This window comes from Pseudopipra pipra, chromosome 12 (assembly GCF_036250125.1).
Source record: "Pseudopipra pipra isolate bDixPip1 chromosome 12, bDixPip1.hap1, whole genome shotgun sequence".
Taxonomy (NCBI): Eukaryota; Metazoa; Chordata; class Aves; order Passeriformes; family Pipridae; genus Pseudopipra; species Pseudopipra pipra.
Genome location: NC_087560.1, coordinates 2,487,761 through 2,548,708, shown reverse-complemented (window position 1 = coordinate 2,548,708; position 60,948 = coordinate 2,487,761). Strand labels below are relative to the sequence as shown.

General features: G+C 44.2%; 2 protein-coding genes and 1 long non-coding RNA gene across 10 annotated transcripts in view; all 3 read right to left on the bottom strand.

The window, feature by feature from the left end:
* Window positions 1–1,846: 1,846 nt before the first annotated feature.
* Window positions 1,847–6,863, bottom strand: FBXL22 (F-box and leucine rich repeat protein 22). Its single transcript, XM_064668379.1, has 2 exons — window positions 4,685–6,863; window positions 1,847–2,568 (listed from the first exon to the last, which is right to left on the bottom strand). Exons 1-2 carry the CDS (start codon window positions 5,098–5,100, stop codon window positions 2,223–2,225), a joined length of 762 nt encoding a protein of 253 aa, XP_064524449.1. The 5' UTR covers window positions 5,101–6,863; the 3' UTR covers window positions 1,847–2,222.
* A 141-nt stretch (window positions 6,864–7,004) lies between these two features.
* Window positions 7,005–49,757, bottom strand: USP3 (ubiquitin specific peptidase 3). Of its 3 annotated transcripts, none has more exons than XM_064668376.1 (15): window positions 49,556–49,757; window positions 34,380–34,440; window positions 32,697–32,828; window positions 25,842–25,925; window positions 24,086–24,167; window positions 22,256–22,338; window positions 21,263–21,376; window positions 20,495–20,608; window positions 16,325–16,471; window positions 14,391–14,497; window positions 14,142–14,222; window positions 13,139–13,257; window positions 12,876–12,989; window positions 12,699–12,766; window positions 7,005–10,464 (listed from the first exon to the last, which is right to left on the bottom strand). In XM_064668376.1, the coding sequence occupies exons 1-15, from the start codon at window positions 49,644–49,646 to the stop codon at window positions 10,299–10,301; spliced, it is 1,563 nt and encodes a 520-aa protein (XP_064524446.1). In that variant the 5' UTR covers window positions 49,647–49,757; the 3' UTR covers window positions 7,005–10,298. The 3 variants fall into 3 exon arrangements, with proteins under 3 accessions (XP_064524446.1, XP_064524447.1, XP_064524444.1); XM_064668377.1 differs by lacking the exon at window positions 49,556–49,757 and adding an exon at window positions 44,891–44,942 and having other exon boundaries at window positions 10,223–10,464; XM_064668374.1 differs by lacking the exon at window positions 49,556–49,757 and adding an exon at window positions 37,874–37,985 and having other exon boundaries at window positions 10,223–10,464.
* Window positions 49,758–54,210: 4,453 nt separating this feature from the next.
* The window catches only part of LOC135420679 (uncharacterized), a 42,930-nt gene continuing 36,192 nt past the window's right edge, over window positions 54,211–60,948 (bottom strand). For all 6 annotated transcript variants that reach the window (XR_010433669.1, XR_010433670.1, XR_010433674.1 and 3 more), the window contains one exon: window positions 54,211–54,492. This is a non-coding gene — a long non-coding RNA (uncharacterized LOC135420679). The remainder of the gene's footprint in view (window positions 54,493–60,948) is intronic.

Below are 60,948 nucleotides of genomic sequence, written 5' to 3'. Positions count from 1 at the left end.
AATGCAGACCAGTAGTAAGGCTGCAAAACTAAACCTGCAAATAACATAAAATGCAGCAGATTATTTTAAACCTCGATAGCCTTGAGATAGTTGAATTCTGGTGATGGCAATTCCAGTTCACATGTTTTTAACTCTGATTTCCTCAGTGTTCTGTTACCTGCAGTAGGATTAATTTTCAAGCATGTGAATGAGAGCCAGGCCTGCTGTGGTACAGGCACAGGAACTGCTGTGCTGCCCTAATACTGAATAATTGGTCTGTAATGGAACAGAGATGTTGAGACTCTTAGTGGGGCAGAACAGTATTTCTGGAAATTAGTATTTCTAAATTTGCTTTAAGGACACACACACACTCTCAGATGTTCCTACTCTGTGTAGGGTTTTAATTTAAACCAAAATCTTAACTGCTGTACAGCTTCACTGTGATCCAGGCTGGAACTGTTCAGGATCCAGGGTTTGTGGAGCTGGGCCATGTGCAGCCTGGGCCTGTTTGGTGTGGAAGCTGCACTGGCATTGGTTCCCCCCTAGTTCATGATCTGCCTTTCTTTGGAAGCAGAAGTTCTTCAGTGGGTTATACTGGATGGGACAGACATTTCAGGTAAACATAAGTTCAGCTGCAGAGGCAGCAGGAATGGGCAGGATTTTGTGGTGCTTTCCAGGAGTCAGAATTCTGAATTCACACTAGAACTGCTGAACAAAATGGGAAATAATGGAAAGCAGAATTTGGGGATGTGCTCACAGAGAGTGAGGCACAGGGCTTGAGAAATGCTGTGGTTCAGACAAACCCCTGCAGAACTCACACCTGATGACAAGGATTTTCCTGGATTGTTAGTCTGAGACAAGTCAAACCTGGGCTGGGTGACTGCAGGACACAGGAAGGGGGCACTCAGAAACGTTTAACTTTCCTCAGGAAAAGTCTGGAAGGGCAGAAAGAGTCTTGGAATGTGGTGTGACAGCCCTGAGTCCCAATACCACACCAAACCCAGGGTACCACAGCCAGTTTTCCACAGCAGAATAAAACTGTGCCAGCCCTTGGTGTCTGGCTCTGTAGATGATGGCACAGCATCACCTGCACAGTTGCAGTGAAGCTCCACTTCCATGAAGCAGAGCAGCAGGAAAGGGACAGCTTTGTGGTCTGTGATGAAAATAGCTCCTTGGTTTGTACTTTGCAGTGAGAAATGGGTGTTTGTACCCAGCTGGGCTGTAGTGAGTTCCTAATTTAGCATTAAAGCTGTAAGTCACTGTCCTTTCCTGTAGATTAGTTCTCTGAACCAGCGTTTGTTCATACTGTGTTTCCTTTAATGTCACCTTGGAAAGATTCCTTGGTGTGTCTTACATTGGGTAAGTACATCATGCAAAGGGTCAGCCTGTGTTCTGTGTGCACTGAGTCCATGCTTCCCTCATTTAATCAAAGAACCTGGTAAAGATCTCCCACTGTCAATCACTAAGGAAGTGCTGCTTGTCAGGTACTCTGCTTTTGCTGGGAAGACCTTACAGGGAGTGGTTATCCCCCCTGGCAGATGGAATGATTGTATGGATATACCCTTTAACAGAAATTTGGTAATCACTCTGCCCTGAAATTTGTGGAAATCACACAGTGACTCAGTGTCTGCTGTGCCTTTGTGCCCTTACCCATCATTGAGGAGTTTAGAGTGTGGGGTCCACTCTGAACCTTGTGATGGAACCTCAGTGGGAGGCTGTTCCTTCATCTCTGTGTTCTGGGGTCTCTGTGTGGATCACTCTACCTCAATTCCAACTCTTTGTATGTCCTTGTCTTTGTTTTTTCCATGCAGTAATTAGTCAGGTGACCTGTGCCATCAAACTCACTGCACCTTGTCAGACTCATGTGAAACTTTGTTAAATTCCATCAAATTTATTGAACCTCTGTGGAATTATAATTTGGCCTCAATCAAAGATCCTGCTGCTCCCTCCTGAGTGAGGTGCACTGCACTCACCCACAGCAGGAGGGACCCCAACTGCAGTTTGGGGCAGGTCTGGCACTGTGTGACAGCAGGGCAGGGGTTCCAGTTTCAAGGAACAACAGAGAGCAAACTGGTGGAAATTTCCTGGTGGAAATGCCTTTTCCCAGTGCACCCTTAACAAAACAAACCAGCCATTTGTTTGGACTTAACCAGAAGGCAGGGAAGTGCCACAGGTCATTGCTCCCGAGTTCAGGTGAGGTGAGATACCCACCCTGGTCATCCCCACCCCACAGTCTGCTGCACCTAAAGCTCAACCAGCTTTCTTGATGCTCTTTCAAGCCTCAGCTTTTTGTCTGGCTGGCTGTCTGGGATCATGTTGGCACTTCTCTCTGCTCTCAGCATCACTGAAGGACACTGTTCCCTGACCCTCTGCAGCCCAGCCTGGGTGATGTTCCTGCAGAAATCCACGTGCAGGGTGTGCAGGGCCCCCCCGTGCAGGGTCACGGCCTGCAGGCTCCGGTCCGTGATCCGCACACAGTTCTCCAGCTTGAGTGTCCTCAGCTTGGGGCAGCTCCTGAGGAGCAGCAGGATGGAGTCATCTGTGACATGGCCACATCCAGACAGGGTCAGGGACAGCAGGTTTGGACACCTGGAAACATGATGGCAACAGGTGAGATGATGGGAGAAATAAATCCTAGAGCTTGGATGAGCTGATACTGTCAGGAGTAAATATGAACTCTGGAAAACAGCTCTTCACAGGGAGGGGTAAAAAGGCACGAGTGGGGGGGACACATGTACATCTCAGTCTTTACAAAGCTTAACCATCTTTGCTTTTTGTGTTGGTAGCAACACCTCCAGCTCAGCTGGCACTGGAGAAGGGGCTGTGGAGGCCTCTCTGAGCTGCAGCTCCATTGGTTTTTCTTAGGGAGTTGCCAGGTGCAGTGAGGCACAGGAGTGAAGACCCAGGAGAGATAAGATTCATTTCAGGAGGAAGGTGAGGACACCTGAGGGAAGAGACTGCTGTATGTGGTCAAGTAGGACACTCTAACTCTGGATTTTCAGGAATTATGAGTCTGTTTGAGCTCCTTGGATTTACTGAATGGGTGCCAGCTGCTACCTAAGAGTGTTGATGTTTGCACCCCGTGCAGGCCTTAAATTCTCCTTTGAGTCACTGAAACTGGTAAGAACTCCACTCTCAAACAGGAATGCAGGAAATGAAAAAAGCTTAATTTTGTGCTGCTTGGGGAGCCCTGGGCAAGCACAGGAAAGGCTGTTGCTGCCTTCCACTGGCTGTCCTTGAGCCAGACCTGGAGCAGCTCTTTGTGCTGACCAGGCAGGGACCCCTGTGCCCACCCTGCAGTGCCTGGTTCCTGCTCACACCTCTCCAGGCAGCGGCAGCTCAGCAGCATCTATTTAGCTAAACACAGCCTCCATGAGCACAGTCATGGCCAGAACAGGAGCCCCTTCCATCCTGTCACAACTGTGGAGTGCCCAAGCACTTCCACGGACAGATCTGTGCTTACAGCACGTGCTTTTGGGGGTACAGCAGCAGTGGGGCAAACACGGGGTCCTGCCATCGCTGCACCCTGGTCATTTGTCCTTTAAAACTGGTGCTCAGCACGTTCCTCTGCCTCCACACCCCACCCCGCGTCCCTGCTGCTGCTTGACTTCACCTTTGGAGCTGAGGGAATGAGATCCTGTCAGCTGCATGGGCTTGTTTTGTTTCTCTGCCGTTAGGAACAGTTGAAGAAAAAAGCTGACAGGGTCAAGAAAGGCTCTGACTTTCCCATCCCTTGTGCCTTCAACAAAATAAAACGTACTTCACACTCAGGGAGAAAAGCTGGATGTTTAATTTGCATTTGAATGTTGGGTGTTTTTTGGAATGCTTCCAATGATTGCTTGTTTTATCCTTTGTAGGAGCAGGTGTGCTGATCCTCTGCTTTTTAATCCAGATCTTTATCAGTTCTAGAACAGTTACTTCTGAAATTTGGTACTTGGAACTTAACCCCCTGCTTTGAACCCCCCTTCCCATCCTTGTTTTGAGCTCTGGTGCTGCCTCTCCCCAGACACTGTGTCCTGTTGGTATCCTGGGATTTGTTGCCTTTTTTCAGCGTTGCTCCTGGAGCTGAGGGCTGTTTGTGGCACCCGGGTGCACCCTGACAGGGCAGGCACTGCCACCTCCTCATGGAATGATCTTTTATTAGAGCTGCTTTGTAACAACAAAGCTGTTGTAAGAAATGCTCTGCACCCAGGGCTGCTTTTCCTCTTTCTCTTCCCTTAGTGTAGTTGATAAAAAACCGAATTAAATTTCAGTAGGAAAGCAATACTTATTTCTTAGAATGGAATAAATCTGATGTTTAGTAACGTGATTAATGAACTTGGCTGTTATGATGTGTGTATTTGCTGTTTGAAATCATGACTTTCCCCTGGGCCCCCACCCCCAGACACTGCCAGAGTGGTGTGGGTCAGTTGAACAGCAATGTGGGAGGCAGTACTGCACCTTCCCATATTAATTATTCATTCTTCAGAAAAAAATAGAAGAAAAAAATAGACTTAAGGAAAGTCATTATGAAGTATTCATTATTGCCACCCTAACATGAACTTAACATTGTATTAAAATTGTAAAGTCAAAGCACTCACTGCATGCTCCACTTCAGGCAGGTTGGATGGAGTATTTTAAAAATAAGGTAATCAGCAGCTCTCACTTCTCTCATTTCACTCATTTCAAGGCAGGGAACCTGCACAGTCACACCCAAAGAACATACCTGTTGCAAACCTGTAGTAAAAAATCCCTGACAGTGTTCTCATGCCTGTTACAGAAGTCTCTCTGGAAACTGTTTTTCATCCAGTCCTCAATGTTACACACCTTGACTCTCTCTGAATACCAGCAGATGGACAAGTATTTTAAAGCAGGTCCCAGGAGAAAATTATCCTTCTTTAGTTCCACTGGAGAATGGAAGTTCAACAAAGGCCACAGGAAAGGATCCTCAAACACTTCTAGCAACTTGTGACATGTTTTTGCTAAATTTTTCCTACTGTTTTTGTCCAGAAAAGAGAAGAGGTGCAAGAGGCATTCCCGGTTCAGCTGGGTGATGTGCATGGCAGGGCTGGAACAGTCCCAGTCTCCTGGGCTGTGGAGATGGTGCTGCAGGGGCTCAACCTCCCCACGGCTGTTGCACATATATGGTTGTGGAATGGGGTTTATTTTTGGCCCACAAGTGGTGCAGCAGCTCAGAACAGGGGAAGGCAAAGAAATGTGCACACAGCTCGTGTTCCCTTCTAGAGGGGATGGAACTGGGATGTGGAACAGCAGGGCCTCATTGCCATGAGATGCTTCCTTAAAAGGGATTCTTTCCCCTTGACACTCCCGGAGTTTAGCAGTTCCTGGAGTGGGAATGGGGTGTAACTACAGCTGCAAGGAGTGTCTTTGCCAGCCTTTCCCACTCAGAGGACTTGACTTTCTGAGCAGCAGTTTGTGTTTACAGCAATTGTGGCCTTTATTTGTTCATTGATTTTTGTGAGGTTGCTTCACGTTCAAGGACTGTTACAGTGGATAATGAACTTTCAAAACATCATCTAAAAATTCCCTGGGTGCTCTGAAGCACATCCACACCCTCTGCAGCTTCAATTTGCAGCCTCAGAGCTGTGGGCAGTTTCCTGCACAGTTATTTGGGGCTGGGCTCTGATCCCATAAACAAAGCTGGCTGTGTCCCACCTCCTGCAGGAGGGAAGGAATGGCACAGACTCATGGGAACAGAGGGCTATGTTTAGCTCCTTGTGGGCTTGTGCTTTAAATAGATGTCTTCTGTTAGGCTTGAGGTTTACAAGTTGGGTTGGTTTGGTTTTGTAGGTGTAGTTCTGTTACCACAGATACCTTTTTTCCACCTTTTGGTGGAAAAAGGAGATATGGAAATGGTTTTACAAGTATTTGTTTTCCAGTAGTCAGAAAGTTGCTCCTGGAAGTGACAGCAAATGGGGGGTTGGAATTAAAAGCAATAATAGCCCTTGAACTTTAATGTTTGTGAAACAAAAATGCTTGAGATTAAGGTATTTTATATCAATCTTCTGCCTGGTAAATGCAAGAGAAAACATTTAACAAACAGGTTGACAGAAACAGCAGAACAGCACTGTGGGGGGTTACAAGTGGCCTGCACTTCTCTAACAGCTGGGAGGCTTGGTGTACCTGTGCACTTTAATTAGGAGTGTGTTCATATGTGACAGGGCTGAGTGGGACCCAGGTTCACTTCTTCCTTCTTACCCTGAGGCTGCAGTTTGGAATTCAACTCTGAGAAACAAGACCTGAAATGTGTTTGCAGCTGCAGCAGTTCCACCTCCCTGTCCTGAGGAGGTGCTGGAGCTCTGTGTGTCTGCACTTGGGTTTCATTCTTTAGCCATTTTCTGTGTACAGTAAGCTGGGCTTAACAACTGCCAATCTTCCTGGTTTCATATCCTCTGCCATTTAATCTCCTCCTTGAAATGAGAAGGACATTCCTGCTCAGAGCCAGGCTCTGGACAGTGCCAGGAGTACTTCAAGAAGCCAAGGAAGGGACAAGGTTTCACATACCAGGTAAGGCAGTCCCTGGAAAACAGCAGCTTAAATGGTGTCCCAGCAGGTAGTGTTCTTCATTCTCATATTTGCATTTTCAACTCTCACTTTTAAGAACTTACCTTCATTTGTGAGCAGGTTTGAACAGCTGAGACTGCTCAGAATTGTTACCCCTACAGGAATATTATTTTTAAAAATATTATTTTAAAAACCTCAACCAAACCCAAAAGACAACAACCCACCCAGCCAGCAGAGCTGGATGACAAGGGAAGCAGTGCTGGGGTGGATTCCTGCCAGAGGAGGTGCACCACGATCTGACATAAAAATTAACAGTGTTTGGGTGACAAGGTCCTTTAAATCTGAATGGCAGGTCCTCTCTGGGTTTGGATGCAAGTCTGGTAGAGGTGTTACATGGTCAGGAACACTTCAATAGCTTTATTTTGTTTCCCCCAGCACGAGGTGCAATAACCTGCCAGCTGTGTTCAAAGTGACACTGAAGTTGTTCTGCAAGCCTGGAGAAGGACAAGAGGAGCTTCATGTTCTAAGGAAAGGAGACACTTTAATGGCACATTTTCCATAAACACACTGTGTGATGAGATATAATTCACATTCATCCTGGAAACGCTCCAGAAACACACAAGATGAGCACAGTCAGTAAATCCTCACTGAAAATTACACACAAGAGTTTAATGGTAAACAATTACAACTATGGCACTACAGTACTTGAGGAGATCCTAAAGCACGTTGGAATCAGCTGTCAAGGTGCCAATGACCTCATCAGTAAGACACAGACACAGCAGTAATGAAACATTGTTGGGGAAACTTTGGAACACCACGTGTTACACTTTCCATTGCTGGACTAAAATCCTCACAAACGGCCTCCTGCTTTTGATCCAAGTCCACTGTCCCTGCCTGTCTCAGTTTTACTCTCTTGCTGACAGCTGAGAGCTGGACATTTTGCATTTTGTTTGACATAAACCTTGTCTCCAGTTGTAGACGTGGCTAAACAATAACTAACAAAAGGACAACCTTTCACGGGACAAATTTTGGTGAAAAATATGCAAGTCTCTGAACTGTAGAGAGCAGTTGCTGCTTGCAGAGCAGTCACAAGCAAGAAAAAAAATTCTTGCCAGCCTAGTGTGTATTATGATCAGCAGTAAGTAGAAAAGAAACATTTGGCTTAAATGAAAGAGATATCCCCCCCATGAGCTAGTAGATAAATATAGGATATACAAGTAAGGTTAAAAATGTAATACTAGGCCAGGTGCAATACATGTTACTGGTTCAGTGCTCAGTTACTTTTTTTTTTTTTGACACCACACTGAATAGAATACAGTGGATAAGCAAAGTTCTCCACCAGGAAGAGAAATACTTGTGTTGCCACAACAAACTGTTCATACTGTCCATCTGGGTTTGCAGTGGGAGAAAGTTAAATTAGGAAAGGATTTACACTGTCCTTGTTCCAGCAGAGCAGATGGCTGAGCCCTCAGCAGCTCCGAGCTGTGACTGCATCGAGTGCCAGCCCAGGAGAGCCCTGCCCAGGCTGGGGGCTGCACACACCAAGGGGCTGCGAGGAAATGCTCCAGTGAGAACGGTAACTCTGACCCAAAAAGAAGTAGAAGCTGATTAAAATAAGTGAATGTTGCTGAAGATTACAAATTTAAATTTCTAAGAATACAGAAAGGCACATTTACATCACTGTTCTGCAAGAACACTGCACACACCTGACTACTGCAAGGTATAGTGCTGCTGGCTCATAGCTCCTGCACTTTAAGCTTGGCATTGTCAAAGGAAGGTAAAATGCTAAAGGACTCCAGTCCAAGCAGCTTGCAGACAAAATGCAGCTATGGATGGGATCTACACACCTTCCCAACTATTGGGAGCAGGGAGGGTGAAAACGTGCTGGGATGCTGCTTTACCTGCCCCACACCCTGCCTGCAGGAAAGGGAGAAATGGAAGGTGACAAACTATCTACAATTTAAAGCAATGAATAGTTCTGTGTATTGTTCAGCCTCATTAAAAGCCAACATCCTTACATATGTGACTGTGTATGAAATAATAACTCCCCAGATTTAACCTGCGTGCAGTTCCATGTCCATACACCACCAGCTATGCTGAATGCTTTCTGCAGGTTGGGATGAAGAAAATTTCTCCCTTTCCTGGTGTAAGATGCTGTGAAAAAGCTCTCCAGAATGCCACTGTCCCAAATGTCTGGCTGTGATTTGTCTTTTCCCTGGCCCTGGCAAGGCAAGGGCTGGGGCACAACCCCTCCACCCTGCCAGGGCTTTCAGAAGCAGTTGCTAAAATGGGGAATCCCATTTTGAGTTCTTGTGTGTTTTCAGACTACTGTATTTTATTGCTTAACAAACAAACACTGCTAAGAGGGGCTGTTTGATGGTGTGACTACATTAAGTATATTCCACTCTCACTCCCAGCCCTGTGAGATTTCAGGAGTGCCCAGCTCCTTGCTTGGCACAAGGGTCCAGCTAGAAAGGGTGGGCTGGGGGAAGAGACCTGAAATGCAGCATTTGGCAAATGTCAGATTTGGTGTCAGACTCCTGGCTTGTGCAGGAGTGGTTCTGCTCTCCACCTTTTTTTCCATCTTGCTGACTTTCACTGTTCAGAACAGCAGGACAGCTAAAATTCAGGTTGCTTTTTTAGCACAAGTCTTTCTCCATTACATGGCCAAGTTTTAGAAACTGCATCACATCACATTCACCCAGAGCCTAAGCCAAGGTGCCACTGCTACAGCTCCCTGAGTGCTCTCCAGGCCACTGCAGGCTTGGCTCACCCCCTCCCTCACACGGGCTCTGCTGGCAGGAGCAGCACCTTCCCTGAGTTTGCACTGGAACTGATGAAACAATTCCATGCAAACACTTGGAACACCACCTGCCTCCTTCAGGGGGAACTGCAGGCTCTACTCAGCCCCCAGATTCCCAATTCCCACCAGGAAAGAAGGCTGGGGGTCCCACTGCCAGGAAGTTTCCCAAGTTTTCAAGCAAATCAGTGTTCAAGGTCAAATTTCAGGATGACAGCCTAAAACGAGGGATGTCTAATGAAAATCAGGTTCAGCTCAAAAACCATGAATCTCAACACAATTTGGACAGGTAATTTTAAGATAGTTTTTTTAAATTTGAAGTGGGTGGGGGGTAGAGCATATGTGAGGAATACTTGAATTAAATTGCAGTATTAATACAATTGAACCAACTGTTTATTTACAATGATTCCTGAAAGTCAGCAGCCTGAATACACACCAGTATAGCAGCAATTACCCGGTCTACTTAATGATGCCACATCTCCTCTCTTCTGCAGACAAAGAAAGATTGGTCAGAGGTCACTGTTTAAGTTTCCTGCACGAGGGAAAACAGGACGTGCAAACAATCCTTTGATTGAAAGAGATTAAATCATATCTACGTGACAGCACTGAGAACAGCATGAAGTTGTATTGCTCTTCAGAAGCACATTTATCTTGCTTGTAAGGAGGACAGAAAGCTTCTTGGATGTAAATGTGCCTTTAGAAAGTGAGAACTGAAAACATTAATATAAAAAAGTCAAATAACTATTTCATGAAACTATATATATAAAAATTGAGTTATCACAACTAAAGCAGCAAATCAAAATCTGCTGAGGTTTTCTGGTATAACTAAAAAAAAAAAGTTAGTTTGTGTCCAAGTTCAGTAAGTCAAATGCTACCATTGACACAACAAAACTAAAACCCACAAGAGGAAATTGCAAAGTGCACAATGAAATCAATAAGTCTTGGATCAAGTATTTATGGAGAAATGGAAATGTTTTGTCCGGTGGACTTGATAAGTGAGACTGAGAAGGAGGTATCAGAGTTTGTCGGCGCCGGGCCGGGCCTGGCGCTCCACGTAGAACAGGATGTAGGCCTTGGCCTTGCCCACGGTCTCCTCGTCCGTCAGGGTCACAGTGCTGTCGTTGAAGTGGAACCAGCGGCCCTCGTGCGCCGCGTACGCCGTGTAATGGCCAGAGCCCACCCTGCCAGAGAGACACGGTCACACAGAGCCCACCCTGCCAGAGAGACACGGTCACACAGAGCCCACCCTGCCAGAGAGACACGGTCACACAGAGCCCACCCTGCCAGAGAGACACGGTCACACAGAGCCCACCCTGCCAGAGAGACACGGTCACACAGAGCCCACCCTGCCAGAGAGACACGGTCACACAGAGCAACTCACCCTGCCAGAGAGACACGGTCACACAGAGCCCACCCTGCCAGAGACACAGTCACACAGAGCCCACCCTGCCAGAGACACAGTCACACAGAGCCCACCCTGCCAGAGAGACACGGTCACACAGAGCCCACCCTGCCAGAGAGACACGGTCACACACAGCTCCTTACCCTGCCAGAGACACAGTCACACAGAGCCCACCCTGCCAGAGACACAGTCACACAGAGCCCACCCTGCCAGAGAGACACGGTCACACAGAGCCCACCCTGCCAGAGAGACACGGTCACACAGCCCCTCACCCTGCCAGAGAGATACGGTCACACAGAGCCCACCCTGCCAGAGAGACACAGTCACACACTGCACCTCACCCTGCCAGAGAGACACAGTCACACACTGCACCTCACCCTGCCAGAGAGATATGGTCACACAGAGCCCCTCACCCTGCCAGAGAGACACGGTCACACACTGCACCTCACCCTGCCAGAGAGACATGGTCACACAGAGCCCACCCTGCCAGAGAGACATGGTCACACACAGCACCTCACCCTGCCAGAGAGACAGGCACACACTGCAACTCACCCTGCCAGAGACACAGTCACACACTGCACCTCACCCTGCCAGAGAGACACGGTCACACAGAGCCCCTCACCCTGCCAGAGAGACATGGTCACACACTGCACCTCACCCTGCCAGAGAGACAGGCACACACTGCACCTCACCCTGCCAGAGACACAGTCACACAGAGCCCCTCACCCTGCCACAGACACAGTCACACAGAGCAACTCACCCTGCCAGAGACACAGTCACACACAGCTCCTCACCCTGATCCTGGCTGCCAGGGCTGAGACAGTGCCAGGAACCAGGCATTGACAGCCCCCACAGCAGTTGGGAAGGTGCTTCCCTGCTTGAGCTGTGCAGCTCCAAGTTCTCCAAGTTAAAGTTTTATATTAAGTAAAATAATCACTTACTGGGGGGAGTTTAAAGGGGTTTTTATATAAAAATCCATAACTTTTGTGCAAGGCTTCCTGCAACACTGAACTTCCATATTTGCTTAGGTACAAATCAAGTCCATTATCTGTTATTCAAGCATTAGCTATAAAATTATCACTGTACTCTATTTTCAGAGATCTTCCCCATTTCAGACTAGAGACACTCATATTGCCTAAATATAATCAAAAGCAGTCACAGCAAAACTATTCCTGGAATATCAGGAAGAAAACTTTTCAGGTTCCCTTTGCTGTCCATATAGTTTTCCTACGAGTCTGAAGCACCAGGCAGATGCTCTGTGTCACTACATGGGCTGCCCTTAGTAGTCAAATCCAAGAGTTCGGACCCTTCCTCTACAGAAAGTAAAGGGAGGGGCTTTCTGGACAGAACTGAGACTTCAATTTGGGTATCAGCAAGGTTTTGAGAGAGTTTAATTTCTTTAAGGAAACTCCTTTCACAGGTCACCCCCAGAGACTGACTGCCTAAACAAGGACACGTTTCTCTCAGGATAAACAGTTGTCTTGTCCCTACTACTCTTACTCTCAACAGAGCTGTCAGGGCTGGGAAAAGTTAAAAAACACCCACCAATTTAACTTTGAAATATGACCACTAGCCAGCCCTGGGGCAGGACTGTGGGGAGGACAGGTAATAGTGGGTAACTGCTTTCACAGTGCCCATCTCAACACACACCCCCTTCTTTAGCCCAAGTGCACATGCACTTTCTGGTTGTACTAAGAATTTCAACATGAGGGTTCTGAAAGGCCCCCTGATTCATTCTCTTGGTTCAGGGCTTTCCATTCCTAGAGGAACTAGGCTGTTTTCATTCCATCTCACACTTCTAGTCCTTAACCCCAAGAACTGCCCGTGGGCATTCACAGGAGCAGCTGTACAGATCTATCTGAAGGTAATCTAAATTTAGTTCCATGCCAGTTCATAAATTACTGCTTATTTCCAGCAGTTAAAATACATTCTCTAGGGACAGAACACCCTTCATTAACTCTGCAGGTACTCAAGTGGGAGAAGGTCTGTGCCAGCACAGCTCCATGTACTCACCCTGAGCCATGATGCACAACCACAGCCACGAGATCATACAGGCAACTTTCTGGGCCACTGTTTTCAGGCTGTGGTTGGAAAAACAGAAAACTCTTCAAATCTCAAGAGCACCTACTGCAATTTGTAATAAACGTCAGGGAACAAAACTCTGCAGGGAGTGCTGGTGAGCCTTCTTACCTCTAACAAGTAGCATTTCATGTCTAGGCCTCGTAAGGGAAACTCAACATATGTATCGACCTTGTTTCTCAGATATGCTGTCCAGTGAAAGCGTTTCAAGTGTAAGCATAGCACCTGCAGGCACAGGGGAGGGAGGGCTGGGTCAGAGGAAGGGATGAGCTCAGTGCCAGGCACTGCAGCAGCCTGGGCAGGGTCAGGTGCTGGCTGAGCCGTGATTCTCTCGGCATTATCGTCACAGCGTTACTTGTCGTGCTCATACAAACCTTTGGTAGTTTCTGAATCCAGAATTTTTTGGTGGACTTCTGTTTCTTTTTGCACTTGTGACACATATACAGCTCTGTCTCATCAAGTTCTTCCAGGTCTGTAAAACTGCGAAGACAGTCTGAAAAAGAGCAAGGTACAAGAAAACTGAACACAACCACACGAAGAAACCTGATTCAAGATGACATCGTGCCATTTTTGTAACATGAATTACAACAAATACAGCAGTACAGGTGAGCATGTGCTGCAGTCACTCTAGTTATATCCACTTGTGCAGCAAACAACCTGTGTACTGAAGTGTTTTAATACAGTGCCACATTGTAACATGTTCCTGAAAACAGCTCTAAGTAGTTTAAGAGGAAAAAAAAAAAAAGGCATTCACAAAAATCTCGATTTTTCAAACAAACTTCTGCCCAACATTAAGCACAGCTGGTTTCAAAGAAAGCTAACTGACTTCCTAAAGAAGCATGTTCAGCTTTTAAAGGTGGTTTGGCTTTAGACACTAAGTGAACAGAGGCAATATTAGTATTTCACAATCTGCAGCAAGTATATTGACAGATCTGTAAAAACTACCATGCTGTAAAATGGCAGTAAGAGCACTGCTGCCCAAGCTGCTGGACTGCTTTTGTTGTTTAACAAGCAGAACCCCCAAGAGCCACCCCTCCTGTGGGCAAGGGCTCATGCTGCTGAGCCTTGGTAATGCCCATGGGCAACAAAGCAGGTGAGTTGGTTGGAAAGACATTAGAAAGTACATTAGAAATACTCTGACTAGAGAGAAAAACCTCTGCTGGAATCCTCCCTGAAGCACTTCTGGGCCCCAGTTCATTAGAGCACTATGTCAGGACAAGGTGACTGGGGGTAAGGCCTTCATGGAAAATTATTTTGGCACCTCCTACCACAGAATCTTGGAAAATGAGAGGGCACCAAGTGCCAGACAGATGACAGCCTGCTCCTCTGAGGACACTCCTAGCCCTGGGGATGCCTCCCCTGCCCAGGCTCCCTTACCTCGTAGTGTGCACATTGGTCCACTTTCTTGGTTTTTAGAACGTTTGTTTCTGAACTGACTTGGAATATCTAGTGAAAGGTCTAGAAAAGCAAAGATTAAAACAGGAATGAATAAAATGTGAATAAAACAATGCCTGGTCTTTCCAGGCTGAAACTCCAGTTCACTCACGTGACATTTAAATATATCAGGCCCCAGATTAATTTCCTGCCCTCGGTCACGTGGTATTTTGAAAGCAAGAGGCACCTTACCTAGGAATGGGTCAAACTTTCTAGATTCAGTCCCACATATTAGGCAGTTGACTTCATTTTGAAGAATGCCTCCAAAAATGGCTGTGACAACAGTAGATGCTCCATTTCTAGACAAACCACATCAGAGAGGTACAGTCAGTCACAGTGTTTGAGCTCAGTCTCCAGTGCCTGGTACATGTTTACACCTCCCACTGCTGGGCTGGGCTGGTAGCAGGGACTGGGGGCACCCACCCAGCAGGTCACCCACCCAGAACTGCTCACTGCAGCCATTCAGTGGCTACACAACAGGTATTTAGTGGCTACACTACTCTTGCTTCATCTTGTACCTAAAGAAAGGGTGAACTGTGTGTGCTCTAAGCAGATGCTCAGACTTTCAGGGGTGCAATATTCCAGCTGGTTGCATTTCTCTAGTGGAGCTGTACCTGACTGGTACAGTATTTTAACACTGTAATTAAAGCTGTATCTGAAACAAAATTTCTTCCCTCCTAGATAGGTCAAGCATATTTTTGGTTTAATGTGACACTCTTTGTTACAAGCACTTCTGAATTCTTAGAGCACATTTCTGCACTTCACTGCCAGAGACAGCTCAAGTTGCATTAAGACATGATAAACAATCACTGTTCTCCAAGCTTTCACTATCTCCCACTTCATTTTTTTAGCAGGTTATGTAATGGGCCTGCTTCTCATAATCCAATTTAAAAAAACCCAAACAAAATTTAAGTTACATTATTATACAACTCCTGAACTTGCTGGTTTGTGCTGGTAGATCTGACACTACAGGCCTGCAGAAACCTGTGTTCCTGACCTGCACCCCACCTACACCTTTACAGTTCATTTGAAAGCTGCCTGAGCAGGAGCAAAAGGCTCCTCAAACACACTGGTGCACAAGGAGAGAGCGTCTGCAGCACATTTATTACTATACTGTAGGTGTTCAAGTGGATGTGACCTTACTTTGCCCTCAACAGAACACAGCTGACTCCACCTCACCCTCCATCTCCACAGCCACTCTTCTCAAGGCAAATTTAGAGTAAACAGGTGAAACAAAGTTTAAATGCTCCCTGGATTTGGACATCCAAAATGCTTTCAATGTTTTCAAACACGTGTCAATTCTACAGACATTTTAAGATTCTTTTGTGGGGTTTTTAAGCATCAGTAACACAACATAAATGCAGTGAAGAGCACAGTCTGAACTCCAGGCTTTGCCTAATGAAGCACCTATAAAATCCTGCCTCTCTCAGGCCTCCTCACTGTGTCCCAATCACTACAGGAAGGGAAAACTCACTCAAGTTTTATGCAGAGGATCAAGGACCAAATGTTCAGGCTGAACTGACTTAAGGTTCCTTCCTGAAGCAAATGAAAAGATTTTCTCTCTGTGACAGTTTGAATCTGAGAGAAAACACAGCTGGGACAGAATTCAGAGACAACAGTATTTTGAGGAGTGAAACACAAAAATGACCCCTCTGTTTCCAGGTACACGGTAACATGAAAATCAAAATTACCCAGAAAAAACCCAGCAGCTGTCAAGTGATATGCAAATACAGCAAGATCATGTGCAGGAAAACTGACTTCAAACTGTGACTGCATTGCTCAGTCCTTAATCCAGGAGGTTTGCTGACAAGTCAAATATCCAAACACTTGGCCATCTTTTTTTGCTCCTGTAACATGCAGGGCATCCATCACCCTTATTATTAAAATGTCTTAACAACTCAGCCTGTGTGCTCACTCACACCTCTGAAAGCTGCTGATTGAGGACACTCCCTTTTGAAGGGACACAGATCCTACAGATGCTCACCCTTCATAACCTGCAGCTTTGCAGCTCAACATTACAGAGGCACCGAAGAAAACTCAAAACGAGGAACCCTGATTTGAAATTTCAGGGCCACCCCACGTACAGAGGCATTAAGGCTTGGAAGAAATTAAAAGCCCCTCCTTACATGCAACATTTGTTGCTGGCAGACAGGTTGGAATTCTCTTGCAGAATGACGGAGCGCGAGACGCCGTTGAAGCCGCCCTGGAGCTCCAGGTGTAGGTGGTCCAGAAGGTAACGCATGAACTCGTGGGCATCCTGCTGCTGGTACCCCCTGGGCAGAGAAGGGAACAGCAGCAACAAAATCACAAAATAGCCAGGCTGCTCTGGGGGGGACACACAGCACCAGGGGCAGGAAAAGCCCTGTGGTGGTTTAATCATACTGAGCAGACTTTACACACGTGTTTGTACCGAGGAAGGTTTCCAAGCAGCCTTTGGAGAGCACAGCAATGTCCACACAAACCAAGTGGTTCTGGCCCTTTGCAGCTCACACTCTCTGCTCATCTCTTTGTGAGGATGGGGAAACATTTAAGAATATGCATTTTGGACAGGAGGAGCAGACACCCACCCTTTGCTCAGGACTTGGGTTATCAACACACATTAGGCCATGTCAGCTGGCCTCACCCAGCCCAGCCCGTGCCAGCAGCACCCAGCACTGTATCACCTTAATCAAAGTACAGGATGGTAACAGTGACTTCCCCTCCATTTGCTTTGTCACTGACTATATTTGGTTCATATATTTGATTCATATGAGTCCCACTCACACACTGCACTGTTTCTCCCTATTTTGAATGTGCCAAAAATTATGGTCAATATATTGTACTCTCAAACCTGGTAAGATTCAAAAGAAAGGCACCACTAAATGTACTGTTCATGTGGGATTCAGTCAGTATTTGTGAGTGGTTTTCATTCAGCCACTGATCCCCCTCACTCTGGCAAGGTCAAGTGTTTGCTTGCCTGTTTGTTCCCCTCCCCACCAAAGGCAGGAATTTGATCTCTGGGTTTGTTTTCCATATGCATCTTTCAGTAACACTATGAAATCTGAAATTATTAGGACAAGAGCACCATTTTTCTATGGTGGGCTCTATAGCCATGCTCAGAATTACACACCTTCCCTGCACAACTCACACTGTTTGCTGGGAGAGGGAGGTAAGGGTTGGGCATTCAGAGCATCTCTTGAGCATTTGGAATTGGGAGGATGGGGCTCCAGCCTCAGATGTGCCCTGTCCTCAGCAGCAATGCTGCTCCAACACCATTATCTCACCACTAACAAAACTTATGGAGGAGAACAGAGAAGCCATCAGGGGAAAATGTGCCTTTACAGTTATTTAAGCTAAATCATGCATCAAATTCAACAAACAACTGCTGTTCATTTGCCATGAAGCTGTACACTGAGACAAAGCAGGAAAGCATACATAGAAACAGTGAAAGCTTTGTGCAACACTGACATAATTATGGGCAAGCCATTGTAGGCCAAGCTACCAAAATCCCTGCAGAGCAGGAGCTGGCTTTCCCTCTTCCTCTTGTCCATTCTTTTAGGCTGTTTTATCAGGCCTCCCCTGCCCCTCTTCCACCTCACTACTCCACCTAAGTATTGGCAGTAACTGTCACACAGGAATGTCTGGGAGAGAAAAACAAATGGGTTTTTCATGCCAGTGCTCAGGGGAGAGAAAAATGTCTGTGATACTCATGGCAGGGTACCCAGAGCTGGAGAGAAACGAGAACAGAGCCTGTGCAATGTGAGGCTGATGTGCTCAGGGAAGGCCACAGATATGGAAGTACTGCTAGGAGGTGACAGCAGGCAAATGAAATAAAGCCTTTTCACCTTGCAGGATTACAGCAATGTTTTCTTCCAAACTAGCAGTTTTAAAATCAGTGAGACTGCATGTAGACCTTACAGCACCCTGAGAAACATGGGCAGCACTGCCTAACTTTTACAAGAGAAAAACTGGCACACAGGAACACTGCTGTGCTTCAACAGGCCACAGGCCTGTAAAGCCAAACCCAGGACTCACTCTCCCAAAGTTGCAAAATAATTATACATTTGTTGAAACAAAGTAGTGAAACAGAATTCTTCAAAGCTGCATGTTAATTCTGCACAGTTTTGAAGTTGCTGAGGTAACACAGGATTTGCTTAGTTTACTGAACACAGATATCTTCAGTAAACATATAACCAACCACATTAAACAGCTGAAGATTAAATTTATGGAAAAAGTCTTTGCTTCAGACACATTTTGGACACTAAATTCCTCAAAAAAAGATCTCTGAAGTATGTGGCACACTTGCTCTACAAGTTTGAAGAAATAAACCTTTGGAATCATTCCACATGGCTGGCAATGCTCCTGGTGCATGTATTTATACTTGCACACAAGTATGCTAATTATAGATGGAAAATTCTTTGGATTTGTTAAAAAGCCTAAGTACAGATTACAGATCTTTAAAAGGACATGATGATATGGACAATGCACTGTTTAAAATTAACTGTGATCTTAAAGCCCTTCAGCAAAAAGCACAGTTTCTCTGACAGTTTGCTTGTGTAACAAAACTGATCTCCATCCACCTGGAGCAACTCAAGCCCCCCTTCAACATTCTTTTTCCCCACTGGCAAGAGGAGAGGATATAAACAGGAACAGTTACCAGGAAAACAGAGCAGACTATTTATACAGCAGTAAAGCAGCAAAACACACATCTTGCAGCTCGGCAGGAGGCTCCAGAGCTACCCTGGCACACAGTACAGCAGCAGCCAAGGAGCAGGACCTGCACAGCAGCAGGAGAGCCCAGAGGCACTGCAGCTGTGCCTGCAGTAACTACAGATGGTCCTCCCTGCTCCCTGTGCAGCAGGACACAGAGGGGCACGGAGGGCAGCAGCACCCTGTGCCTCTGACAGCTGAAATCTCTTGGGCCTAAAACAACTCAGCCACACTTCTCACTGTTTCCTCCCCCTGCCCCTCCACTCCAGGCTTCAAAGCACATGCCAAAGTGGCTGGTTTGTTGCTAACATGCTACTGGCTCTTCCTTTCTGGCTTCTCCCAGTCTCCCAAGAAGTGCACAAGGCAGAACTGGAATTCCAGCATCAGTAGCTTTTACAAGGTGCAATTAAGCACTGAACAAATTCAGAGTTTCCCCCTGGATCATGTGGAAGTGGGGACCTGCTAAGCACCTGACTCTATTCTCCAATTTGATCTTATGAGTTCCCTTATCCATTTATCATGGACATGCTCCCAGAGAACTGGGGAAAAAAAGGGGAGAACCCCAACAAACAGCACTTTTTCTTTTAAAAGCTGTGATAGAACCCACAGTGCTGAAAATTTGCTTGAGGAACTTTAATGAACTGGTTCCTCACTTACTCTAACAACAATTATAGTGAAGACTGTAATACAGGGAAACTGGTCACGGACATAATGGATGATGTTTGTTTGCCTATAATGTTTTGGTCACTGCTTGCAACTACTGGTAATAAACTTCCTTGATTCTCATAAGGCAAGTGAAACATAATTGGGAGTGTGGAGAACAGAATAAACAGATCTGTGTTACTCGGGTTACTCGCTGAGCAGGTTTGTTCACAGCATCTTTTCAGCACTGCTGGAGATACAACAGAGAACAGAACATCTTTACTACCCGAGAACATGGAGCAACTTACCTTCATCACAATATATCCTAACAGGTTTCAGTGCTCCTTTGAAAGAGGTTCAGGGGCCAGGACAGGGAGACCTTGGAGAGGAACGATACTTGGATTTACTTTGGTAACCTTTCCCCTTTCTTTTTACTGTCTGTTTTGTCAGTATGGGCACAAAACACCTATTTTATGCACAAGATTCTTCTCTTATAGCCCTCACTTCATATCCAGCTAATAACTACAGTATTTTGAGAGAATCAAGGAAGTTTCAGCCAGTATGTTTGCATTTAGGCCTGTAGGGTGCTGTATCTTTTTTAATCTGACTACATCACTCTCTTATTGCAGCCAAGCTGGGTTCTGTCAACACCGTGCACTTGGCACTTACCTACCAGTCATTATCTTGATTCTTTCACCCTTTGGAGCACTGGCTCAAAGGTACAACTACTACTATTTCTTATTTGAAACGTTTGTCCTCTCTGACATTGCTACATGTAGCACGTGGTAGAAGGGCAGGAAGAAAAGCAAGCACTACTGATGGGACACAAAACTAGAGATCAAAGCAAAGACCCTCTTCAAAGCAGATGCAGCCCATTTTAGAGTAGGACACCAGCAATACAAGTTTGCAATCAAGAATATTGAGTTTTGGTGTGGTTTTTCTGGTTTTTTTTTTACAAAACTTACCTAAAATTTGGCATTATTTTCCAAACGACGTAAAATAAAGACTCTGGACTAAATGCAGTTTGGCTTCCTTGCCATAAAGCACAGAGTGTCTTTCTGAATTCTTCCACCAATGAACTGGAAAGAAAATAAAAGCTGGTGTTTAATGTTTAGAGGTTTACTCACTCGGTGGTAACAAGTATCAAACATTAGCTTGGTTAAGACTGGAATGACTGCGTAAATACCCTTTCCAGTACCTTCAAAGATTTTATGTCCAAATTTCTACCCATAATGTTGGAGAGACACACTGGTCAGGAAAACTACATTTCAGGAGTTTAGTACTCCCCTGGAAATCTCTCCACCTTTTGCCATTTTAGTGCAGACTCTGCTAACATCACTCCCTTAACACTTGCTCTAACAAGCCACAGATTGTGAATCACTTCTAATTTATTTTTTTTGTAGTAGTAGCAGTATGCTGACTTGCAGTCACATCCCCATGACCATATTTTAGCTGGAATGAAGTAGCACAATGTCTGGAATACATCTAACCAGCACTTCTGAACGTTACTAAAGAGCAGTTACACTCCAGCTCTCTGATGTACCCGCCTGCCCTCCCTGCAGCACCACACCTGCAACAGCAACTGCCAGGGACACAAATTCCTTTCTGTGCAGGGACAACTATTTTCCTGTGACTGTGATCCCTGTGAACTGTGCAACATCACAGGTGGGTGGTGGCTGTACTGCCCAGGCTGTTTCCTGTCCAGCTCAGCCTACTGAGCACCCAGAGCTTACACATTGTTGTCCCCCTGGCTCCTGGTGTGGTAAGTTCGCCGCCCCGCCGTCTTCCCGTTCCTCAGCTCCACCGCAGGCAACTCTTTGAAGTAACAGCAAAACTGCTGAATGTTACTAGGAAAAAAGGAAATATGAATGGAATCATTAAAGGGCAGAGAAAAAAGGCAATATTATGTATTCTGGAGCCTGTTCTTTGAAATGCAGAAACACAACTACATAAAGGATAGCAATCAGGAGCAGTTCAGGATACAAGAAATACTGTAGCAAACACTCATCTTCTGTAACTAACTGAGCAGATCTGTAAACATCACTGTCATCCCAGCTACCTAAAACAATTACATTTTGGCTCTGCTTTGACAGAGATACCATAACAGACTGAGATACCATCTCCTAACAACCCAGACTGCACTGCTGAGAAGGTTAACTCCATGTCTGCTACCACCTCTCAATCCTGACCTCTGCCACCACAGCCCCAGTGATGGAACACGGGACACGTGTGCCTCAGCTCCTGCCAGGGAACCCTGAATGATGGAAAAGAGAGTGGAGACTGATGAGCTCTGCTACAGCCCAACTCAGCCCCCCAGTGAAGGAGGCAAATTCAGCAAAGCACAAGGACAGCTGGTCCTGGCAGCAATGAACGAGTCTAACAGCTCAGTCTAACTGTTCTCCTGCCCACTTCCACAAAACCCATCCTCAAAGACTGTCTCTGCTTTCACAGAGACCATAAACACCAACGTATTTCAAGAGCCTCAGCAATGAAGGGCAGCCTCCTGTTCTGCTGAGGTCATGGCAGGCATTGCAGACGGGCTTCCTCTGGAATGCTGCATCCCAGGACACGCCTCGTGCTGCGGAACACGACTTTATGGTACCCACCCTCCCCGTTCCTGCAGATCCAGGGATGCTTTTGTCCAGTGGTAACTTGCCAGACTCACTTGCCTAATGCTGCAGCACCCAGCCCCTCTCCCAGAGGGGTGGGCACAGCCCTGGGGGTACCTGAGTGACTGGAGGATTGCGTTCATGAAACACGTGTTCCCCAGGTTCCGGAGGCCTGTGGCACAAAGGGCAGTGGTGCTTCCCTGGAAAGGAGAACAGGGGAGTTAAAGACAGACTTACCCCACTTTCCCCTCCCCCAGAGCCATTACTGTTGTACCAGCACACATCTGAACAATAACCAACTACCCTGAGTGCAGTTTTAAACACAAAGCAATCACCTCACCAGCTCAAACTACCTTGAAGCTCCATCTTGACATAGAACCTGTTTCTTACTTGCTCTTGTCAACAGAAAACTACACTACACCTTTCCCTGTGCAAGTAAATCTAGAATAGGACAATACAGAGTTAATCACAGGCTCTTACTGCCAAGGATTTGTGTGTATATATGTTCAATATTCACACTCGGATAATGCTCGGTGAGAACTGGATGGCAGTTTCCCTACAGTGCCTTTAAAAAATGAAAACACCAATCCTCATCCATTTCCCACGTGTAATACGCAGTGTGGCTGCCTCCAGGTTGTTTCTAAGTCATCAGCACTAGTCTGAGTCTCAGTGGGGTTTTGTAGTGGCCAGGAGGGTTTTAAAAAGACAAGACAATAGCACTTATCTGAGAAAGCAACAGTCATTAGACTGCGCAAAGAAAAAGCAATGTGTTGAATAAAGAGAAGCAAAATACACACTATTTACAGTCCAGAACAATGTTAGCCACAGATGAGCTTGGTTTTTGTCAAATAATCTTCAGGGTGGGCAGGGAGGAGGGAGGAGAAACTTGGGCAATGTTGCATTTATGATTCTTGAATCTGCAACACTTGGACATGCTCCATTGTCTACAAAATATCCCACTGAAAGCTCCTCACATTTGGGGGCATTCTTCATTGGTCTCACGCAGTTTAAAAGCTAGACTATCTTTTAGTAGGTGCAAACACCTCAGTGTCCTCAGCATATTCTTCTCTCACTCCTGCCCAGAGGGACACAGCACAGCATCAATGCCCAGCAGTGCCCCACCTTTTCTAGATAAGGATCCCACGTGCCAACAATGAAAAGATAATCTGTTGTCACGGGCAATATTCAGTATTAACAAAAATGAGAAAACAGCACAGACTAAGAATGAAAGCAGCATTTAGTTCATGCTTTCTAACTCTGTCTTTGTATCTAAATGCTGCCTAGAATTTTTCTTCTGGTTCTGACTGGCTTGGAGTTTTCCTGACACACAGCAAGAATCCCCAGTGTTTCTCCCAGGCTTCCTCAGTCCCTGCAGTACAGGAAGCAGAGACAGCACATCCAGGGAACCCTAAACTGACCATAGGTACTGCATTTTTCAAAGTAACTAAATCCCTCCAGACTTTGCAAAACAGCAACTGACTGTTTTGCTCCCACCCCACCCTCTTATTTCCATTCACACTTCTCTCAAGAGCAGTTTCTCTTTGTTATCAGTTAATTATTCCATGGCTGAAGGCAGCTTTTGCTGCAGCTCCCTTTGGTGCCACTGCTGCCAAATACCAAAAAAATTAAAATTTTATACTTTTTGCCAACACTTACTCTTATCCCCCCTCCCAAAAGAGTGTACCTGCTTCTTCACCTTCTGCACTTGGGGGCAAAAAAATTAAAATGAAACCCAGGGAATCTCAGTCTGGGTCAACAGAAATGTAGCAAAGTATCAAACATGTTTTTATGTGAAGGGGTTCTTCTAGGTGTGTGATTAGAAGACAAGACAAAGTGCACCAAGCAGAATTTGGGTGACTGTAAGTATTTCAAGTCTAGGCCAACTATAATCCCCAACAGGCTTCTAAGAACCCCTTAAACTCACTGTACTGAATCCGTCATACTTACATTTACTTTTAATAACTTGCTGTTCAGAGATGAGTTTTCCAATAGTTTTCTTTTCCTATGTCTGTCTGATGTAAAGGCTGAACTGTTGGAAAGTAATTCAAAAGAGGTTATTTGCTATAAAACCAAAGTCCTGTGTGAAATGGGCAGCAGACAATGATCCTCGTGTTTAACGCAGTGGTTCCATCTGCCATCAGTTGTCACTGACAGCAAACAGCCTCCCAACTGCAACACATGCTCTTCAGAGCCTTAAAATAGGCTGCAGCTCCCTCAGTGCAGCCCCAGGCCCCTCTGCAGCACATTATCCACGTGACAGAAGAGTCAAGAGTGGCCTTATTAGCAGGCCACCTAAATATTGATCTTTTTCCTTAATCAAATAAATAATTAATACAGAATTTTCCATAAAATACTTCTGTCAGAAAAATCACCTAGGCCCTGAGAAAGACATCTTCAAAAAAACCAGGAAGAAGTTAAGTTACCAAAAATCCAAAATACCTGGAATGTTAGCATTTACGTGTTACAGCTGACTTCTCTCACTTAAATAAAAATACATGAGGTTATAACATTTGTGCAACACTGAGTTACAAGAACAATTACTTACTTTCTTGCACATCACTGGAAATTACTGACCCCTCAATTTTACCAGTTGATGATTTCTCTGCCATCTAACAGTGAAACCATAACTTGTTCCAAGCTTTAGTTTGGTTGTTTTGGTCGGATTTTTGGGTGGTTTTTTGTGTGCTTTTTTTTTTTTAATTGTTTTTGTTTGTATGTTTTGTTTTGTTGTTGTTTTTGGTTGGGTTTTTTTCACTAGAAACCCCTCCAAACATTCAAAAACTCATTACATAGAACAGAAGCCTCCACAGTGTCATTTACCTCCCAGAAAGATCGATCTCCAAAATTTCCAAAATACTAATGTGCCCTTCTCATTATGCTTTAACATCCTTACATCTCATTATACACCTGAGAAGGCCATCAAAAGACAGTGGAAAAGAATGAAAATATTAGTACTGCCTACCAAGCAAGTGACAATGAACTCAGGGAGGATCCAGACACTTCCCAAAATCACAGTGATTTTTTAGCAAGAGTCCTATTTGAGCTCTGGGGCATTCCAATGGATTTGAAAGCACTGAATGCACAGGTAATTCCACTCAGCAATACAGAAGATTTTCAAGCAAACTGTGCAAACACTATTTGCCCTCTAGCACTGGCCACAGCACCTACATCACCTAGGTCATAATATCTGTGTTTCAGTGGAACAGCACAAGGCAAAGGCAAAAACGTCTCTTCTGTACAACTCCAAGTTCATAAGCCTTCCTAATCTTTTTGTTTGCAACCCAAACTATATAATTAATGTGAAGACTACTTCCACCTGCATTTTCACTTCAATTTCTCTGATTAAAAAAACTCTGTTTTTTTGACAGAACTATTTCTGTTCTGTTCTGAAAAATCTCTCCCATTTAAATGGAAAAAGACAGCAATTATTGTCTAGCTGGGAAGAAAGTGAATTGATATCTAAATTCCTGATTCATCACATGCTGCTTCTGCAAGATTTACTGTATAAGACACATGAGATCAGCCAAATCCATTTGTTCTGCACCCCCTGCTTCTCAGTGATGAAAAGGTTATTTGAACATACCCAGTGTCACACACACAGAAGGACCAAAACATATGTATTAGGTACATATGCTCATGTAAAACAGAAATACCAGTATTACAAGTCCACCCAAAGCAGTCTGGATGCAAACAAACTACTTACTTTTCCAAGTTCTGTAGGTGCTCCCTGACCTTCTGTACCAGGCCCAGCTTGGTATCGTTGACTACAAAGTCATCACAGCGATAACTGCAAGAAAAACATCCATGAGAACGTGCAAAGCACCTCGGGGAAGTTCAAACCACACCAGCCTGTGTGTGGGAAGCACTGAAGTGATCCAGGAGAGATTATGAGGGGGACTGGGGAGCACAACACCTACACAGCGAGGCTGGTTCCCTCCAGAAACTACCCTCCAGCAAAAGAGGGCACAGGCACTACCTCACTGCACAGCTTTTCTTCCAGTTCAGATCTTTAATACAAATCAGAAGCATGAGGTACTGCCTGTCTTGAGGCAGAATTCCTGTTCAACAAACACTCACTGTAAGCAAAAGCAGCATCAGTATCAATTCATCAGAAAAGATCAACTGACATCCAAACTGACATCCAGTGAAGAGAATACAAAAGGTTTTATTGACTTTTTAACTACTTTAACACTGTAAAGCCATCACTGAAACCTGAGGTGCTCAACAGATACACACACAATATCCAAGTTTGTGCTATGGAACAAGACTAGGGAAGATGAACTAAGAGATCATGGGAATTTTTCCAGAGTTGGGCCAGCAGTCTGGCAACTTCCACCTCGTGCTTTAACCACAAACATCAATGGCTCATTAGTTTTTATACAGAAACTCTTAGGACAAAACTTAAGGCAGTATTTTGAGCTTTTTCAGGGTAAGTGTGCAAAAGTAAGTAACTGAGCTGAAAAACAGAGCAAAGCTGATCCCTCAAAGCAAATCAAAACTGCAAGGGTACAAAAGTCTACAATCCTGCAACAAGGAACTCGCATTTCCCAAGGAGCAAAAACATTCATTATAATTTATTATTCAAACCAAGGGCTGTAACACCTCACACAGTGCAAAAAGGCCAAGGTTATAGACATTTCTAAAAGGGCGAGGGAGGGTCTGAAAAAAACCCCCACACCTTATTTCACTGCTTTCCTGACACGTGAAGCCCCAGTGCACACACCACACTGAAGAAATAAAGGAACAGCACAGCAAACTGTCACAAGGAGAGCACTGGGACGAGGTGGCATCGACTGCTGCTGCTGCTTTGCTGTATTTTACATCCTTTGCATTTCTTGCCCTCACAAAAAGAGCGAATAGAAAAGATGCTAAGCCACAAAAAGAGGGAAGCACAGAATGGCTTGGGTTGGAAGGGACCTTAAAGATCATGCAGTATCCATGCTCTCTCTTCTACTTCTGAAGGAAAGATGACCATGGGTGGGGTAGCAGAGAGGGGAGGGAAAGGAAGGACAAAAATCCCTTAAAACCAAGACACACAAACGCAGTCTGTGTCCCTACTGCAGTCAGCAGGGAAGCCCATCCCTACAGCTCCACAGTAAGAACCCTGTGCAGCTCCCCAGGCCTGCCAAAGGAGGTTGGCAGCAGGAGCTGCACATCCCTGTCCCAGCAGGGCAGGGTTAGCCAGGAGCCAGCCCAGCCACCTCATAACCTGCAACCTGCCATGAGAAACAGCAAGGTCAGAGAAGGCTCAATGCTGCCCCAGCTCCTTTGAAAGCACTGGGACAAAAAGGGAGCAGAGACCTGTCGTGGCCTCCCTTCCCCACATCCCACACTGGGAGCTCAGCTCCCAGTGTTTGTCAGCCCTTGCTGGGAGGCATCAAACTGCAGCTGTAAATTCTGGCAGGCAACTGAACTTGTCCTGTGAAGAAAACTAACTTTGGATATGTTTAATATCAGAGCTGTATCCACGTCTCTTTGGCACAAGAGCAACGCAGATGCAAAATACACCATCGCCTCAGGTTACTCCTGCTGGAGCAGATCCACCCTTGCTTCCTAATTTAATGAAGCTACTGACTTCAGGCACAACTGGAATGTACAACACTCTTCGTTGCACAAATCTGCAGTATTGCTAGTGTTAATTCAAACACTTAATTCTTGAGGAGGCTACAGAGTTGAGAAAGTAAAGAAAGGTCCTCCCGCTGAATGGAGTCTGTCCAGGACCTCTTTGAGTTTTGCCTCTAAGAAGAGACATTAATCAGACTGTCAAGATACCCAAACAATGAACCCAGCAGTTACACATACTTACACAAGATCTAGAAATTATTATTGCCAGTAATACATTTTTTTAAAAAGATGGCCACAGAGCCAGTTGGTTTGGGAGGGAGAAGAAATCTGTCCATGTGCTCATTTTTCAGCCATGTTTTAGGCAGTCCTTCCTATTCAGTTTTCCCAGCCACCTCTACTGACCCAGGGAAGTGCTCCTGCACTTGCCACTCCCTCAGGACACCACCTCAAAGCCAACCCTTGGAGCACACTGACCCAGCACAACTACACTGCTACTCTGGTTGTGCAGCTCCTAATGCTGATACTCAGGGAATGGAAGCAGATGCAAGCTCACTGACAGCCTCTGTGACAGCTTATTGCTGAAAGATGATTTCATACTTGCTCCCATACCCTAAGCTTCTTTTCACATGTTAGTTTAGCACTTTCCCCAAGGTGGAAGAATAAAAGTAAATACATCAGAAAATGTCAGGGTCCTTCCAACAGTGAAAAAGTAATTGGAAGATTCACTTAAAATCAAGACAAGCTTCTTCTATTTGTCTTTTTAATGGGCTTGCAACACTGAGGACTCAGCACTACTACCTGAAATAACAGCACTACCATGAATCTATTTTGGATAAACCCAGTAAACAGAGTAAGTAGTACTTTGTGTTTTAGTAACTTAAATTTGCTAAGGCCCACGCATCTTAGAGGTAAATTGCTGAGAAATTATATCCTATCTGTGAAGCTGCTATTCAAAACAGATGTTTAATTTGTGATCCTCAGGATTACCCCAAAGAAACAAAACACCTTTTTTGCATACAGCAGTTCTACAACGTGCTTTCACAGCAATGGTACAGAACAAACTCTATACCTTGCAGAGGGTCCCTTGTGTGGCTTAGCACGGTATTTTCCTCTCCACACACTTTCTATTTTTAGTACCTCTGCCCCCTCCAAGGCCTGGTCTCTTCTGGCCTCATTTGCTTCTAAAATGGCAGCAAGCCAGTGGATGTATGCACTGCTCTGGGAATAATGAAGCTTCGTGCTGGCCCCTTCAGTGGGGTGCACAACCTCAGCCTGGGGTTAAAGGCCCTGACTGGACTGGAGGAATTACAGGACAGCAGAAATGAAAAAAGCCAAAGTTTCTTTACTTCTATTAACACTTTCTATGAGTAAACTAAGAACTCAAGTTTTACTGTCTGGATCATTGTCACTGACTGCAGAATGCAATATAATAGTACTAAGTAATCTCATTTTCCGATGCTCATGCCCCAGCACAGTAAGTCTGGTTTGTTTTTTAAACACAGACAGCATCACAAAAAGAAAGACTAGAAAAGAATTTTCTTAACAGCTACTTATTCTTCCGTCAGCCAGGAACACACACACACACTCTCACACAACTGTGCCCCTTTAAGGGATAACAAGGAGACTAATGGGTAAGAAATCTGACCTGCAAAGTCTGTCTGGGATTAAATGAGCACAGGAAACATATTATACAAATACATAAACAGGGCAGCCTTTCTTCTTCTGTGCCAACTGTCTGTGCACAGAGAAACAAATTTACAAGAGTCCTCTTTCAGGAGAGCAGGGTTCCTACACAGATCATTTTACCTCTCATGCACAAAAAACCCACTAACCCACTAAACACAAGAGTTTGAAGACAAAAAAGATCTGTACTTCTTGTAAACTCTTTGTGTTTAATACTTCAGAACTGACTGAAAGGCTGAATACCTCCAAAAAGTGGAATTCAGGACTCTTTTTCTCAGCAGTTAAGGTCTCAAATGTAATTTAGTCTGAGGGTTTAGTATTGCACCCACTGTCTCCAAAGGGACCCAAGAATCAAGAAGAGAGTTACACTGTCATAATGAATAAAATATTAACGTTCTCTCAACTTTTCCACTATGAAGATTGAGCAGGTGAACAGGAGGACACAGAATAAATATCAGAACCTCCTGGAATGTAAATCCATAGTTGCCCAGTACTTAATTTTAGCTCAAGCATGCCTGTATTTTTCAAAATATAACCAAATTCATAAATACAATAAAAACCTCATCTCAGATTAAAAAAAAAAATATTAGAAATTAACTACTGTCCCACCAGAATTGCAACACTTTCCCTTTCAAAGCTATGCTGAAAGCTTGTCATCCTGTAAAAGAAAACATATACATCTAGACTTCCACCTGAAATGCAGTTATAGGAGACTGCTGGATCTGGTTTTGGTTTACAGCAAGACTGCACATCAGGCAGAAACAAAACTGAATAAACCACGGTGGTTTCAACACTCACACAGTGTCTCTTCTCCTTGTACTGACAAGAACAGTTAAGGCAAACCTTGGACTGTGCTCTCATAACTGCATCAAAGTTTAGGACATGGCCAAAGAAAAGCTAAGGATCAAATGCCACCTTCTTAGAAAAGAGCCCATACAGGCCTTATTAATACAGCTTATTATCATGCAAACTAAGGAATGCAATAAATTGGGATCCATAGGATAAAAACAGAACAAGAGTATTCTCCTCAACTCTGGGCAGTAAATTAAACTGCAAATAAAAATACAAAAGCCAGCACTGCATCAAAATATCTCCATTATTTTTACAGTAGAAGTAAAATTCAACTAAGTCTTAGGATGGTATTTGCTTCACTTTCAAATTATTGAGGCAGCCCACACTGCCAGCATAAAATATTAATCTTCACATAGAAGTTTACTTAAAAGAAACATCATTGCATAAACAAGCACTGTCTACTGCATTCATGTCTACACTGAAGCTGACAAACAGCATTTCCAAATTCATTCTCCACAGAAGCTCAGATTTACCCAACTATTTGCCTTAACTGGCAAGCACTATTTGCCAGCAGCCCCCCCAGTGCTGTCTGAAATAAAGGGGTAGAAGTTGGTTTCAATGCTTTCTGCTTCCCCTTCACACATCCAAGCTCATTTCAGCTGGGTGCAGTAACAAACACAGGTACCTTTCTCTGATTATCACGTGGGAAAAACTGAAATATCCCAAACGAAAGCAAAGACAAACTGCTCCTGAATCTTGTTGAGCTTCACGTTGGCACAGGAGTTACAACCTGCTGGTGAATCACCCTCAGCAGGAACTCCCCAAGGCACAGCTCCCCACAATTAGTTCCAGTCCATCCACAGCTGACTCAGCCCTCGGACTGCAGCACAGCAGCCATCCCATGCTGAACTGCCTCCCATCTGTCCTGCCACAGACACTCCAGTGCACTCCCCAGTGCACTCCCTGCTCCTCACAAGAACAGTTTGTGGTAGCAACAGATCCCACAGCCCTGGGTTTGCTGTCAGCATTTCCCAGTGCCCACACCAGGTTTGGGATAAGGTCAGCAGGGTGCTGGGACTTGCTGCTGGAACTCATCAAGCCTCAGCAAGTTGAGCATGCTATTTGTCATAATGAGATACAATCAAGACTTCAAACACCCTGCTAAAATTCCTCCACAGATTATTACCTTCAGAATGACTAGAAGACAGGTCATACTTCAAACAAAACAAAAAGCCACAACACAGAACTCAGTTGCTACCAGGGTTAATTGGGAAAGTGAAATCAGCTTCCCACAGCTGTTCCAATGCTGGTAAGCTGTGCACATGTATCATGCACAAAAACTTTCTGTTTTCTGATGTTTTCACACAGAAGCAGATAAAAATGCTGGTCATTTAAATCAAGTGTAAATAAAAGGGAAATCCCCTTATATCACAAAGCTACTCAAACCTTTTCTCTGTGCTTAACATGCCCACAGCTCCATGCAACCATCTGAGCAGCTTCTGAGTTGCTCCCAACAACATTTCTTCAGGTGAAGACCACTTAGCTGTGATTTTACTTGCAGGGGATAAAAACATCTGGTACAGACATATTCCTCATAAACCTGGACACCCAAACTCCAACAGCCAGATTTTTCCCAGATCAGGTGCACAAAAGATACCCAATTATTTGAACAAAGTACCCATCAGTGAAGCCACACCCCCAGTAATTGTACCAGGCTGTAACATGGACTTCCCCGAGACTGACCCAATCCTGCAACAACATCCATGGGAAAACAGGAACTACCTGCAAATGGGGAAGCACCAGCTTTGGTTAAGGGTGAAGAGGATGGAAGATGCTGAAGGCAAAAAACCACTGCTTTTAATAAACTCCCAGTCTTTGCTCTCTGGGGAGCAGGGAAGACAGGGAACCCAACCTTAGCAGCATAAATATTAAATCTCCCAGAACAGTGCTCATCTCACTCTGACATACACACAGAATGACTCAGCCCAGGCCATTCTGCTGCCTAAAGAAACATTTCTGAATCTCCTCCTTACTCTTGCCAGAGACTTGATGCTGCTTCCCAACAGGATCCCTCACTTTCCCAAACTCACAGAAGTTACACAGGCAAACACACCCCAAGTTCAGATCTCTTGGGCAGGAAGGGGAGTGTATTACATTACTGCCTGAATTCTGACAAATAAAGGGGATGTGAAAGGCTCATAGTCTGATGGAAGGAACAGCCTTTGCAATTAAAAGGTGAGGTCTCAACACACCCCAAAGCAAAGAGAAGCAACTGCAAACCACACAGCACTTATTTCAAAAAGTTTCTGCTGTTGAAGCCAACTGACATGGGGGAGTTTAGCCCCAACCCGTGCTACAATCCACATGCAAGAGCTGAGTGTTTCCAACAGCCAGGTCTGGAAAGCAAGAGATTAAATGCCCAAAAATGTGTGCAACATATAAAATGTTTCTCAAGAGTCTAAAGTTTTCAGTGTCTAGTACAAAAACTGCTGTCAAGTTACAGTGTTTAAAGCCTTACCAGTATGTACTGTAACTACTGCAGTCCATACACACAGTATGCTGAACTTTCTCTTGCTTTTCTGTTTTCTTGTGATTGGTCATAGGAATCTGTGCATCTTCATAATGCTTTTTGGCATGGCCATTCACGTATCTAAAACAAACACAAAAAACATTATGCTTTTAAACAGCCAATCAACATTCATTTAAAAAATAAGAGGAGAGGCATCCAATATTTACACAGGCATTAAAAAAGGTAATTCACCCTCAGTGCAGTTAGTTCTCCAACTGCTTTCCCATACACTCTCCTGGCAGCTCTCCCTCTTTTGCCACCCAGCTCTCCTGTCTGTGACTGCTCTGTGTGCTGACCCCCACACCCTTTTCCAGCTTTCCCATCCCAGCAGGATCTAATCTTTGAGTCATCAAGTTCATAAATCTGCAGGGCTGTAGGGCTTGGGGTTACATAACTGAAGAAGAAATCTAAAATCCTACAGCTCTTTTGCTGACACAATGAGCATTTTCATGCTCGAAATTTGAAATTAAGTATCTTCAATTAAAAAAAAAAAAAAGGTGCCACTACAAATGCAAGAACCTGAAGTATGAGCTGAAAATCATTAATACTTAGAAATGCATGGTTGGGCCTCAGGTGAATTCCCTCCTCCCCCTCAGCATAAATAACTGACTCACTGTCTACTGACTGCACACAAGAAAGGCCATTTCTGGAGATTAATAATAATATTTTTTTAAGATTAGTAACTATTACAAAATTCCAAACTATTTATTTCACACCATCACATAACATGAAGCACCTTCCCCTCTCTTAGCTCTCACCAACTACAAATCTATAAAATAAATTAATAAATAGAGAAAAAAAAAAAGGTTTGGTGCTGAAAACACTAAACAAGAGACATTATTAAAATCATGACACTTACTGCAATCTAGATCAAAGAAACAAAAGCTGGAGTTTATTCAATTCACTTCAAAAGACAGAGTTTAATGATGCTTTTCCAGAATATTAGCATACAGGCCCAGATGTTACCCAACAGATGAAAACAGGCTCACATCTCAGATACTGTCTAAGTGTCAACACCAACTGCACTCCATTAATTTGTGCACCTCAAACATTTATGTAGCAGCAAATTTTCTACAATTACTCTGACATACAAATAACAGCAGTGACTGTATTATTGCTCTACAAATACACACAAAAAGCAGGTGCAGAGTGAAGGAGTTCTGCTGGCAGCTGGTTCTTCCATGTTATGGCAATAACTTCAGTTCCCAGACTACACTGCAGGACATTTGTGCTATTTTCTGTCTAAGCTGTTTCTCTCAAAACAAGCTGTGCCAACTTGTGGTTTTCCAACAATTCCCTTAATCTTATCACAACAGAAACATCTTTTACAGAACAGAACTTTACAGTAATCCACTACATTGCTCAGTTCAAAAAGTGCCTGGAGAACTGATAATCACATTTACTGTCCACTTTTCTTTAAAAAAACAAACAAACAAACCCATATCTTGAGTATAATCTCTGCCCTCTCCTAAGGTAGCAAAGAACCACTTGGAGCAGAACATAACAGTGTTAAATGAGATAATGAAAGGTTTCTTTCAGGGAAGTTTTGAATGAACTGCCCCCCAGCCAAGTGACAAATGACAGTGACAAAGGTCTGCTAAAGAGATTTACACACTAACTCTCGGTACCCACCTTCCACAGTGGACACTGGAACACGTCAGACAGACCCAGGGACTTTTATTGGACCGGCACACTGCAAAAGATTGGGGAAAAAAGTGTCAGAGGAATGAAATCTACTTGATTTTAAAATACAAAGCAGAAATATCAGAAGGACAAAAACATGGGCAAACTTTACAAATTTTGCTTTTGGCTTTTAATAAGGCACCCACTGAACACAGGAAAAAAAGCCACAGCACTCCTGTTTCACAGAACTGTTCTACCAGAAACCATTTTAAAGAAGTTAGTGCAAGGAAGCCTGGGGATCTGATGAGAAGCACACAGGATAAATCACAGTACACACATCTATACAACAGGTACTCCCATGTTCCAGTGCTCATAAAGAATCGATCCATAAGACCTCACCCCTTCAGGCACACCTAGGAAGGAAGCTGGAAGGTTAAAATGTAACACCAGTGCTGTGCTTTACAACCCACCCAAGACACCAGAAGATGTTATCTGAGTTTCTGTCTGCCTTCTAAGCCTAGAAAATTTAAAAGGTGGATGTTTTAAGCTAGAGGACTTAAACAAACAAACAAACAAAAGCGAATATTAAAAAAAAAAGATGAAATGTCATCCCAGGGCAGAGTCAAAGTCAGGATATTCCAATTCCAACCCAGTAGCAGGTCACTGAAGGAGGGATGCTGTGATACACAACATTTAGGTCTGAATGAAGTAAAACTGTTAACCATTATCCATTACCACAGAACTTACAGAAATAACATTACACTTTCAAATACCAAACTAATACGATTAGAAAATTAAAATGAAATGTTAAGTGCACTTCTACAAGGGCAAAAAACAATAAAATACAACTTTGATTATGCCATAAAGACAAAAGCATATGATACCACATAATTTTCTGCACACCCTAAATAACTGTTTTTTGGAGCAGTCGAGAATCACACAGGAAAATGAAACATATTTAGAAGAGCTACTATATTCTCCACCATCACATTTCACATTTTCTATTTAAATCATATGAAAAAAATAGCTACACTGCTTCTCAAAAAATTATTTTCAGGATTTGAATTCATTATTACAAATAGTTGTATTTCAATACACAGGCCAAAGGAATGCTTAAAGCTAAGAATTTTACCACGTTATGTAGAAAAAAAGCACGTTCTCCAGGAATATTTTTTGAAGTAACTAATTTTAAACTCTCTAGTAAAGACTCCAGAATTGCTTTTTTCAGCTGCTTTACTTGAGAAAGACATTTTCTCACATGCCGCAGTTCTCTGGGTTTGGTTCTCCAAACCCCAATTTTTCTCTTTCTAAAGCAGATGGGTTCCCACAGCTCTGACCATAATCCTGCAGTAGGCTGAGGGCAGTCAGGTAGAGCTGGTTTGGTTTACTTTTCAAGGCAGGAAAGTGGAAGGAGTTTGTCTAATCTGACTAAAAATGTTACTGAGAAAACCAACATTTGGCACTGGCAAAGGGGAGGGAAAGGGAAGCCCTTAAACAGCCATCACAGCTTAAAAGGGGCTGAAGGAACCAAGTCCAATCTGATAAAATTGTATTGGCTTGAATTACACAAACTGAAAGGTAAAATATTAACCAGAAGGAAACAGAAACCAAAATCACTCATGCACTTAAACACAGATCAAGTGCTGTGTGAACAAAGCAGTGCCCTACACTTCCCCTGCCAGGAACACAAAACAGTCTTCCTTGCATTAAAATCCCAGCAGGAATCTCCCACTTGGAAAGAACATTTTTGCTTTCACTATGTTACCAGCTGTGGATGGAGCTGGTACTCGAGCAGTAGGTCAAAGGATTACGATGGAAACAATTATTCTTCCTTTCCACCCTGTACCAGGCAATTTCAATTCCATGTTCAGGTACTTTAAATACCTGCACTGCTTGTTTGTCAAGTGTTAAATTATACTAAAGTAGTGCTCAGCCTGCAGGTTTAAGTGCTCTGCACAAAGCCAGCAAACAAGTCCAACTCTGCACAAGGCCAAACAAATAGCATCCACTAAAATTTTCCATCTTTCATATCAGGGAATAGGAAAAGATGGCTCATTTGTTTACTTTAACTTTTAGGAAGAACTTTGCTCCAATTGCATCACATTAGAAATGTGTAGTTTATCTTCTGCACAAACATCTCCACCCACAAACTCAAATAACATTGAAGTGACTCCCACTAAGATTAAACACAGAATCCAGTATTGAATTTGTGACCTATAATTGCTCAGTTCTGAGAGAATTACACAGTTGATTTTTCAGAGTGTTGCTGGATGTTGCACTCTGTATTTTTCTGAGGTTGGCTCTGGAGGTACCTTCATTAAAGCCTGGCTCTCTAAGTATTCCTCAGTTCAGATCCTGGAGCAGTCACCATCTGTTACTCGATAAATTAAATCAGACTGGAAGTTTCAGGCATCAGTCAGGACTCTCTCAAGACAGGCACGACAGAATGCACAGCAAAAGCAGAGTCACTGCCCTGAACTACTTATAATGTAAATTAAAGGGAGACAGTTGAGCTTCATCTGTAAAGGAACTGCATGCTATTGCTTTCAGAAGTGGTACTGACATGAAGGCACAAGGCTTAAAAGTAGACCAAGAATGAGGGAGAGAGAGATCCACAGCAAATTCCTACTCAATTCAAAGAACACTACACAGCCCTGGAAGCTGGCCCTTAAAACAGCCTTGGGTGTTGTGGACTTTCAGGTCAGACAGTTACACTAAACTGGGCTGGAAGAAAGAATCTCCAGCCCATTTGTATAGGTATGAATGTATTGCCTCAATTCCAGCTGGGGGTTTTTGTTTGTGTTTTTTTTTCTTTTAGTGGTATTTAGGAAAAAAAAAAGAGGAGGGGGCACTATATTAGCATCCTCTGCTTTGGATCAAAGCTATGTTCAAATATCTTATCTACATTAACAAAAATTATCTGTGTTTGTTACACCATATTTAGTGGTATACAGGCCAAGGAACACTGGCTGCTTTCTCAGCTTGAACAGAAGTGGCTACTGAAGCAGTCACCAACTGCCTCATTTGGTTGTATTTTTAGACTTGCTTCAAGTGATGGGGTGAGGATGATGCTGACCTGTCAAAAGGAAAGGGAGAGCAAATCTGCAATGCCACAGTCTTGTCTGAGGCAGTGTCATTTGCCACTTTACATTAAAATCATCTTATTCAGAAGCTTAGAAACACTATTTTTCACCATATAACAGGAAGGGGAAATACTGTGTTTTACAGAATGATTTCTCTAAGTGGAGTCCGAACACTCATTTGTTACACAGCCTACAAATCCCTCCATGTAAATGGAGCATCAATCCACCTCCAGGAGAGCAAATCCCCCTCGTACAGACTCATCCAGAACTGTGGGAACATTCAGAGATGTCCCTCCAGCTTCCCCTTTCTGTAAATCACCCAGATAACTCTGAGTTATGCCAAGCGGAATGAGCAAGGTATGGCTGATCAGTCTGGCTTCTCCCCACAGGGTCCCCACCCCGTCCCACCCTCAGGCTCACCCAAATATGTCCTTCTCAAGCTTGATGGGTTTTTTTTCTTACTGAAAACTGACTCCAAAAGCAGCCTCGAGAAGCAGGAAGGCTCCTGGCACTGCATTCCTTGCAGAGCAAAGCTGCAGCTTTCCACTGAAGGGAAGTCACAGCCATGTAAAAATGTACAACCAACCCGTGGGACGTGGGGGTTTGTTTGTTAAACAGCAACTGCAGAGCTGAGAAACTGCCAGTGGATAAAAGCAGCAGGAAGAGGAGGAGACAAACAGGAAGCAGGTTCTGAAAGGCAGCCAAGCTCAGAAACCTGCCCAGTGCAGTGCCCACCCGAGGGCTGGCACAGGCACAGCACCAGATCAATGCAGGCTGGAGGCTGTGCCAGCACAGCAGTGCCCCGAGGCCAGAGCTGCTGCAGGACTGTGCCTACAGCAGGGGTTTAAAATAGCCCTTTACTGCATCACTACAGAGACAGTCACAAAATATCAGCATCATAAGAGCAATACTTTGGTCTTTCTGTAAAAGCACGTTGAATGGAAACAAGATTAGGGTCACTAAACTATTTCAAACAGTCCCCACGGCCCTCACAAAACAGCCTGGACTTGGCTCTCAGAAGGAGCTGTAGCAATATTACAATCCCACTTGTACAATTACACATCACACTACAGTAACACAGTGACCTGCACAGACATCTCTGGCCTAACTGACCTTTGCTCAGCTCACTCTGTGTTGTCACAGTGGGTCAGCTACACTGAAATAAGCTAAACTGAAACAAAAGCCACTGCTCCCCCCTCAGGTCTGCCCCAGGAGCAGTATTTACACAGGTGTGGCAGCAGTGGGATATGGACACTGTGCTGAGCAAACTGTCCCACGGACCCCAGCCCTTGGTGACAAACACACACAGATGTGCTCTATGTATGTGTGTGTGTATATACACACGTGCCAACCAAAAAACCCCACAAGAACACTGCTGGAAAGAAATGGACTACTTTTCCTTTCCCATGACTTTAACTTAATTTTGCTTAACAATCCCTCAGTGCCCTGTTTAATTAAGATTTGATAGCAAGACTCTCATTTTGCTCCAGAAAGAACCTGAAAATGGCAGCAGAAAAGAGCTGTCTCCATTAACATGTGAAGAAAAAAGCAGCAACAATCCTCATACCAAAATGAGAAGCCCCTTCTTTGTAAAACACAGTCCTTCTGCCTGTCACACATCAGGTCTAAAGAATCAGACTAAAAGCTACCTTCTCCAAAGATCTGGAAGCAAAGGTGAGAGAAATTTGCAAGGAAAAATCCTGGGAAACAATCAGAAATGGTGAGAACACAAAATTCTGCACAAGTATTTAATCAAAATCATATAAACTCCATTAGTAATAACATCTCAAATGCAAAGATTTTCAGTCACAGGATTCAGAGCACTTCTCAGAGACCCCAGTTCCATTTTACAGACTGAAAAATAGAGAATGAGAGATTGAATAATTTACCAGAAGAATTTTATCAGCATAGATCAGAACTGATCCTACTGTCCCATACACCTTAGACCTTTAAAAATCATTTTAACTGCAGGGAAGGGTAGGATATCCCAGGACTAATCACTCTACACAAGACCTGTGACTTGCCAAACCAGCTCTGAATTAAACACCTAAAACTCCCCAGATACAACAGGTACCAGGTGTCAGAGAGTCACCTATGGAAGCTGCTATTCTAAGGAGGGAATTGCTGAAGTTATTAACATATGAGGAACACTAAGGAGACAAACATGCTGGATGTGGTCCCTCCTCCGGGCTTCCATGCTGCAGTTGCAAAAAGGTTCTGCCCACTCCTGGAATTTACAGCTCTGGAATTCCCACTGGATGCAGGCACAACAGTCTCTTCAAAGACTGAGCAAAGCAGCTGAGCAGTTTTCTCCAGAAATGCCCATTCATTCAAGATGTGAGTGTCCTAATGCACACACCTCCTCCCCTTGGAGGACCTGCCTTCCAGATTGCTCCAAGTGCTGAGGGAGGACTGACAATTCCTTCTGTTAATTAGCACTCCCATGACTAAGTGCTTCTCCAGGGGAACAGTGAGACCAAGCAAGAGAGCGGGTGGAGCTCTGACCGAGCCCGGCAGTCAGAGCCTTTCCTCGGCTGCAGCTCCACAGCAAGAACAGCCATGCACCCTACAGACAAAATCCACCACGGCACACACACACTGGTTACAACCGAGACTGGAACAGAGGATCTTCCACCAAAACGAACTGACCAAATCACATTACAGAGCCATGTGCACTCCCTCCTTCTGGCCATAAACTCGGTTATAAACCACCTACAATCAAACAGCTGCTCAAGGCAAACACCCCAAGCCTTCCTCATCACAGAACATTAGTCAAGATTGCAGGATGTGTGGATATTTGCAGAATTCACACTGGCATTAAAAAACCACTTTATTGCCAGAATCAAAGAAGCCTTAAAGAATACAGGTGTCCTCCGAGGTACATCAGTACATTTACAAGCAGCATGTAAAAATCCATAACAGGCAATATAAGTTACTCAGTACTAAGCACATATTTATTAATACAATGGATCACGTTCCCAGTTTTTGACTTCACATTCGTGTATTTAAAAAGTATACACACCAGCTGTATTATTATCTGAGCCCGTTGTATGTTTACATTCTGGAGGAATCAAAACAAAATGAAATGAGGTCTCAACTAAACATGATGGTAAAATCATAAGACAGGGCAGGCCTTAACACACACACAAGTGCAGAAAGAATGCCAACACTGGTTCATAATCTAGGAGTAGGTTCTTAGATTTTAAACATGGGGTTAAATGTCTGTGGTTGATGACTGGGGCTTTTTGTTTGGGTTTTAGGAGGGGAAGAAGAGGGCAGTGTTTAAAGTGTATGTGCATCTGGGAAAAGTATCTGCTCTACATTTTCAGAAGGCCCGTGAATTCCAGCTGAGTAACTGCAATGGAAGTCAGGTGACTGGAAAAGGAAGTAAAGTGTACAAGGGGCTTTTTTTAACCTTAACCTTGAGTTGCTAAAGCCCCATTCCAGAGAGAGAATGCAGGAAAAAGGATTTGGAAACTAGAGACGTGTTCTACACTTACAAGCCCCCTGGTTTTACTGCCTAGTTTTAAAGAGTACTCCCATTTGTTTCCAAACTTCGTTTCACATAAAGTTGTTCTTTCTGTCCTACCCCAGCCCCATTGCAAAGGGTTCAGTACACTAAATTTGTTCTAAACTCTTTGACATTATGAAAAAAATACTCTATTTAAGAATATTTTACATAAGTTTCATTTGTTAGACATCTTTGTTGCCTATTTTAGAAAAACAGCATTCTAGTCAAAATGAAACCAGACAGAACAGAAAAGGTTTTTAATTATACTACTTAAAATGTTTTGCTTCAAAATCGGCAAACACACACATAACTAAAGAAAAAGTAAGAAAATATGAAATTTAAATTACATTTAAATCAAAGCATGGGAATTTATAAGGAAGCAAGTTTCCTGGTAAGCACTGCTAAACATACAAAAACGTTAAACCCTTCTTTCACAATGAATAAAAGTCTCTACAGTATCAAGTGTTAACCTGACTCAAATCACATTCAAATGTAAAAGAATTTAATTAAGACTCCAAAGAACATTTAAAGAAATAAACAAACAACCCTCACAGCTAAAAACACCCAAGTTATTTCTCCTGTTACCTTTCAGCCAAAACCAGAAAGTTTTTAGTGAGAAAACAAGTCATTTAGTGATCGTGTGTGAACTTAGGAATAGCAGCTACTATTTGTGCTCTTTGCACCTGTACAGCTGGTTTCTCCTCCTCCTACTCAATAAAAGCACTGCTCAGTCTCACATAAGAAATGTCACAGATGGTTGCAGTGAACCATCTCCACTTCCAGTGGAAAACCAGATATAATTCAGACATACTAAGCAACAGCTGAGCGAGAATATAAATCACGGGTAGGGGAACAACTTTTCATAGAATAAGTAGGTCACTGAAGTGCCCGACACATTCCTAGGGCTGAGGAACGTCTGTCAGAGAACAACGTGAGCAGCTCCATCTGCATGGAATTCCCCTCCCTCGCTGGCTCCCGCTCGCTATTTGGATTATGCAATCACAATTCCACGCTGGGAAACGCGGCCGCTGAAAAATGCACGGCTTTTATTTGCCTGTCCTCTGAAAGCAGCAGTGGGAAAGAGGACAGGGAGGGGAACTTCTCAAGCAGGGAAGTGGTGACCAAACCGCGGAGGAGGTGCCAGAGCCAGGGCAGGTCCCTCCTGCAGCAGCAGAGACAGCGGCTGTGCTGGGGAGAGCAGAGCAGACTGAGCACACACACACTGAGCTCAACAGCTACAGCAGGGCCTTTTCTTTTTTGTAATTTAGTCTTTCTACATGTCAAGTCAAATTTTAGGACACACAGACGTGTCAGCAATTGATCTCCCTGCATGTACCGCATAAATCACATCCCGCCTGAAAGCAGCAGTGAAAAATATAATTAAAAAGAAAAAAAAAAAAGAAGTCAAACGTCAGAGACAGGCTTATTTTAATGAACAAATGTGCCCAAAAGCATTTTTTAAAGAATCGTTGTCTCTATTTCTCCTTTTCATTCTAAAAACAATTTTTAGTTGTTTGGCTACTTTGATAACTAATTAGCATCCAAATGTAAATGCATACACGCACATATTTACATACACATTTTAAAATGGAATGCTTTTAGCCCTCAGAAAAAACAGATACTGTTCCTCACTGCAGTAGCAGCATGGGACAAAAAAAAAAGTTATTCAATCATTATGTTAGAGTGAGACACACAAATACCCATTTTCAGACGGCAGCCAGAAAAAAAAACAGCAAAGCCAACAGTGGAATGTAATTTTTAAACCCTTCAGGAAAGGAACCTTCATGGGTCACTTAGCAATCAATAGCAGGTCAAAACATTCAGGCTGGAAATAGGAGGGAAAAGACACGAAGTTGATAAGTCTTGCTTTCTTTATATAACCTAGTACTGAATCTGTTTGTAGTCCCCATGTTGCATTCCTACTTCCCCAATACCAGCTACACGAACTTTTGTAGTATTAGTAATACAACTGCTAACTATCCCTGGGAACAAAACGCGAGAGAAATCGAATGCTCAGCGGACAAAAACATTACCAAACTAAAAACATGAACCAAAGAGTAAAACAAATAAATCAGATTTTAAAGGGTCCCGGCTATTTTGAGAAAATGCACTTATCTTGAGGCAGACAAGCAGATGCTCATATTCACACCTATGAATTACCTTGTAAAAAATCAGTGTTTCCCTGTTTGCAATTGATAAGGACCTTCAACTCCCACCCCCAAACCTGAGAGCACCATCCTGCTTCCCAGTGTAAATGCTGTCTGCTCGCTCTGCTGGGGGCAGGCCGACTTCCAGAGCCAGCCCCTTGTCCTGCCGGGCTGCCTGTGGCCCTTGGAGCACATTCCAACGGGGAAGGAAATCTGCCACAGAAATTTCCGAACGACGTCTGCGAGATCCACAATTACACAAGATATTCCTGGGGGGTAAAACAACCCCGAGCACTGGAGGGTTGTTCTGACACCCCAGATACGACTGCTAAATGGTAAATGTACTCAATTTAACACACCCTCTTATAATCAGGGAGAAGAACTGTTAAGGACACAAAATCTTACACTACTCCCATACCAAGGGCACCATAAAGCAATGAAAACAACTCTAATTCACTCTATGATAAAAACTGTTTCCTCCAACAATATCAAAATATAAATTGGAACAGCCTTAACTAGCTTTCAGATCTAAACTTCTGATTAAGTTGCACTTTCCAGCCTCCATGGATTGTTTTAATTCACGGCCTTTAACCACTTCTTACCCAGGTAATGGATGTTTGTTAAGCCAGAAAGCAAAGCATGAACCGGTTACCCAATGAAGGGAGTGAGAAAAGGCTCAAAGCCCAGCTTCACTTCAAACACTGGGTCGGAAACTTTCACTCCTCAGACCTCAGACACAGATGTGACCAAAAAAATATTAATTACTAGTCTAACTCTGTCAGCCTCAGCACCTCGGAGCGCTCAGAAAAACAAAGAAAAATGCACTGATATTGTTTAACACCTGCATACCTTGAAGGGCTTGGGAAAGGCAGGTGAAAACTATCCTGCTTAAATTTAAACGACGGTAATGAGATTTGCTCTAATCCGTGGTAATTCCAGAGCCTGCCCTGCACACCAGTGTCTCAGCCCGCTCCCGCAGTGCCTCAGACCCCACGGGGCTCCATGGGGAGGAGTCACTTCAAAACACAGGACACAGAAAAATCCCTCCTTCGATGTTTATCTTCAAAATCATCACAAAGATCAGGCCCAGTTTCTCAACAAATGCCAACGTATTAAATGTCTACTTTCCTCTGAAGCATCTCTTCCCCAGGCTAACGTTCAAGTTGTGATGGACTGTGGTTTTGTTGAGAGTATAAACGAATTTTTGAAAAGAAAATGGAGAAAATATTAATCACCATCGATTTAAGTTTACTGCTTTTAAAAGATATTATTTGAAAACAAAGACTCTCCTTTTTTTTTTTTTGTAATTAAAAGGAAATTTAAGTCTATCTTATGAGACTGAAATTAAGACTTTTACCCCATCTTCTAACAGAATCAGTTCCAAAGCACTTACAGGCCAAAGTAACTACTGACCCTGTGGTTTGCTCACACATCAGTGACTGATTCAAATGGAAAAAAAAAGACTGAGTCTAAAAAAAAAAACAAGTCTAACGAGTTTTACTTAAAACGACACCAGGGAATGAATCTAAGGAGCTATAACAACCTGCACAGGAGAGTTACTAACAAGCATTCCTGCACTGCAGTGACCCAGAGAAAAAGATGAAAGACTACCCAACTTTGAAATTAAATTTAAGTGACTGAATAAAAAGAGATAATTTTTTTTTACATACTTGTTCTGTCATTTAAATTCAGAATAAATCTGGCAGTTTCCAGCTGTAAGGTGATAAATAATCCTCACACATACAACACATTAGGCCCACACACTGTTCCTGAGCTTACCCTGAATTTTCCTTAGGAAGAAGGTCCTACCTACCATTCTCCAGTTCCAGCAAGTTTTCCCTCCTCCTGTATTCTAGTAATCATGGAAAATCATGGAAAGAAAGAATAAATGAGGATCTCTAGTAACAAAATAGGAAAAGCAAACAGACACAGACACTCGTGGAGATGAAGAAACATTAAAAGGCAGCTGGGATGGGAAGGGAAGCCAAGAGGGTTAAAAGTCTGTGTACCTGAGCTTTTACACTGTACTTGTTTTGGCAATGCCTGCAGAAGTGCAGTGCCAAAAATCACAGTGTGGCAGAATGCGTTACCTACCCCCGTGAAAGGAGAACAGTGTGACTGAGCTGAGAAAACAAAACCTCATGGGGGCGGGCAGGGGGGAAGCGCAAACAAAAAACCAGCGAAAGCAGCCTGGCCCAGGGCAGTCATGTGCTTCACAGCTCCCTGCCCGGCCCAAAACACTTGCTCTCACATAGAAAAGTAAAATAAAAATATAGAATAAAGGTAATATAGAAATGAAGCATTAGGGGATAACTGGGGTTACTCTGAACTGAATTCATTAAATATTTTGGTAACTTACTTTAGACACATGCAAAAAAGTCATTAACTCAGCATATGGATTTCCACCATAATCATTGTTCACCGGGCCTCAAACAGCTTCCTGGGGCTGGCTCCCCTCTTTTGTGGTCCCAGCCTCACCTCCAAATGCCAATAACTATGGAACTTAATCAACACAAGTCAGAACGCAAGAAACAGATGCCAGGCAAATATATTTAGCTTTTGCAGGAAATACCAGCCTGTGGCCAGAACTGCTCTTCAATACCTAACAAAATGGTGCTATTTAAGGAAAAAAAAAGTATTAATTTGATAGTGATCTGAAAAGCAATGTTTTAAGGATTTCAGAAGTGCAATTCCCTTTAAAAGAAAAAAAAAAATCACAGAATCTCTATTTCAGCAGACACAATCCCATGTCTGCAGTTGTCCTTCTAAAAACAGAACTTCGAATTCTACATTGAACAACCAGTGAGTCCAGTGAGAACACTTAATGAATCCTCAACCAAGCAGAAAAAAAGGTGGAAAACCTCCTCAGATTTCCACAGGTGTGCTCAGAAGATTGTAATCTCGCTTAGGTGAGACACAGCTCCCTGTGGTTTGATGAGTCTGTGAAAAGTTGTTGAGCAATACCACATCTGAGCTGTTCCAGACTGCTTTCCATAATTACACGATTTGCACAACAGTGCTGAAGGTGTGGCCCATCTTACAAATTCAACAGACTCAGTCTGTGACACTTTGCAGTCCTGCCAATGCCTCCAGCTACTCTGCTTCCAACTTGAGCAGAAGTTTCAGAAATTAAAGTGCTTGGAAAGGCTGCACTCTAATTGGAATTAGCAGACATCTGCACGCAGCATTTCATGTGACAGCACTGATTAAAAGCCGTTTTCAGTTTCTGCACTATTTCTACTTTATATATTCATCTCCTCCTAAATGCCCAATTACGAAAACAGCACACTGTCTCTGGATCTGCAGAAAAATCATTCTGTGCTCTCTTTTGCTAGTCCTGAAGCTCCTCAAAGCAAAGCTGCTCTCTGCACTGCTCCCGGCACAGGGCATGCCTGACTGCATTAAATACTCGGGGGAAAGCAAAACCATTCTCTAAACACGGGTGGCTTGAACTCTCAGACCTCCAACCTATGTGACAGCAACAGAAGTTCTAGAGACACTCAACAATGAACATACAGCATTACTTACTCATTCAGAGCAAAAACATTCACTTGGATCAACACCCCTGTTGCCAGTGCTTCCTCTTAGTGCTTTTTTAGTGTGTCCCTTCACCACAAGGCCTCCAAAAACAACTCTGGCAGGTAGCTTTCAAGGGGAACTGATCTAGGCCAAAAGAGCAATTCAGGCTGATGCACATGCTCAGTAACTCGAGTAAAGCTGGCTCCAAATACCAGCACCAAATGCAACACTCCTACATTGCACAACGACACAACATTCAGTGCTGTGAATCAAATAACAATATTCCAAAGTGCCTCCAGATTGTGAAATTATTGCTGCAATCCAGAGTTTTTGCAGAGAGACAAGGAAAAGGTACTTAACCAATGTGCACCGTTCAGCACGGCAGCTCCAGCTCCTCAAATCTCAGAAACACCAGATAATGATAAAAATAGCCACGGGCACTCTGAGCTAAGAACTCGCTCTCCAACCTGCTCTGCAATGTTTTGCTATCACTGGCACGTCAGGTGGCTGCCAGAAAGCTTCCTGGATCACCCTCCTTTTCTGGAAAGGTCAGCAGCAACCAGCGACAGGACTGACAACGAGCTCTGAGTTAAAGACAACGCACTTGATGAGAGATGCCCTGTAATTACAGAACGCAGAAAATTACCTCCCGAATATTTTTCTCCAACCGACAGGCCGCTGAGAACAAAAAGAACTAAAACCACAGAACTTCAGAAATGGTATCAAAAGTAATAGGAAATGCATTAAATTTTGACAAGATATTAATTTTCACACGGTGTTTTCTCTGTTTAATTTTATATTACCAGAAAAACTAGCAAATAATACATGGCATTTACAGTGACTTGACACAAACCAGTATTACATATCTTTAAAAAAAATTAAGGTCGTTAAAAGGAATACAAATAAGAAAAACACAACACTCTACATACCAATAGGGAGTCAATGCAACAATAATCACGTTACTACCTGAAAGTGAGAAGTGAGGCACTGCATTTTACTATGCCAGTAGAAAGGCAACATTTATTTTGAAAAAGAACGATTTTCATTTACTTTAAATGAAAAAGAGCTTGCTGTTTGTTCACTGGAATGTTTTAAGTTCAATGTACTTCTTCTCTAGCCACTTGTTAAGATTTCCACAGTTATCTGTGTGAGTACTGTGTGACTTATCTTAATTTTCTTTAAAAGCATTACAAACAAGAAACTCCCCCAGATATGGCAGCGAGTTCCCTTCTTCCTGCCTCAGAGCTGTAAAATAAATCAGTTGATTGCCCAGCATCTGGCTCTCCCTGTAAGTGCTGCTTTGGGAGAAATACCTCTGAACAACAAAGAAAAACTTGTTCTAACTGCTGAACTTCTTTGTTGAGACGCAGAAGCAGCATGAAAAACAGAGACCTGCAGCTGTAAACTGGCTTTTTTTTTTTTCAAGCTGGGAAGTAATATTAATAGCTCGTTATATATTTTTAGTTTTGGCACTTTTATCTTTTTTAAGTTCTCTGAAGGGTGGTTCCCTACCGCCATATGCTTCTGATTGACAACTTTGCTCACCCTTGATATTCCGAAGATAACAGATGGACCCAGAGACTTAAACTTCTTGTAAATAATTTTTTTTCCTCAGTAAAGAAACATCAGGGACAACGAGTTTCCCCGTGCTTCTCCCACTCTTTCTAATCGTTTCTCCGCACGACTGCGCTGCGAAATGAACACCCTCCAAATCAAAAAGCATTTCAGAGAAAAGTAACTGGTTTGGCCAAAGGAAGCAGCGACGCTACCACACCTTGGCTCCCGGAAACTGCAATCAGGGAACAAGTTAAGCAGGCAGAGCCTTCCCACACGGAGGCACCGACGCTGCCAGACAAAGGACAACCGTCTTTCCTTTAAAAACAAGGGACACCTCAAATTATCCGGCCGTGCAGGGCTCCCCGATGGGTCATTCCCAAGGGAGGCTTTCCCTCCAGTGCCCACCGGCTGCCCCTCTAAGCGGGGCCTACTTCCCACCTTCAACCGGGCTTCCCTCTGCTTTCATACCCAGCCCAACTAAAACTCCGGCAAACAAAAACACGTACCGAAATCCCCGGCAGACCTCGGGGGTTACCTGTGTGGAAGTGTGCGGTGACCCACGAGAAAGCTAAATCTGCAGCACCTCGAGCACGGCACCTTTAAAGGGAAAGCCCCTGAACAAATAAGATCGTGCGAGGGACAGAACCGAAGGCAGGGTATATTGCACAGGCGGTAATTTGCATTATTAAATCGAAGAGCAAAGTACTAAAAAAAGACGGGCTCTACACCCGCACCGACCCACGGGCAGAGCGGGTGAGCCCCGACCGCCCTCACCGCCGATCGAAGGGGGTCCCGAGCGACGCCTCCAGCCGCAGCACTCCAATAAACTACACTCTCCAAAGTCCTCGCACAGATGTGTATCCCAAAAAAACCACAAAACAAAAGGAGAGTAATCTCGGTCGGATTTCCAGCACCCCCCGACCCCACAGCCGCCCCCGGTCCCTCAGCGCCGGTCCGGGCAGAGCCCGCCCGCGGCCCCTCCGCGGACAAAAGGAGAGCGGAGCGGCGCCGAGTCGGGCCGGGCCGGGGGGCACCGGCAGCGGGACAAAGTCCGGGTCCGCCCCGGCCGGCCAGGGCAGCGGCGGGGCAGCCACGGGGCAGCAGCGGGGCAGCAGCGGGGCAGCAGCGGGCTGTGAGGCAGCCCCCGCCCCGCACACCCCGCACACCCCGCGGGCGGCGGGACGCGCAGCCCCCCCAGGGAGGGTCCCGCGGGGCGGCCCCGCCGGAGCGGGCCGGGGCTGCCGCCCTGCCCCGCGCCCCCGGGCCCTCCCCCGGCCGCGGGGGCCCTCCCGCCGCCGGGCACCGAGGACAAAGGAGCGGCCGGGCCACCGCGGGCCGGGCGGGCCGCGCAGCGCAGGCCGCACTCACCGCTGCAGCACCAGGAGGAGGGCGAGCCCTGCGGGAACTTGGCCGAGTCGGGCGCGATGCAGACGCTGGAGCCGAGGTGCGGGCACTCCATGGCGGGGTGCGGGGCGCGGAGCGGGGCGGGCGGGCGGCTCCTCGCGGCGCTACAGCGGCGGCGCCCCGCGCACAACAGCCATCTTAGGGCCGGCCTCCCGCTCCGCTCCGCGCCGCCCGCGCCGGGCTTTGGGGGCGCCCGCCCGTCCGCCCCCTCCGCGCTCCGCCCGCCGCGCTTTGCCGGCAGCCGTGACGGAGCGCTCGTGTGAGGGAGGCAGGGATGGTTTGGGTGGGGAGGGACCTCGGGGAGCACCCCCTGCCACCCTGCCGTGGGCAGGGACACCTCCCGCCGGCCCAGGTGGCTCCAAGCCCCGTCCAACCTGGCCTTGGACACTTCCAGGGACGGGGCAGCCACAGCTTCTCTGGGCAACCTGGGACAGGACCTCCCCACCCTCACAGGGAGGAATTTTTTCCTAATATCTAATCTAAAGCTACTCTCTGTCAGTTTGAAGCCATTCTCCCTTGTCCTGTTACTGCGTCTCTCTGCATCTTTCCTGTAAGTTCCCCTCGGGTCCTGGAAGGCCACAATCAGGTCACCCCAGAGCTTCTCCTCTCCAGGCTGAACAATCCCAACTCTCGAGCCTTTCCTCCCAGCAGAGCTGCTCCATCCCTTTAATCCTCTTGGTGCCTCCTCTGGGCTCTCTCCAGCAGCTCCACGTCCTCCCTGTGCTGTTCCCCAGGGCTGGAGCAGCTCTGCAGGGGGGTCTCCCCTGAGGGGGCCGAGGGGCAGAATCCCCCTGCCCTGCTGCCCTCGCTGCTCTGGAAGGGCCCGGGATGTGCCCATGACCGGCTCCCTCCCATCCTCTCCCCCCCGTGTTGTGTCCCGCAGGATGCACAGCCTGGAGCTGTGCCAGCTCTGGGCTCTGCCTTCAGGAGCCCTGTGGTTCGAGGTTGTCTTGTGTCTCTGGTGATTATTTGCAAATATCGTCACCTCACACTTGGGGTGTTTTTTAAAGAGTTACGTGGCCTCAAATTTGGCTTGTTGCTGAATTTCCCACTCTATGACTGTAACCTGTGAGGGGTAATAAAACCACAGCAATTGGCTCAGCAATTTGCCTGCGCCAAGATCATACCAATATGCTCTTTTCACACAGAGCAAAAAAAGTCCACCAGCATGATACCTGTAAAAGTGGGGATTTTTTTAATCTAAGGAACTGTGACTCTTCCTGCATATTAGGAGATTTAGACCTTTTCTCTTACTGTAACTAATGTGAGAAATACAATTTTGCCACTGGTTTTGCCTGTTGTGTGACCTTTGCGTAGGCACGGAAAGCATCTGTCTCAATGTATTTTACACAGCACTGCACTATTGCACAGGAGAATATTTTAGAAACTGACAGTTCTGTATGGATTTTTGGATGAGATACTTTAAATATTCATATCAAAGATGTCTTGGTAGTCACAAATCTCCTTGGTAGAACACTGTTCCTTAACCCCTTTGTTCTTTTTCACTGTGTTTACACAAGGGAGAAGAATTCAAAGCGTGAAAGATCCAATTCTCCACAGCATCAGAAACTACTTTGACTACACTCCATGGAGATAGTTTGTATTTCTAGCTGTGCACTTAAAAGCAGAATTAGGTAAAAAATACCAAACTGTGAATATAATGGCTGTAAATGTTATCTTGACACAAAACCATGGAGCTTCCTCACATATCCCCCACCCTTCAAAGTTGTCATATTTGATCAGTCAGGTAAGTAACATTCCCAATATACATTTTACAGGTTGTACAGAAAGCATGTAATTATATAGTTTTCTAACAAGTATTGTATAAATAGAGCAAAAATTAACAGGGAAGAACCACGTTTAAATTCCTTTCATACAATACGACTTTGATAGACATCTAAATATTACTTGTACAAATTTAAGGAGCAAAAAGGTGGACATGTTTTACATTAGCCAAGGGGTCCTTTTGCTTACTCTCCATCCTCTGCCACAGTGTATAATGAAGACATACATTAAATTAAAGCAGCAGTTTCACTGCAGTTGCCTTCTGTCTTTTCTAACCAATGCATCTATTTAGTGCTCCTGTTGTGCCCCATCCATCCTTACACACAGACAATGAGTAAGAAACCTTGATTAGATCTGTTCTGCTTGTTTTCCCCTTGTCCCCGTGTCACTTGGCCTTCTCTAACCAGTATTCTGCAACCAGATTTTAACCAGAACAGCCAGTTCTCACCTCTGTGTGGATTATGTTGGCAATGTATTTAGTCTTTCAGAAGTAAGGAAACTGGTTAACAAGGATTGAATATGGTAAAATCAACATGTTTGTGTACTTTTGGCTCTCTAGTTTCATTTTAGTGCTGCCATTCTTGACTTTACAGTTGATACAATATATCTGGAGAGGAGAACCAATTCCCTTCTTGAGCAAACAGGACCAGGGTCTGGCTCAGAAAAACAGTATGGCCTTGCACAGTCACAGTGGGACTATGAAGAAAGACATACTCAAAAATGACTAGAAATATAAGGCCTATGTCCTGCTTTCCCTTAAGAGTTCCTCTTTTTAGTCCAGAAGGCTGCAAACTTGCAAACCTCGCAAAGAAAAAAAATACATGACTTTGGTTTAATTTAAGAAGCCTTTGACCGTGGCCTAGTACCTTTATTTTAAGTTGCAACTTTAACTTGCAATATTAGGCATAAAAAAAACCCAGTCTCTTCTCCCCTGCTGTGGAGTTATTAAAATCCCCATGACAAAAGAACAGAAAGTGCTTGGAATTACGAGGAGGTTGGGAGGGAACTCTGCTCAGCACAGCATTTCCTGGCATGACAGACACCAGATATGACTTCTCTAGGCAGCATTTAGCTGTGAAAAACTGCTAAATAAAAAGGTGTCAGCTTACCAAGACAGGCCCTTCATCCTCCATCCCTGATGTTTCATGTTCAGGAACCAAAATCATCCACACTGTTCCACCTGGTTCCTTTGTGAGATAATAATGGAGTTTTCTGCCTTCTTTCATTTGTGGCTTGACAGCCATTCAGTGAAACTCTTTGAAAAGTATAATTTTGCACAAAGATTTGCATATTTCTTTGTTTCAGTTGCCATGCCCACAGCAAATGTGGTAGCCTTTAAATGTTTTTTATCTCTGCTTGCCAAGATAAATACTTTAATAAGGATGATTTGATCTATTGGGAAGTCACAATGAACAGAAGTTATCACATATGTGAGGATGCATAAGGACAAGTATATTTGTAATGCAACCTCTTTGCCTACTGAAAAATAATTGGTGACTGATGCAACTCTGAGCACTCAGATCTCAAAAGCTTTACTTACAGCAAGGGTAGTTTCAAGTGCCTTGCAGTGAGACATCCGTGTTGAATGCAGAGGAAAACTGGAGTAGAAGCTCTGGGAACAATTTTCCTTTTTAGTTCGCTTTTTCAGTGAGATTTCTTCAGGACAAATCACTTGATTTTGCACTGGAGTCTCATCTCTTGCTCCCATCGTTCTTCAGATCAGAGTAATTTAGATGATAGCCAAGATAAATCCTGCAGGCATGCTCATAATGGGTGCAATCAGTGCAGAACAGGAGCTTGTGATTTAGGATTATTAATTAGAAATTTCTATTTAATATAGCACATCATCTCTACTACAACAGAGATATTCCACACAGCATCCTCTTTTGGGATATATGTAGCCATCCATCTATGCTACAGGCTCCATCTGAGAGCATCTGAGCTTAGAATTTGGTCCTGAATTGGTATCTTGCATATATTCTAAGAATTTACAGTGGGGAAGTTTGCCTGGAGAGTTATTCTGTTCTGCTGTATTCCTCAGACATCTGTGGTCTTAAGTATTTGAAAATATTAATTTGCCTCCCGTGTGTATGAATTATGATATGGTCTAATGATGCACATTTTCCCTGTGATCCTGGCTTCCTTCATAATCACTAGATGAACATCACTCATGGATCAAGTGAAGCAGATTGTTGCCTTAGGTGACTTCTGCATTTGCTGTAGAGACTGGAGAGCGTGGAATGAAGGAGGGCTGGCCCTGGAGAAGTGGAATGAATGCTAACCTGAAGAGCTAGGATCTAATTCAGTCTTTGCCAGACAATCCTTGCATGCCACCTGCAAAGTTATTTAAACCCCTTTCTTTACAGAGTAGACCTGTTTGCTTTTGTTAGAGGACCAACGTCCTTCTCAAGTACAGCTCAGAAAAGAGAGAGGCCGGCTCTGTGCAGAGCACACACATTGGGACTTCCTGTGGCTAAACATCCATCCTCCATTTCTAGAGTAAGTGCATAAAGATAGAAAGGACATCATCTCCCATGGCTTGTTTCTTCTTTTCTAAGTGATAAGCTCAGAATGTGTGGAATGAGGTTGGCAGATGCCCTGAACACTCATCTGAAAAGGGTATCAACAAGCCTTTTGCCCTGAGCACTGTCGTGGTTTAACCCAACTGGCAACTAAGTACCAGGCAGCCTCTCACAGCAAACACTGTGAACACACTCCATGCCAGTCCTTGTAGCAAACTGATAGATTGGGCTTTCACCTCTAATTTCCCAAAGGTGTAGAAGTGAAACATTCAGATATGACGTTGACAGCAATGGAGGCCACAGAAACCCACCACAGAGAAGTGAGTCCTTTGCTCGGTGCAGATGCTGGCATGGAAAATATCAACAGAAAGCAGCAGAATGGAGGTAAATTCTAATGCAGGGTCTCAGCTTAATAAAAGCTTTCCTGGAGGTTGGTGAGGCAGCTCTGTGAGTTCTGTGCCATGTGCAGTGGACAGCAGCTTAGCTGGAGGCAGCTGTGTGGAGCTCCACTGCAGCACATCAAGCAGCACGAGCACATTTCCGCTGGTGCGTTGTCTCATTAGCAAATCTATTTCCATTTCCCGTGTCTGGCCTCTGAAAATAAAGGTCACGCACATTTTCAGTGTTCCATCATCAGAGCACAAGCAACTCCCGTTACGAGGTTCAAGATGCTTCTCTAAAGGACAAGATGCCCCAGACGAAGGACAAAAATTAAAAACGAGGCAAAAGCGCAGAGCGAGCACCTGTGCTAGACTTTGGCACACGGGGTTAAAGCGCGCGGCCAGGCAGGGCTCCCTTGCCAGCAGTGCCAGTGCTGGCCACGTCCCGGGGGGGCGGTGTGACACCAGGCACCGAGCGGAGCTCCCAGCAGGGCCGGGGACGGGAGCTCCTCTGCTCCCCCTGCACCGGCACCGGGAGGAAGCTCCTGCACATTTCTGCCCCAGGATTAACGCTTCTCTCCGGTAACATCCCTCATTCCCTCATGAGTCACTCCGTGTGGGAAATAACGTTGACCATAGCAGCACGGTGGTATGGGGCTGATACAGCCTCCACCAGAACAGAAGGTTGTGTTTATTTTTTAAGTATAATTCAAATCCATGTCTGAGATCAACAGAGCAGCTCTTCCCTAAGACACTGTATGAACACACACATATAGATTTTTTTTCCCCTCTGGATGTGTGTATAGGTATATTTCTCTAGAAGGGTATTCCCTCACAGAGTCAGAACTATGGCTCAGAGTCCCCAGGTGATGCACACTGGAGATGTTCTATTAACTGGAGCTCTCAGTGGCTGAGAAGCTGCCTCTGTGTTTGTGCTTCAAATGAAAATCAACAGGTTGTTTCACTCTCCTTTAGGCCCAGGAGTCAGAGAGGGACAAAAGTTATTACTGTGCCACTGCCAGAAAAGAACATGTCCTTTCCCACAGTTTTGCCCAAATAGATCAAGCATTTTCTGGGTCTTGACAACCATTTGGTATTCCATGAAGTCTGTTGTAAGAGATTTGATTTTTCCCATTGCTGAGCACACCTGCAAAATCCAGTTCTTAGAGTGGACATTTTGGAAAGGGTACTTGAGGTGATGCAGTCCTCTGGACACTCCTCTGCAGGAACCAAACAGTACCTTAGGATTGAAAGCTCTCCAAAATAATCTTGCCATGTGCAACAGTGTTAAGAATGCTAAGTAGGAGTGCAGAAAGTGGGAAATCTGCTGCAGCCTGATATTCCAGATAAGTGGGTTGAAATCCTGAGAACAGGGCTCTAGTTCACACTATTCTGAGAGCTGTAGCTGGGGAAGGGGAGCAAGAGGAGCAGGAAGGGAGCAGAGCAACAGACAAGCAAAGACCAGGAGTCTTTTTACCAGAATTCCCATTTTCAACAAAAATAACAAATATTCATATGACTTCCAATGCTTTGATTTCTAAGAGCCTATACTAATTTTACATCACTTTTCCAAGGCTTCCAGAACCATTTCATTGAACAAAGGCAATGCTTTAACTCTACCCCAAACTTTGCCTTTTCTGCACTGTCCCAGCTTGGACACAATGTAGAGTATAAATGGAGGTGAGTGTGACTAATCTGGGTGATGAGGTTTTTTTAACAAACCAATGGAGATGTGAAAAATAAATGGTACAAATAAACTGAACAGTTTTTAAATTCTCCACATTGTTTTCATAAGGTATTATTTGTACAGATAAAGGGTTATTTTTAATTCATGCTTTAAACAAATGCCTGAAAGTTCTCATATGTCTGGCAGCTTTCAACACCAGCTTCATCAATTGTTAACTGTCCTCCAGAGTCTGTTCAATAATGCAAGTGCATCAGGGTGACATCCAGCAGTACTAATTCATGTCACTGGCAGCAAGCTTTTCCTGGATTTGCTATGTAAACTTTATATTGTATTATTTCCAAATGCACTCTTGAACATACTGATTCTGTGCTTGTGCTTAAAGCTACTTTTACTATCAGCAGACTTTATTTCATCCCATCTGAATCAGAATAGAACCTTTTATAACCAACAACACTAATTTCTCTTCATCACAATGGAACAAGGCTTCTTACCAATTTTTGGCAAACAAGGGAGCTACAGGCATATTTAAAAAAATAATAATACTATGTCAGAGCACAGAAAAGAACTTCCAAGCATCCCGTTGAAAGAAAACCTAGTAGTACCTATTTGCCTGGAAAATGTGATAGTTGGGAGCAGCCTATCCACCCATCCATTTGATCTGGGAGGGGAAAACTATTCCAAAGCACCTGAGTAACTCCAGAACATAAAACTCACTAATACCACTTCTTGTGTCCCAGGGGCCAAACCACAGCTGTTTGTGGGCCGCCAACACTGCATGTTCAAATGATAGCTGGGGTTTCAATTTTACCACTAGGATTAACTTGTTAACAAATCTAAGGACAACAGTCACACAAATTATAAGTATTACTCTGACGATAATCTGGGAGGATTGGGAACATAATGAGGTGGTACAGAATTATACTATTTCAGACAAAATTCAGGAATCAGAATGTGGAATCTACTTGCCAGGGAAAAGAATGTGTAAAGAAACTGTTGTAAAATAAATATATCAATTCTCAAAGTCTATTCCAAGTGCTTAAAAATGGTATGATGGGAATGTCCCAGGGTGAACTAGTATGACTCTTTTCACCTCTGTTAGTATATCTATATTTATATGTATGTGTCTGTATATATATCTACTATATCTGTAGAATATTACTACAGTAAAAGTATCATATGTGTCTGTGAACTGTGCCTGCACACAAATGATGTCACTTTTCCCACTGCCTTAAACGAGACTGTTGGTAGCCAAAACACTGTACACAAAGCTATTTTTGCTCCTGTTTGCTGTAGGCTACAAAGGCATCCCCCCTGTCTCTGCTGCTTCTGGGTTTGCAGCAGGAATTTTGTACTGTACTGCACATATATTAGATCTGGGTTCTACTTTACTGGCACAGAGAACTGTGAATACTAGCACAAAAGGTGCCAATGTCTCAGAGCATTTTGGTTCTGGAACGTTCTGGTTCCAAAGCAAAGTATCCCTGGGAAAACTTGCCATTGTACACAAGGGCAGTATATACCTTTCACTGAGAAGTGAGTTGAATGAGACTTGTGTTAGCTCACAAATGGCAGCACTGCATCCTGTTTGGAGACCAGCTCGTTCCCAGGGAAATGGGAATTTTCTTGCCATGTCACTAGGATTAGATTATTTCTTATTATGTTCTTCAGGCCCAGTGCTGAGTAGCAATCTGAGCTGGGAAATAGGAGACCATTGGTTCAGATTTCCTTTCCTTCTCCCTTCACTGAACATCTGGGAATTCAAGGACTGAACAAGACCCTCCCAAATTTTTTTGCTCTGGCTAGAACTTGAAACTTGAGATGGCAAAACACAGTGAGAGGGAGATATTCAGCTTGTTCTGAAATAAGAAGCTGCCAGGATGCCCTGTGAGCAGAACTAAACCTTTCAAAGCTGTCTTGTCAAGCACCAAACACCAAACACCAAACTGATTTACTCATTATGGTAAAAGGGGAATGTGCCAGTAGATACTCAGTGCTGTAATTAAAGAGCTTCTATCAACTGCTGCCATAGATTGCCCCGAATTTTGAGGAAGGGAGATGTAGCTGAGTTTTCTGGGATTTTGTCTTGCTTCACAGTAAAGATCATCACTCAAGTATCTTTTTAATCATTTAAATACATGGCATTTTACAGATGGGGAGCATCAGGAAGTTAGTACCCAGGGTGATACAATTCACATTCAGGAAAACTATCTGAAAACCTTTTATGCCTATTATTTCTTTCCCTCAGAGCCTTGTACAATTAGACTCAATGTAACCAAATTTAAAAATATCTACAGATCTATTTACTACTTGTCTACCTGCTAGTCTAGAATTTACACAGGCTGATTCCTGTAATGCCTGTATGGTCAGGAATTTATGGTGCACCATGGAAAGTAATTTATTGTCACCCCCTCAGGAAGTGCTCAGTAACTCATCCACACTCACATAATGCACCCATCCCCATCTCACTGTGTCAGTGCACCATTTAACAGGCACTGCTGTATGCTCTGAGATTTGTGTGCCTAAAAGAACCTAAGATGACACACAGCTGCAGGAAAACCTTCCATTACTATGATTCAGGGACCAGCAGGGACTGGAATAGCTGTTCCAGTCAGTAAATGAGTGAGCTTGGTAGGACCTGCTGCATTCTGTGGCTTCTCCTTGCCCCCTCAGATAGTGAATCATCCATATTTCATTTGAACCCCTGCCATGGTTCAAACCCACAAGTAATGTAAAATAGGCTAAAACCTGATGCCTAATCACCATCTATCCCTATTGCATGCTAGCACAGTTTTATAAATTAGCAAACATCTGGGAAAATGATGCAGGGATCTCATCACAGTGGTCCTTCCATTAAATTCATGTTTTTCCAGTAGAATATCACTCTGAATGTTCCATCATGTCCTAAAAAGCTCAAGCATTGTGAGATTTCCTTGCTTTTTCATGTCTCTCTCTCTAACCATGGTGTATAATGTAGGTAGAGACTGCCAGGCCTTCATTTAGAGCATAATGAGATTTTGCTCCTGTAAACATGACTGAGTACCCAAGACCAAGACATTATTAAACTTGTGAGGTGTGTAGTGTAGTTTTAAAAAAGAGCCTGTAATTCAGGACACACAGTTCTCCTTTGTCTCATTTAATGCCACTTCACACAAGGCCCAACATCTTTCAGATACATAAGGACCAAAGTTTTGAAGTGCAGGTTAAGCAAGACCTGCTTGCCAAACATAGAACAATTTTCTTTTGATGGGTAAATGTAACAGCTGTATTAGATCAAAAGGCTGATCTAACTAGCCAGAGCACTGAGGTATTTGTAAGCATGGCATGTGATCAGGAATCTTGCTCCCAGGTTCAGCGTGAGCTTTACACCATTGCTGTCAGTATTTCAATATTTAGCATGTAAAACCACAAGGTATTTCTGTACAAGGAACATAAGACTCGGGACTACCTGCAGGCTTCACTTCTTCCTGCAAGTACGTGCACTGGGTACTTATTGTATCTCTTGCTGGCACATGCTACTGATATTGTTTGCAAATTGTTCTGTTCCCAGAGAGACCTAGAAACATTTCAGGCTTTTAGCAGTTTGGGGTTATATTTACTCAGCTGACTGCAAATCAGCAGGGGTTGTGAAGATGCATCACTAAGGGCTGAAAAGTGAAATTAAAACCTGGCCATCATCTGGACAGATGTGTGCAGCTAATGTGGAAAAATGCTTCATGCATTGCCTGCTGGTGAAGAAGTCATTCCCACTCACCTCTGTAAGCAAAGGCTTTGCTGCAGTTCCCAGTTCTGCAATAAGAGAGGCTGTTCAGGAATGCTCCCAGTCCCCTGTGCTGGGTTATTCTGGTCCCCTCTGGCCCTGCTTGCTGTGATAATGTGGTTATCACTGTGTGTGAAATATCATATTGCAGCTCTGGGCACAGTAAACAAACTGGTGGGAGAACTCCAACAGCTCCACGTTCCAGGGGCTGCCCGGAAAATCCCCCTGTGGGGAGGGTTCAAAGCAGCAGCTGCAGTGCTGGGGCATTGCCTTCCCAAAGGGACTGTGGGCCAGCACATGTGGACTCCCTGCATTCTTGCATGACAGTTAATATTTTGAAATATTTTTGGGACATATTATTAAAATATAAGCAGGGTATATTTAATTTAAAACTTTTTCACGCCTTCATGCAAAGAACTGGGCCCTGTTTCCCTCCCTCCCTCACCCCTAACTCCCTGGCTTTTGCAGTCACTGTTAAGGGATTTACATTTCTGGAAAACTACAACACTGACTTCTTTCACATTGGCTTTTAAAGCCAACATATTACTGGCAGAGTGTTTACCAGCCAGACAAACCAAGCAAGCTTTTTATGTCTCCAAAGATAATAAAATAGTGCTTGGAGCACAGCTCCCCTGGAGTTCTGCATGGAGTCAACATAAGGAGATGGCTATTTTAATCATCCTGGAGTTGCCTAAGCATAGGTTCTCCTGTTGATTTAGAACAGTCTCAACCCAGAACACTAAGCCAGAAATACATTTGGAGCTGAGGCTGAAGCAGAGTTAATATTCATCTCTCTGGTTTTATTTTAAGATGTACCTTTAGATCTCTTGATGTGTAGCAGAGTCAGTGAGTCACTCCAGACAGTTTAAAGATATTTTGGAAAAAGCTGTAAAGTGAATTTTGGGGTTTGTTTTTCTTTCCTTTTTTTTTTTTCATTTTTTTTCCCAGTCACAAGCAGACTTGGCTTTGTTCTTTGGTTTTCTTTTGTAATAGAAGGAGAACTATGGTTGCATAGAAGTTAATGAGCACATAACATCCCTCAGCCACCCAGACACTCCAAGAGAAGTGAAAGGACTTCTGGCTGGACTCTAGCCATCCATCCTGTGTTGATAAAGCCAGGGGAGTGCTGACAAGGGGCCTTTGCATTCTGTGCAGCAGCATCACCTGCAGTGAACCTCTGTGCTCAGAGCAAAGGGCACAGCTGGAAGGAGGGAACTGAGCAGTGA

What these genes read in the sequence shown, in the direction of transcription:
- USP3 (XM_064668374.1), bottom strand. Translation starts at nt 37,970, where the DNA reads ATGCAGTGCCAGGAGCCTTCCTGCTTCTCGAGGCTGCTTTTGGAGTCA. An exon ending in ACCAATGTGCACACTACGAG is followed by an intron (nt 13,258 to 14,141) that starts GTAAGGGAGCCT and finishes GCTCTTTTTCAG; the next exon opens with ACTGTCTTCGCAGTTTTACA. An exon ending in GGATTCAGAAACTACCAAAG is followed by an intron (nt 12,990 to 13,138) that starts GTTTGTATGAGC and finishes CTGTGCCTGCAG; the next exon opens with GTGCTATGCTTACACTTGAA.
- FBXL22 (XM_064668379.1), bottom strand. Translation starts at nt 5,100, where the DNA reads ATGTGCAACAGCCGTGGGGAGGTTGAGCCCCTGCAGCACCATCTCCAC. An exon ending in TTACTACAGGTTTGCAACAG is followed by an intron (nt 2,569 to 4,684) that starts GTATGTTCTTTG and finishes TCATGTTTCCAG; the next exon opens with GTGTCCAAACCTGCTGTCCC.